The sequence below is a fragment of the Gossypium arboreum genome, chromosome 8 (genome assembly GCF_025698485.1).
Source record: "Gossypium arboreum isolate Shixiya-1 chromosome 8, ASM2569848v2, whole genome shotgun sequence".
NCBI lineage: Eukaryota > Viridiplantae > Streptophyta > Magnoliopsida > Malvales > Malvaceae > Gossypium > Gossypium arboreum.
The window spans coordinates 137,005,854-137,066,801 of record NC_069077.1 but is presented as its reverse complement, the minus strand read 5'-3'; the positions used below and the strand labels follow the sequence as shown (position 1 = coordinate 137,066,801).

Sequence of the window (60,948 nt, the reverse complement as noted above, 5' to 3'; positions counted from 1 at the left end):
CCTGCAATGCAACATGTGGCCAGCAACTTTGCAAACAGACCAGCATTGGAGCAGAACCAAGTATAGCAGCAAGTTTTGCAGCAAGATCTGTTCATTTTGATTATTTTGTTTCAATGTAACTTAGTTTAGTTACTTTGTAACTTGTTATCAAAGTTAGTAGGATTTGTTTTTGATTTGAAGTTGATGTAGTAGCTGATATGTCAGCTTACTTATTTTGTAATTCAAATTTGTATTAGTAAATTAGTGGGAGTAGTTAAATCATTAGGTAATAGTCATTTGACTTGAAAACTATGTATTTAGTCTTCATTATCAATGAATGAAGTGTGCTGCTGATTATTCATCCAAGTTTTTTGCTCAAGTTCATTTTCACTTTTGCTCTCGGTTTCATTTTTGTTCTTAAGCAAATTTATAGCTGTTTGTGTGTTGTTGCTAACTTTGTTCCAACAGCAGAAACCAAATTTTTTATTGGACTGAATCAAGAAAAGTTAAAGGAAGACATGAAGGAATTAACTCTTATAGAAACCACGGATTCAAAGATAGACTACAAGGATAAAGAAAAGTTGGAGGAAAACATAAAGGAACCAGCTCTTGCAGCAACAATGGAGTCAAAGATAGCCTACAAGGAGGATTGGATCATCGATGTTAAGTGCTCCAATCATATTACCAGTGACGAGAAGAAGTTGCAAGACATGGTTGAGTACAAAGGAATGAGAGTGGTGCTGACAGCCAACAATCCAAAGTTTTCTATTTCTCATATTGGAAAGACAACACTTCCAAGGTATGGCTCTCAGTAACTCCAACTTGAGAAGGTCTATCTTGTCCTTAGCTTGAAGAAGAATTTTCTTTCAGTACCTCAACTGGCAGCAACAAGGAATTATGTACTCTTTGGGCCTAAAGATGTGACTATATTCTAGAAAGTGAATGTGATTGGCACTTTTATTATGAAAGGAAGAAGAACATAGTCAGTTTATGTGTTATCTGCAGAGTCGAAATTTGTGGACAAGACTAGGAAGAATGAGACGGCTGATCTTTGGCATGAGCGCCTTGGACATGTAAGCTACAACAAGCTGAAGGAAATGATGAAGAATGATATATTGAGAGGACTTTCTCAAGTAGACATCCGAACAAACATAGTCTCTGTTGAATGTCAATTTGCCAAGGCTCACCAATTGCCACTCAATGAGTCAAAGCATCAACTCAAGACACCACTGGAGCTTATACACTCAAATGTCTTTGGCCCAATGAAGCAATCATCACTTAGAGGTATGAAGTATATGGTGACATTTATCGACAACTTCTCAAGGTACGTATGGATTTACTTTATGAAGGAAAAGCTAGAGACTTTTATGAACATTAAGAAGTTTACGAAGAAGATAGAAAGTGAACTCAATGAGAAAATTAAGTGTCCATGTACCGATAATGGGAGAGAATATCTATCTACTGAGCTCACTGTCTATCTTGAGAAGCACAAGATCATATAACAATTAACTTACCCCAATATTCTATAACAAAATGGAGTGGCAAAATGCAAGAATCGTCACCTCGTTGAAACTTGTCGAAGCATGCTTCATGCTAAGAATGTACCAGAAAGATTTCGAGTCGAGTGTATGAGAATGATAACCTATATAATTAGTAGGCTACTATAAGCTAAGTTGGGATTCATCTCACTGTATGAGATATTATGGAAGATCAAGATAACTATCAGCCATCTCAAGGTATTTGGTTGTGTATGCTACGTTTTTGTGCCACATCACCTAAGGAGTAAATTTGACAATAAGGCAATTCAGTGCATTTTCGTCGGCTATGATGATGCACGGAAAGGTTGGAGATGTTGTGATCCAACCACTGGAAGATGCCACACTTCAAGAAATGTGATGTTTGATGAAGCTTCTTCATGGTGGTCACCTCAAAAGATCGAGCTTCCAAAATCTCATAGCTTAAAAGAGATTCCGAAAGAAAATAAAGAAGATAAAGAGTAAGTATTGTATCCAAGTGAAGAAAGAGAAAGCTCACCCTTCAAGGAAAAGAGTCCATGGAAGATAGGCATACATCAATCTACATTTGAGGAGCTTCGTCCAAGACAAATACAAGTTGAGGAGCCTGCATAAGAATTACGAAGATTAGTAAGGCCAAGGCAGCCTAACCCAAGGTATGCCAACATTGCCTTTGTAAATGAGTCTATACCTATTAAGCCATCTGCTTATGAAGAAGCAACACAAAGCCTTGAGTGACAAAAATCTATGGAAGAAGAGATTAAGACATTAAAGAAAATCAAACATGAGACTTAGTGCCAAAGCCAAAAGATGTGAAGCCAATATCCTGCAAATGGATCTACAAGGTGAAGACCCGACCATATGGCTCAAATGAAAGGTATAAAGCTTGACTTGTTGCTCAAGGTTTCTCTCAATAATATAGGCTAGATTATGAAGAAACATTTAGCCCTGTGGCAAAGATCACAACTGTTCGAGTCTTATTAGCATTAAGCACTAAAAAGCCTTGAAAGTTGTGACAGATGGATGTCAAGAATGCTTTCTTACATGGAGAACTTGATAAGGACATCTACATGGAGTAACCAAGAGGTTTCGAGAACAAGATCCATCCCGAGTATGTTTACAAACTGAATAAGGCGTTTTACGGCTTGAAGCAGGCTCTAAAAGCATGGAATGGAAAGATCAATGAGTTTTTAATATAAAGTGGTTTTACAGTTGCTCCTTCAAAATCTAGTTTATTTGTGAAAGCAAATCAAGGAAAACTAGCCATAGTTCTAGTATATGTGGATGACTTAATCATCACGGGAGATTATTACGAGAAAATGTAGCGAACAAAGGAAAATCTTTCTATCATTTTTCATATGAAGGAACTAGAAGAACTCAAACACTTTTTTGGACTTGAAGTAGATCGCATGGAGGAAGTATTATTTTTGGGACAATAAAAATATGCAAAGGATCTTCTATAGAGGTATGGGATGCTTGACTGTAAGCCTATCTCCACTCCCATGGATCCCAATATAAACTACAAGTAGATGAAGGAAAACTTTTAGAAGATGTAACCATGTATCGACAACTAATCGAAAGTATTATTTCACTCTAAGCTAATCAGGCATAATTTATGCAGTTGGAGTGGCTAGTCGATACATGAGCAATCCTAAGAAGCCTCATCTTGATGCAATACGTCGCATCCTAAGGTATGTTAAAGGCACCATTAAGTTTAGTATTTTATACAATAAAACAAAAGAATGTCTAGTGGCTAGATATTGTGACGCCGACTATCTTAGAGACTATGATATGCAACAATCGACAATTGGGTACATCTTCATCCTTGGATCAAGAGCAATATCATGGTGCAATAAGAGACAACCATCAGCCCTATTATCAAGCCTTACTGCATTACTTCTCTTAGACTTTAATTAGAATAAGGTTTTTAAACCTATAAATAGATGTAGTCGTCTCTCCTCTTATATCATTCAAATTCAATAGTTAGTGAATTTTTCTTCTCCTCTGGCCGTGGTTTTTCCCAAAAGGGTTTCTACGTAAAATCTGTGTGTTCTATTTTTCTCTCTTTCTTTGAGATTAATTGTCATTATCAACGTTCGATTTTCACATATTTTTCATGTACAGAAAAAAAACATATAGAAGTTCACTATCATTACATTCGCGAGAAGGTCGTTAAAGAGGAAGCCAAGATGATGCCAACAATGACAGATGAGTAAGTTGGAAACATATTCACGAAGAGTTTGAGTAGACTAAAGTTTGAGAAGTTCAGAGAAGCACTCGATATGATCTGCAAATCATCTGTGGAAAGAAGTTTGCATTGAAGGGGGATTGTTTAAAGCCAAGGCAACTTTGGGATAAAAACCAAACTTATCCTTTAAGAGATTTTTTGTTTGGAAAATTCTAGAATATAAAATAAAGAAATATGATATTGTCTAAAAGACTAGATATTCTAGATTAACATTCTAACTATTATATGTTTGTAAAATTAATGGCAAGGATGTTGACATGTATCAACAATCCAACGACCATTAAACTCTATAAATATGGGTAGGAGCTTTCATTCTTATAATGAAGTAAGAGAGAAGTGTGTGTCATATTATAGTTGTATTGTATATTAATAAAAGTGCTCTTTTCTCTTGTAATTGTAAGTCTCGGTTAAGCCTTAGGTTTTTAAGCACTTGGTGCACTTGGGTTAGCTGTTATATATGATCGACTCTGCCGCCTGAGTATTATAATGCACTAAGAAGTTAGAAAATATAAGGTTAACCGACTTCAAAGAGTTGGTGTAACATTAGTTGTAGGTCCTAGGTCCTCTATAGTGGATGTGTTGTGCTCGTCGAGTTCTCAAGAAACAATGATGACAACGAAACATCATCGGTTATAACAGATGAAAAATGTGAAAGACAAGTAAATTCTTGTTTTGTTCCACCTTTGTTTGATCCATCAACAGCTTTTTTTCTAAATATTGCTTATTTCATCGTCTTCAAGGTTGGAGGGGATGAATGAGTTTCGTAATTATTAAAATTTAATTATTTATTTCTATTAATTTTTTTAGGTAATTTTTTAATTTTTTAGTTTTATGATGCAAATAAGGTGTTGATTTGTTGAAGGAGTTATATTTTTGTTTTGTTTTTCGGCTTTTTTAAAGATGAATAAACTTTTTACATGAATGAGATTTAATGTTTATTTTAGTTGTATCAGTTTAATGATAAAATTTTCTTATGTTCTCACTGCTAATTAATATATAGTTTTTAGAAGCTTTGATTTTTGATATATGGATTTTTTTTCCTTTGTGATTGAATTGTTTATATAAGTAATAATATATATTATTTTGTTTCAAAACTTATAAAAAAATAAGTATTTATGTTTTTAAAAATTTATAATAATTATTAAAATTAAATAACTAAAACTACAACTTTAAAATAAAACTCAAAATAAATAAATATTTAAGTTGAAATATTTAAAAGATTAGTATTCTAAACATTGATTTTATGTAACTTACTTTCTTAACCCACATCGAGGAGACAGTATTTGCCTAGTTGCTTAGTTTGTAAGCTTTTAAATTCTCTTGAATCCAAGTATTTTACTGTTTGGTTTGTAAGCTTTTAAATTCTCTTGAATTTAAATATTTTACTTCAAACTGGGCCTATTGGGCCATGTGAGTAGCAATTAGTGTCATTAAGCGTCATGAACTTTATTTAAAGTTGTATCAATTTAATTTAATTAAATAAACTAACAAGAAGGGAGGACCCTCATAATCGTTTGAGAGATTAAGTGCAGGATTAAGCAGCAACAATACAGTTTGAGAGATTAAGTGCAAGATTAAGCAGCAACGACATCATTTGAGAGATTAAGTGCAGGATTACAGTAATGTTTTCTGTCAAAATACTTTCCCTGATGTTTTCTATCTCAAATGCTAAGTTGAATAAGAAGAAATCAAAAAAAAAAAAAATTAGTTTTCAGTAATGTGGTTCATTTACTGTTAAAAACAATGCCAAGCTTAAAATTGAATCCCCATTGATCAATTGTGGAAATAATTAAAGATTATTGATGTATTTTGCTGTTCATTAAGGAAAAAGAAAAAGGTTTATTTAGAATTTTTATTCATATATTTTGATGTTCCTTAAGCATAAAAAAAAGAGAAATAATCGATTCGATCGTCCATCAATGAGTGGTTAAAACTTCGAACTTCAAACCGAGTGAAAGAAAATTTCTACCAGAGCAACATAAAGCTTTAGCAATGGAGACAAGACTCTCTGCATCTCTGGGTCTCCCTTCTTCTGACTTAAATCATCCGCCAATCAACACCAACTTCGCCTCCCTTTTCACCCATTTCATCACTCTCACTTCATCTCCGGAAAACCCTCAAAAACCCCTCAAACCTCTCCTACATCACCTCTCGTTTGCTTCTGCCTCCATTTCTGCAGATCCTCAAACTGCAAAACCCACCAAGTTTCGTTTTCCGCTCCCTTTCGCCAATTTAATTGAATCCCAGCAACCCAAATCGCCTAAATTCCCCAAATGGCTAGAACCCAGATCAAGAAACAGCTCCAAAGCCCAAACCCTTATGAAAAACTTATCTGTCTTCGAAAGAGCTCTAATCGGTGCAGGTGGTGGTGGAATTGCCGGTGCATTTACTTACGTATGCCTTCTCCCACTCGATACCATCAAAACCAAAATGCAGACAAAGGGTGCTTCCGAGATTTATGCTAGCACCTTTGATGCAGTAGTCAAAACTTTCCAGACGAATGGTATTCTTGGATTTTACAGAGGAGTTTCAGCTGTTATTGTAGGTTCAACGGCTTCTTCAGCTGTTTATTTTGGGACATGTGAGTTTGGGAAGTCTTTTTTGTCCAAATTGGAGTGTCCAGCTTTGCTAATTCCTCCAACTGCTGGTGCTATGGGAAATATTGTTTCATCAGCTATAATGGTACCCAAAGAGTTGATTACTCAAAGAATGCAAGCTGGTGCTAAAGGAAGCTCATGGCAAGTCTTGTTAAGAATTTTAGAAAAAGATGGGATTTTGGGTCTTTATGCTGGTTACTCAGCTACATTGTTGAGGAATTTGCCTGCTGGGGTGTTAAGTTATTCCTCGTTTGAGTATTTAAAAGCTGCGGTTTTGAGAAAGACAAAACAGACTAATTTGGAGCCAATTCAGAGTGTTTGTTGCGGTGCTTTGGCTGGTGCAATTTCAGCTTCTTTGACTACTCCTCTCGATGTCGTGAAAACAAGGTTGATGACTCAGGTCCATGGGAATAAAGTTGCTGCTGCTATGTATAGTGGGGTTAATGCGACGGTGAAGCAGATTTTCAAGGAGGAAGGTTGGATTGGTTTGACTAGTGGACTGGGGCCTAGAGTTGTTCATAGTGCTTGTTTTTCAGCTTTGGGCTATTTTGCATTTGAGACTGCCAGGCTTGCAATTTTGCATCAGTATCTGGAGCACAAGGAGAAAGAGTTGTCCAAAATCAGTGTTGCACCGGCTTGAGTTACATTTAGTGGTGATAATGCTAATTTTTATCACTGTTTTGTTAAATTTGTTTTGTTGCCATGTTGTGTAGTGCAAAGAAACTGATTTTTGGCATTGCATTTCTTGGTTAGAGTTTCATTTTTTTTTCTACTGATATATATCAATTTAAAATAAGTTTGATTAATGCACCAATGTATGAAGAACCTTCTTATTCTATATTACCTCAGATTCAATATGCTGCTGAATTTTACATTTTCTGTTTGTAATATCCGATACCATGCTTGCTAGTCCATGAACATTTGTAGATTTCACATCAATAATAGGTTAAAGTTTCTATGACTTCCAAGTTGACTAGGTAGTAATGGTATTTTTGTGGTCATCTCTTGTTCTGGTCTTTTAGATAAATTTTTATGATTACTGGCTTGTTATTGGTTTGGTGAATGATTAATAAATGATTGATTGTGCTCCATCGAGGGTGCTGTAACTAATGCAGATTCCACCTCCATCACTGTAAAGTTTTCTGCTCCAACTTAGGTGGAGATAATGCATCATGTCGATTTAACTCACATTATTGGCAATGGTCTGTAATTCTCTCTGATGAAAATGCCTATATGAAATCTATCATAGTTTTTCCTCTACAAAATTCCCTGTTAAGTTTTGCATGGAGACTGCTATGAGAATCAAGCAACTATAACTTGCTCTTGTGATGTTTTTGGTGTGGAATATTAAATTATCTAGAATCAAGAAAGGTACTTTTTAATTTATAAAAATCAGAAACTTATATATCCGTGCTCTAAATACTAGTTAGTTTATAGTTATGTGAGGGAATGCATGAAAGAAATTTCCCCTGCTGCTGTTGGTGGATATTATACGTTCATCCCTTTAGAAACTCTATGGATTTAATTCTCCTCGCATATCTATGGAGAAATGGCTTCTTTAAATTTCTGTACGAGTTTACCTTCTTTAATTATTTCTCATGTGCATGATGGCTTTTTGCTGTCGATGTTTATTGGATAAAAGTAAGTAAAAAATGAAACCTTTTCTTTGGATGGATGGTGATCAAATACGGGAATTGGCATGAGCTGTACATATGCTTCCAAGATATGCTTGTTCTGTATATAAATAAAGCCTAGCGGCGGGAATAAGATAGTGTGCTGCTTCTAAAATATCATTTTGTAGGTTCCAGTTGTTCAGTGGCTTTCTGGAATGGATGAGTCTGTGCTGTGCTTTTAACGGAACTTTTTGGCTATTTCAGATATGGGTATATCAGTATGTATTCTACATGAATGTGTTAAATGTTTTCCGAGTTCTCTCTTGGAAGGTCTCATCGTTATATCTAGATGTGCGTGGAGCATGAGTGCTCGATACTGATGCTTGGAAGAAAAGACGAAGACTGGGAGCAACATCGGCTTGGGTAGGAAATTGCTGCCTTGGAACTGTAGATAGTTTGATATGGAAAAGCATTTGATGTATGCTGTAGGATTCAAATCAACAAGGAGATACTTTATGGCATGTATAGCTGGTCTGCTCTGCATCTGCACGATTATATGGAAAGTAGGGGTGTGAAAAAATTTTCTAATCCTAAAAAATCGAATAAAAAAAACCAAATTTTTCGGTTTAAACATTTTAATCCGAATAAATTGATTAAGGAATAACCTATAAGGTCATATCCTCGTAACTCATTTACATATCTAAATCAAAATTTAAACCTTAAACTTAAATATCCATTAAAACTTGTTATTCTTACAAACTCAAACCCATTAATAATTAAAACCTAAATTGGTAATTTATTTTTATGACATTTTAATTTTTCATCATTTAACATATAAAAACCCAAATTGATATGTACATGAATGGTAGAAGACAAGAAAATAGTATGTTGGATTGTTGGCCATATAAAAAAATAAATATTGTTTGAGTTCATTAAAATTGTTTAATTTAATTTTAATATTTTTATAATGAATTTAAAATAAAATTAAAGGAATACGATATATTAAATTGAAGAAAAAAGATAATTATTTAAAACAAGGAAATAAAATTGTAGGTACTTCAAATAAAATTCCTTTTCCAACTCAAAAGAAAATCTAAAAACCTTTCTCCCACGATCGGTTCGATTTATTTAGTTTACATGGGTAATTCAATTTATTTAGTTATTGGTATAAAAAATCAAAATGAACATCATAAAGCATATTTGCAAGACTTGTGCTGGTAAAATATGTAATGACCCTATATCTCTTCTGGAAAAATATGAAAATTTTAATCATTATGTGAAGATGGAGGTTGGGTAGAGGTGACAAACGACCGAATTTTCTTTGGATTCAGAATTTTTTGGGCTTAAGTTTTTTTCGGGATTAGATTTTTTTGGGCTCAATTTTTTTTGTGCTCGGGTTCTTTTAGACTCTAATTTTTTCAGATTTGAACTTAGAGTCGGGTAAATTTTGACGGATTCAAATAATTTGGATTTTCTAAATTATAACTATTTTAATTTTGAATTTAATAAAATGAATTATTTTTATACGATGGGAAACACAATTTAGATTTACCTTATAAAAACCATAATACATTTATTTAATAGAGTTTGTTTAGATAAAATAATTAAAGTGTTTATTGTATGTAAAATTCATTATATTTTATTATTATATTATTATATTATATTGTCAATTGAATAATTCTATCTTTCTTATATTCTAAAATATATATTTCAAAATTTAAATATATTATACTAAACTCAAACCGAATAATATTCTTATTGTTACCTAAACTCAAAATAAACTAATTATACCCAAATCTCAAGTCGAAATAAAAAGAATTTAAACCCAATACCCAAATACAATTTATAAAAGTCAAAACCTAATTCAAAATCTAATTTAATAAAAATGATATTTTATTAAGATATTGAGTTTTTAATAATATTTTATTTATTACATATAACTATTGGTATTTTATCTTTTATTATAATCTATAAGATAATAATAGTTATATCTATGTATTAATAGTTTGTCATAGTTATATATTATATTATTGTATTATATAATAGTATATCATCTATTAAAAGTTAGCTATTAAAACTGACTTAACCTACTAAATCGAGTCAATTTAAGTAAATTAGTTGGTAAATGCAGTTTTGATTTTGAACTAATTAGTAGTTATATATGTATTAATAGTTGTAAAATATATTAAAAATTAAAATTATTGTTTATTATAATGGTTAAAATAAGCTCTAAGTTTATATATTCTTCATACATTTGAAAGTTAGTCATCTTACTATATTCTATAATATTATCTCATGTCATATATAATAATTTATATATACGCATCAATGATTAAACATCATAATATTATGTAATACTATATCTTTTACTATAATATAGTAATAGTTATTTATATATATATATATGTATATATATATATATATACTAATAATTTTAGTTATAAGTATATATCATATTATGTTATTATGTAATAGCATATAATCTATTATGATTGGCGTTTAAAACAAATTTAACCAACTAACTGAATCAATTCAAGCGGTTTGGTAAATTAGATTTTGATTTTAAAATAATTAATAGTTTTAAAATATATTAATTATTATATCATCACTTGTTAGTTAATTCAAGTTTTAAAGAGTTTTGAAAACCATGGTTTGATTTGAAATCCAAGGAAATACAATTTGAAATAAAATAGTTTAAATATGATAAATCAATTCAAAAACGAAAAATAAACCCAAAACAATTAATAGCCTCCAAGAGTCCAAAACAATCCAATTAAAAATAAGACTTTATCATAACCAAATTTTAAAACAGACATTTAACCTAGTCTCCCGGTATGCCAACCTGTTCTAAATTTGCTAGTTACCTGAGAGGAAAACAAATAAAGAGTGAGATTACGAGCTCAGTGTGTAACTTAACTCAACGAGCATATCAAATACATATAAACTAACTGATACGAATGCAATTGCAGTTCAGATACAGAGTTAGATGCAAAATCACATACAGATTTAGATGCATATTCAGATACTACCATCATTCGCTACACATCATCTCTATCCATCCCTACACATTATCTCCGTCTATCTCTAAACACCAAATAGGGTATTAAATTCTCATCCAACCCCACACACCTATAAGTGAGCGTATGTCACTTTTTAGAATAGTGCGGTCAAGCTGCCAAATATAATACGTGAAAATTCGCTAGAACAGATAAATGTGGTTGAGCCACCAGAACAGATACAAGTGGTTTTTACCACCAGATAGGGCAGATTAGTAAACTGTCAACACTTTCTCCATCTCATCATTATCCCACCCCAATGCAAATGTACGCACTAACAGATATCAAATGCACATTTATCATACATGCTTACCACATCATAACATGCTTAATGGAATTACCAATTTACAAAATATATACATATTTCACATATACTATCCACATTATAAACAGTAGCATAACACCATATTTCATGTTTTTATGTCCTACATATACAGTACGGATCCTACCGAGTGACTAAATACGAATCACATATCAATACGATCCTGAGTACAATTTTCAAAAAATGGGCCCACACAATCATGTGGCCCACACGACCCAATTGGCCCAACCCGTGTGGTCCACACAACCCAATTGACTCAGATCGTGTGACTTGTACGGCTTGACATACGGCCGTGTGGCGTTGATAGCCCACTTTTCGACATTACGTCATTCGCTATTTTTCGAGTTTTTCGTTATACACCTGGTAAGTTTCCAATGTAAATCCAAAAGTGAGAATTCCAGTACCTAAATCGACATTTCAACCAGATTAGCCAACAAGAATTACCAATTTTTGAATCCCTAATTCGATTCCGAAGAACCACAATCAACCTTAATACCATAAAAATTCAGCCCCTAACATGGCGTAACGTCACTTACCCTCAAAGAAAAAGCAACCCAATGCACTTAATTTGCTGGAAGTACCAAACGCCTCACAATCCTCTCCTAAAAACACAACAAAACAATTAATTCTACAATCCATAGTTTAAACCGACAATCTTCCTTACTCTCCGCGAAATAAACATCAAAACAAAACTTAAAACGAAAATTGACTATACTTACCAGCAAAACAACGACAACAATAAGGAAACAATCAAGAAATCTCAACATAAAAGAGCAAGAAAGGAAAGAAGGTGAAAACCAAAAGAAGAGTTGATGAATGTGGAATTGGGGAAAAATTGGAAAGAGAAAAAAAAAAAAAAAAATTAGTTTAGGAACTTGAGAGGGAGTGGAAAAATTTTGGGGAAAAAATCTAATTAATTTTTTTTAAATATACCACTAACCAGATTTTCTGATAACTAATCAGATTATCCATAGTTTGAAATTGACCCAATCAGGTCCACTTAGGCAATATCACAAAGAATTAGCGAAAATATTCTCATTTGCACGCACAGAGATTTGAACACAGGATCAAAGGGTAAGTTGAAATCTTACTACTGAAGTAGCAGACTCAGTCTATAATTAATTAAGCGAAAGTAATATTTAAACCAGAAGTTCAAAGATAGGGGTTGAAACAAAAGTTAACAAAATTCAAGAGAAAAGATTTGAACTCAGAACCTTTCACACATTACTCACAACATTTAACTACTATACCAAATTAATCACTTTAATTAATTTTAATAATTCAAAAACTAAAATTTCGGGGCATTACAATCAATCTATCTCTATTTGACATGGTTTTTTCCTATACCTATGAATTCCATTGGACCCAAAAATGATACATTAGAAGAATCTTTGGGTCTTCCAATACCAATAGGTTGATTGTTTCGCTCTTGTATATTCTAAAAGGAAAAAAGATCTCTGAGAGATGTTTCCTGGATCTGAAAGAGAGTACTTGGGTTCTCCCAATAACTAAAAAGTGTATCATGCCTGAATCTAACCAGGGTTCGTGGTGGTGGAGGAACTAGATCGGAAAAAAGAGGGATTCTAGTTGTAAGATATCTAATGAAGCCGTTGATGGAATTGAGATCTCATTCAGAGAGGAAGATATCAAATATCTGGAGTTTCTTTTTTTATATTATATGGATGATTCAATCTGCAAGGACCATGATTGGAAATTGTTTGATTGTCTTTCTCCGAGTAAGAGGCGAAACATAATCAACTTGAACTTGGAATTCAAAATCTTAGTGAAAGACTGGATTTGTTATCTCATGTTTGCTTTTCATGAAAAAATGCCAATTGAATCGGGACCCTTGGCACAAATAAAAGCGTTACGAGTTCCATACAAATTCCCTTTCAATACAATTTCTTTCAAATTCATTAAAATTTCATTGACTGATTCTTGAATACTTACTATGGTAGAATATTCGTGGGGTATTTTCTCATATTTTGCACGTGTAATGCCTATTGTGTCGGTTTGGCCTTTCATAAGTGGAGACAGAATAAAGCGTCCATAATAAAGGCACTTACTATCTATTCTTGATTCAACACAATTCAACTGTCGTGTCCGAGTCGGAGTAGAGACTTTTCCTTTCTCTCGAACCATAGTAATATTAGAAAATTCAAAGTTTATTAGAATAACATATAAATAGTCTCTTTTTTTTTTGGTGAATTAAAATAATAGGGTAAAGCCCGAACAACAAATGCGACTAGAGCGACTCAAACTCAGGCCACACCTGGAGCAATGAACACACTTAACCATCAAGCCATCACATAGAGTTCCATATAAATAGTCTTTTTAAGTACTTCAAGCCATCAAAGTTTATCAAAATAACATAACATATAAATTGTTCAGGTCTTTGCTTGAGCAATTCAATTGGGAAATTGATTGAGTTTGTAAGTAAACCCAACACAAACTAATTGAGAAAAAAAAATCTAAAAAGCAAAATTTATTAAAAAAAACAATTTCAACAATTCTATAATAATTATTAAAATTAAATAACTAAAACTATAACTTCAAAATAAATCTCAAAATAGATAAATATTTTTAAAGGATAGTATTCTAAAAATCTATTTTATATAACTTTCTTTCTTAGCTCACAACATTAAAATAATTTGGTCAAAGACAATATTTGCTTGGTTTGCAAGTTTTTAAACTCTCTTGAATCTAAGCATTCTACTCCAAACTTGGACCAATTTAATTCAATTAAACAAAGAAACAAGAAGGTCGAATATGGAGACCTGACCCCAGTCAGCTCAAGTAGTAGGCAAAGATCAAGTGCAGGATACTAGATTGAGTGAAAGAAAATGTTATCTGCCTATAAGCAATGCACACAAGGATTCCAAAAAGGCTTGGAGGTCACCAAGCGCCAAGAGAGCCACTCAAGCCTGAAACATGGTGCTTTTGAGAACCAAAAGTCCGGAGGTTTGTTTTAGAACGTGGATGGATCACCAAAAATCCGGAGAAAAGTTTTAGAATATTTTGAGATTGCATAAAGTTGTATAAAAATGTTCTAGAGAATATGATCTGATTGTACATTTGTATTATTTGTAACCCTTAAATTATAAGGGTTTGGATCGTACGCTTGTATTATTTATAGCCCTTAAATCGTAGGGGCTTGGACTATATTTTTAACATGCAGCTAAAGAAGATTTCTTTAGACTAAAACTCATGTCTCTGGTATTTGATGAATCGGGATCAAGATAAAAGGCGAAGAAAGACTAAAAACGGTATAAAGTTAAAAACAATACCCTCAAATCTCAGTTTATAACTCAACTCTATATTTGTTTACACCAAAACAAATTTTGTGATTTAATTCATGTGAAATCCCACCTCTCTTATTTATATATATGACTTATTATTTTATATAAAGTTTAATATGTCAACAACTTTTATTATTTAAAATTTAAAATTTTAATTTTATACAATTTTGATTATATTATAATAAGTAAAAGTTATTTTATATAAATTCTAAATATTTAATTTTTATTATATTTATATAACTTTTAAATTTTAATTAAAGATATTATAGTTTTTAAATTTTATTTTGGTGAATATTTTCAAATTCTTAATTTTTCTATCAACCAAAACCTTCTTTATTTTTTATAAAAATATTTTTATGAGTATTTTTAATTTAATATTAATTAATTTTAACATAATTAAATTTTTGTTATAACTTACTATTATATCAATAAAATATAATGAGGATTTATGAATGAAATACGTATTTACGCTAACATCCAAAAGTGTGTTTAATTTTAATTATTTTATACCGTATTTTCTTTAATTTTATTGTTTGATATTAGATAGTAATTTCCATTATGAAAGGGTTGGTAATTTGTGTTAGATCCATTAATTGCTTCAAAAGTGTTAATCAACTACTCACTCAAATTTTGATTTTTGTCAAATTTTGTTTCCTCTTTTAGTTCTTTGCTTTAAAAAAAAATAAATTTATCCTAATCATAAAAATATAGGAAAAGTACAATTTAAAAAAATAAGGAAGCACACGTCGACACCCAATTTCATCCAAATTTATTCGACACCTAATTTCATCCAAATTTATTTCTTCCTGAGTGCGTTTTGTTTCATTCAATTAAATTAAAATATTAATTTAATAAAATTATATTAAAAATTTTATATAGTTTTAAAGATTAATTCTATATTAGTTAAATTTTGAACATAATTTTTGGTTAAAGAATATTAATTTTTTATACAAATAATATAAAAATAACTATATCAAAAATGAATCGGAGAAATAATTATTTACGAAAATAAATTGTTTTGAACAGTGTCCGTTGGTGTTGCCAAACACACTAGGGGCATCATCCCACTTTCCCTCAATCATCATGCCATCACGAGCTTCTTAAAAAAAATTTGTTTGGTGTTGTCACCGTGTCAAAAGGTTCTAATATATATTTTTAAAAATACTTAAAAATACAAATATAATTGAGAACAAAGAAAATATTTTTAATCTCGTCAACTTGCATTTAAAAATATCTTATATATTAATTTACATATCTAACAAACACAATTATTTGTGAGTTAGGAAAGAAAAATTTTAAGTTATTTTTGCATAAATAGAAAGAAGTTAAAAAATTCTAGCAAGAGGATTTTAAAGTAATTAATCTAATGCCTAAGAGGATTTTAAAAATTTTGAATGAGAAAATAGAATTTAAAAAATGAGAAAATAGAATTTAAAATTATTGTATGATTAAAATCATTTTGAATAATAGATTTGTGTGATCTCAAATTTAAATATTCAGAAATTCAAATATTTAAAATTTAACTTTTGAAAAATTAAATTCAAATTATGAAGTTTAAATTTAAAAGAATTATTTATTAATCTTTTGAGTAGTTCCAATTTAAATTATTTTAATAGTTTTTATTCTCCAATTTTGAGATGTAGATGTGGATACATGTAAATCATTATATTTACATAGTAAAACAGTTATTATCTACAGTAAAAACTATTCACTTTCTCTTCTTATCACCCTTTTCGCTCTGTCTGAGTTTCAAGTACCACAGGAGCTGCTGGGAAGTTGAACCACCATTCTCTAAGTCTCCTCATCCATCTTTCCATGCTCGCCTTCCTCGGAGGCGAATACCTCGTAAATGTCTCCAAAAACACCACCAGAAGCATATATTTACTAGGCACCAACGTTAGAACCAATGCTGTGAATACCAACAGAGTTGCAAATCTATCGCTTGCCTAGTTAAGTTTAACACCATGACCACAAAATCAGCTTAAAGACAACGAACTGACAGATCGGACAATAATGAAAAACTCAAGAGTAGCACCTGTGGGAAAATGGAGAGCAGCAAGACACGAAACTTGAGAAGAACAATGTTTCCATCCTAGACAAGCTGTTCAGCTTGAGATATTGCGTACTGAACAGCCAAAAGATGTTCTATTGTGTTCATAGGTGCCATTACCTTGAGTTCAACCAAAGGCCTGCCTTGGTTTCAAAATCTCGTAACAACCATAAAGATCACACAATAATGGGTAGCGTCAATGGCAAGGTATAACCAGTCCATCCCCTGAAATGGACAAAGAATTCCTATGTGCTTGATTTTCGATCAACCATGCCTCCTTTATACAACACTAGAACTATTTTCTTCGGCTGAGTTGAGTACCTAAGCTGACAATAAGGGAATGAAACATTTACAAAACTTCACTTCCAGGTATCAGTGGAACTCCTCCCGATGATTATCACAAGTGCAGATGGATAAGACCATACATTGATGATTTTCAAACTTCAGCATATTGGTCGAGTATGCCACAAATCGAGAGCGACATTGTAACACCCCTCACCCGTATCCAACTCTGGGACAGGGTTCGAGGCGTTACCGGACTTAAACATTCACAAACATACAAAACTGGGTTACCAAATTTCGCCCAAAATTAAAACTTTTCAAACACATGCATATTGTCCCTTATACAGGCCTTCGAAGCCTATAACATACATCGGGGTGGTTCGGGACTAAACTGAGAACTTTTGAAAGTCTTTAGGCAACTTAACAATTTTCTAGCTTTGGAGAGTCACACGCCCGTGTGGGTTGGGTCGTGTGGTCGCACACGTTGGTGTGGCTTGGGACACGCCCGTGTCCTCAGCCCGTGTAACTCTCTGTTTATGACGTCAGCAACCGTTTAAGGGCACACGGCCAAGGCACACATCCGTGGCCAGAGGCCGTGTCCTCCACACGGCTAAGACATACGGCCATGTCTCTACCCGTGTGGTCAAGGCTTAGGCTAATTTCCAAGCCTTTTTGTCATCTTTACATACACACACATGCACGATTTCAATGACATTCATCATGTACATATGCCATATACTTTTCATACATAGTGCACAAGCACAATTACATAACCACATCACAAGACATTAACACATATCATGGATAAATGGGCTTACAAGCCAAAATCATTATAAGCCATATCTCATGGCTATAAACAACAAATCAATATAAATCAATACCTTTGGCTAATCACAACAATAGTCATCATAGAAAAACTAAGTCCCTATACATGCCTCTCATTTGAAAGCATTTAACATACACATATCAATACTCCACGGATAATGGCTCGATAGTGTGATGCTACCTCAAACGATCTACAACCCCGAGCTGACTTGGAAAAACTAAAAGAAATGGAAAGGAGGGAGTAAGCTTTACGTTTAGTAAGCTCGCATGAAAATAATAAGCAACGCGATAATATGTTATTTTCATTTTTTTTCTATTTATTCAAATTCCAGCTAAGCTATTTTCCCGAGTCACATTCATTAAATTATTTATATCTGGAGCTAAGAAACTCCAAATTAAGATCCGTTAATTTTTACAAACACTAGACTCATATCTCTTCTTATCATAAAATTTTCAAAATTTTTAGTCTAGCCAATATGTACAGTTTATTATTCAAAGTCTCCTCTGTTTTGTTGTTTGATAGCTTCGACCTTTCTTCACTAAAATTTATTTATCTCATAGTACGAGACTCGGATAACGTTCTCACTCTTTATCCTGAAATTAGACTCATTTAGGATTTCATTCATATGATCTAACTCATAATTATTTTTGTACAATTTCTAGTGATTTTCCAAATTCAAAACTGGGGATTCCGAACTCATTCTAACTCTGTCTCACGAGAATTTGAATATCTCATAATATTAAATTCTTTTGCTTGTAATGTTTCTTCTATGTGAAACTAGACTCAATAATATTTCATTTCATATTTAATTCAGTCTCTAACTCAATTTCCACTATTTTTGGTGGATTTTTAAAATAGGACTAATGCTATTGTCCTATTCTGTTTTGGCACAACATAATGTTCACTATCATAAGATCATTTCCAACTAATCATGAACTTACCATTTCATGGATCCCTTACTCATTTTTCACAATAGAGTTCAATATAAAAGTCATTATTTCTCATGGGCATACTTAGTCATACATCCCAAATATAGGATAATTCCCTATCACATGCACTCAACCATCAAATTAGTGTCATGACAAAACATCATAGTATTAATCTTAGTTGAGCTCAATAATTCAAGAATTTCCATTCTCATTTCTCGTTTTGATCCCGTTGAATTTCTTGAGAATCTCGATGGATAGCCATTTACCGTCAAATCATACAAGTGATCATTTTCAAGCACGCAGTCCCGCGAACATCACATCTTACAGCGAGATTACCAGTCCAGGCTAAATCCCCCGAAATATAAACTCATAGAGTGATGTCGGGATTACCAGTCCAGGCTAAATCCCTTGTGACAACAAACACCCTCAATGAGCTCGGATCTGAATTACCAGTCCAGGCTAAATTCAGACCCTAATTCGGATTACCCGTCCGGGCTAAATCCAATGCACATATATTCTTCGGGAGGCTCAATCATCCAAAGGAACATCCGTCCGGGCTTGATCCTTTTTATAATTGATATCAGCGGATTACCCGTCCGGGCTAAATCCCTTTCTGCAACACATGCAAGATCTCATTACACATGTAACACATGGTTTATCCATCGAATTCCCTTTTTAACCTCAACCGAGACATTTTTCAACAAATCATTTTCAAATATGCATTTCATGTAATTTCATGCCATCAATAAATGCACTTATCATGCACTCATAAACCATACAATTAGGCATGTTAGGAGTTTATTTTAAGTTATCTGAACTTACTTGTCGAAATCTCATCAAGTAAAACCGTGTAGCAATTCATACAATCCAGGCAATAGTAATTTAACACTCAATTCATGTAACAATAATTTGCCATTCAATTTCACATTACATTTTTCCATATCATACACACCATCCATCAACTTCTCTTAAACATATTAGATCATACAATTTATGCCATACCAATAGAGAATTACAATTCATGCATGGTATTGCATTATTATTAACACACGAACTTACCTCGATTTAGAAACGGCAATTTACCTTTTTAGTCCATAACCTTGTATTTTCCCGATTTAAGCCCGAATCTTGATTTCCTTGATCTATAATATCATATTTAGTCTAATAATTAGTCACATTATTCATACGGGTCCAAAAATCATATTTTTACAAATTTACATTTTGACCCATAAACTTTTACATATTTGCACTTTTTTCCCAAGGCTCGGAAATTAAACTTCATCCTATTTTCTTATGTTTTATGACATGCTGATCATTTTTTCCTTCTATGGAAACCTCAAATTCTCACTCTAACATGTACTTATGAACATTAGGTATTTTTACTGATTCTGTCATTTTACTCGTTTTCACGTAAAATTGCCTAGCAAAAGTTGTTTAACACAATTTCAAGCTTCATATTCTACCATTAAACATCAAAATACATGCATATCATTCATGGGTAAATTTTTAAACACAAACCCTAGCTCAAATAAATGGTAGAAATAGCTAGAACATGTTATCGAGACTTCAAAAATGTAAAGAACATTAAAAACGAGGCTCGGGATCACTTACAAATGAGCTTGGAAAGCTTGAAAACCCTATCCATGGTGTTTTTCACGAGACATTCGGCCATGAGGAAGAAGATGAGCAAATTTGGCTTATTTTGGCATTTTCAATTCATTTAATTACCAATTTACTAAAATGCCCTTAATGAAAAACTTTTAAAAACCTATCATACCATGTCCATTTTTGTCCAAAAACTTCAAAATGGTCTAATTACCATTTAAGGACCTTTAATTTAAAAAATCATAATAATTAGACACTTCTAATATGTAGAACTCAACTTTTGTACTTTTTACAATTTAGTCCTTTTGACCAAATTGAGTGCCCAAACGTCGAAATTTTCGAACAAAATTTTCACGAAATCATTCCGTGAAACCGTAGACCATAAAAATATAATAAAAATAAAATTTTCCTCATCGAATTTGTGGTCCCAAAACCACTGTTCCAACTAGGCCCAAAATCAGGATGTTACAGACGTCGCGACGACGAAACGGGGAGAAGTAGAAACGATGTCACGATGACACGACTGGAGACGTAGCAGCATGGGAATGTGTTTCCCAAATTTTTTGTTTTTTTCTCTTGGTTAAACTCTTTTCTAATTACTCATAATTTTTTTATCCTCTGTGGAGAGATTTTATCACGTTAAATAATATTTATATTCGATCTTTTCAATTCTTTCATTATTTTACAAAAAAAACTTCATGGTCTACACTTTCCAAGATGATATCATTTTCAATTGTAATAACTTGGTTTAGTTGCTAACATTATACAACCAAACAGTATTTCATGCGTTATATCACGCTTACAAAAAATTTAGGGTACGTTTGGTTGGCTGTAATGGAATAAGGCTATAATTGAATAGAGTTGTAATGGAATAGAGCTGTAATCAGTAATTCAACTGTTTGGTTGAATGGAATGGAATAGAACTGTAATAGTATTCTTGTGTTTGGTTGAATGGAATGATCTTGTAATAACATAAGGAAAAAAACTAAAATGACCAGAATACCCTTAGCAGAATTTTTTTTAGGTAGATGATTATTGTTATTCTTATTAAATTTTAATAAGATTATTATTAAAAATAATTTCATAAATATAATAAATAATTTAACCATATTTTAACATAATTATTATTAATTATAATTTAATAATATGATATATAATTTAATAAAATTCTTAATGTAATTATTATATGAATTAAAAACCATAATATATAATACTATAAAAATAATATGCAATCTACTTTATTATATTTAAACTGCAATACATATTTAATGTGCTAAAATATCATTAGTGAAACAAATAATTTAAATATTCTACAATAAAAACAAAATATTAAAAGTAATAAATAACTTGAGAATTATATTTCACATCCAAACATAATATTCATATATTAACAAAAAGTTACATGATTTCATTAGTTTATATGTCATAATCCATATGTTATAAAATTTTACAACCTCAAAAAGTTACAACATTTTAATGGCATTCTATCATGTCATTATACCATCCAAATATTACAAACACAAAATGTTACCAAAATATCATCAACACAACCATAATTTTTAATGGTCAGCACGAAATCTTTTGACTTATTCCAAACGCATAGTAGAAATCAAACTAAAGAAAATGAGCATTTGCGATGGATGATCTGAAATTTTGCTCAACGCACAATAGCGCTCATCCTCAGTTATTGTACAAAACCTCTCTTGCCCAGCAATATTTGCAACTTGATCCTTTTTCTATCAAGCTCTATGGTCCTTATCTTGAAATCAATTCTGCCAAAGAAAACACAACCTTATTAAACCACATGCCCCTTGTTGAAATAATAATATACCACTACACATTTAACACATAATGGTTCCAACTAAAAATGATAAGTTATCAACTACTACATTCAATACAATGTTATGACCATAAATAGAATATTAACTAAGTTTAAAGAATTTCTTAAGGGGACTCATTAGCAAACCAGTCTTTAATATCTAATTCACTCTAATCTAACAAAAAATCAGCGGTAATAGAGTTTAGATTGTCCCTTTGTACAATTATTAGGTCCATCCTTCATACATACACATACACGCACACCAAAAGAAAAAGAAAAACTGTTTGACATGGCAAATCCAGCAAAACTAGAAACACAGACATATAAAGAAAAACAAATGAAGTTTTATTGACATTAAAAGAGATGGAGCAGGTATTATATGCTAATTATTATTCCAAGATCAAGGAACTCAAAGCCCTTGCCTAAAAAATAAGTTAAGTAATCATCCATTTCTCAGATATAAGTTATTTAGCTAAATGCCTAAAACAAAAATAAAACTATGAAAAGATTAAAAAATATTATTTTATTATTAAAATGGTGTGAGTATATGAAATTATGTACCAAATCCAAACTCAAATGTTATATATTCTTTGAAGAAACATCTATTATTAATCAATACATAAGATCTATTGAGCTATCACTTTAGAATAAGAACCTCATTCATTTCATACTAAATTTATTCTTAGTTATTGCCTTCATATAAATGATAAAAACAAAATAAAATTTCAGAAATTTTTTATCAGCATTCACAACAATGACAAGTTCCAAGAGATTTAGGTCTTGAAAATTACACTTAAATAATCCTTAAGACTGTGGACATCGATAATCAAGACTGAAGGTCTAGGAACAACAGCTGATAAAGTATCATCAGTACCACAATTTCCACATAAACTTGCATTTGCATTATTAAAAATCTTGCTTCTAAGGTTACATACATAATATACATAATCCAATATTAAAGAAAATCAATAAAAAGAAACCTTAATGGATGGATGTCTAAAAGTGAATCACATTAAACAGAGCGCAGATGTCAACAATAAACAAGAACAGCAAGATTTATGAGAAACTAAACTTCTAGAAATTGGTAAGCAAGACATTCTAAAGCCTACCATCAGTTGATGTTATAGCTCATAGTATGGTCATCTGAGAATATTACTGTAATACTTGATGAAAAACTATAATTCTAAAGATTTTATAAGCAACAGCTCCAAGTGACTACTTCAAAAAGAAGGTAATGTCCAAAAGATGCATTAGAGAAACTTTTTATGGATAATGATCCCTTCTTAAAGCAAAAGTTATGTCTGCAAACTCATTGCTTAGTTCTATCATCCTCTTAAAAATACATTTTATTTCAATATTTTCAAAAAGATAGTGAAGGCTTTAACATGATCCTTCACCTTCCTGTAGAAGGCAATAGAGGTGATCGGTGAAACTGTCCAGAAATGTGCCCTATCAGTACTACTGAATTCCAAACTCCAACTAGTGATTGCAAACAAAGGTTACGTTTCAGACTAAGAAAAGAATTGTTAACACAAGAACAGAAAGAGATAAAGGCACATCCAGAGAGGATTAGCAATCATATAGACCACGCACTATACCGTACTGCTCATTCTTAATATGTCAGAATTTATACAAATGATTACTTAAGGATTCAAAAAAGGCTTTTGAACGGATGATATCTTAAAATACTAGATTAAAAAAGAAATCGATCCCAAGTTCCAACTACTGTAGTGTTGGTAAATTGCAGAAAATCAATCAAACAACTATTGGTTCTTGCTTCCAAGAAAAGTAGAAAATCAATAACAAATCATTGACTTTCAGCATGTTACCTTAGACAGTAAATCAAAACTGAACCATGCTCAAAACCACAAATGTTCTGCACAACCTTCGAAGAATTATACCTTTTTTAAGAAGCTAAAATATTCTGACCATGAAGAAAATTGCAAACTCCATTTTTTGATATCCAAAAACTCCATTTTTTAAAAGTAAAGTTTCGGTTTTTAGATTGAAGTGAAAATAGAAAATAAGAAAAATGTAAACCATAAGCTTAAGTTCCCAAATTTCTTCAATCAAAAAGGAGGAGGAAAAAAAACTGAAATACTATTAACTATTACCGGATCTTGATCCACCGACCATTAAAGTTCCTAAATTTCTTCAAGCTTAAGCTTTTTTTCTGGGTTTGGGGGCTTTGTATTTTTGGGGTTTATGAGTTTTCTTTGTAGAGAAATGGAGGTAGACCTTCCTTGTCATCCAAATACACACATTCCTTAAAGTCAATTGATGAAAAAAATAAACACAGACAAAAGAGAAGAAAAGGAACAAGAACTCAAACAGATCACCAACTATAAACTGTTATTAGATAGAATCCTAATTGAAAAATCCTTCATTGGAACTTGGGAAGAGGTTGAAAGGAATGAGAAGAAGAATGAAGGAAAGAAGAAAGCTCCAGACGTGAGAAAGAAATGGATGAAGAAAGGTCCAGACGTGAGAAAGAAATGGAAGGGTAAAGTTGAACTCTAACCTAAATTTTTCACGCTGAATTGGTATTCCGTGGGGGACAGTGCTGAATTGTAAACGACAGTTTTGCCCAGAATAACGCTCTATGGAATAGGGCTGTAATAGCCCATTACAGCCAACCAAACAATGGAATAGGGATGGGCCCACAGAATTGAACTGTAATGGCTTAGCATTACAACCAACCAAAGATGTTGTTAATAACGAAGAAGAATTCAATTATATCTTACCTGAAAATAATAAATGTGGAAATCAAAGAGAATAGTGGAGACTTTAGAGGATCATCCTAATATACCAGCGATAGAAGCCACTTCCCAACTTCCATCACCGGAAGAAGCAACTCCTGTAAGTTGAAAAATACCAATATATATATAATGAGATGATAGTACAACTCCTGCAAGTTAAGACAACAACCAAGAGAAAGAACAGAAAATCAGAGCCAGAAGTATGCCTCATAGTAGTGACACTATAAAAAACACGATTCAAATTAATCACTCCGTTAACAAATACTGCATGATATATTTTCATGGAATCACTATAGAAACAAATGCTCGCATTCATTATTTAGCCATTTACTTTGTCTGCCAACCACATTTAATTTGATAACCAAGACTTAACATTCAACCTCACTATTTAAACAAAATTATTTTCAATTGAACGATGATATGGATTGAAAATTTTGAAACTCTATAGCGATTAGTTGGATCTTCTTCAATACCTTCATAATAACTGAATTGGTGTCAATACTGATGGGTGTCGAGTTCCAAGGTCCCAAGGTCCTGCTATAAACTACTTACTTCTTTAAATAGACTATCAATTCAAGGCTTTTTGGTCTTCCTTCTAATGATTGATCGTATTTTACAGGCCATTTAATCTTGTTTTGAGAATTTATCTTAGGATCCCTCTAGTTTGGCTATATAGCCTATTCGGTCATTAGTTGCTATCTAAACCTTCAAGGGTAACAGCAAAGCAAAGCACAGTTTTTCTTTTTTTTTTTTTTTTTTTGTCTTTGACCAGTAAAGTTTGCATCAAAAACATGCACGTGGATCAAAAATAAAATAAAAGAGGCATGATAGTGTATAGGAAATTGACATGGCAATGGCTTATACCTCTCCAGTCCATTTAGGTACTTGTCATAGACAGAGAAATGAAGCCGACCACCTGTTGAGATGGTAAGAACCTCAAAAAGATTTTCACTAATAATCATATTGGCAATGATTGGAACTGCAGGAGCTATTCGAGAGAAAGCCTCTATCCCGATTCACAGATCATTATCTAACTGCATATAAGACAAGATGATGGCATTAACAGCACGTTTGGCTGGATGAAATCGCTATTCCATTCTTGCCCAATTCTGTGCGTTACAGTAATTTTTTACTATTACACCGTTTTTTTCATTCCACCGATTTGCTATTACACTCATATTCTCTTAGATGCTGCAATAGGTATTTCGGGGTGGGGGCGCTGAATCGCTATTCAACACCAAAGGTAAAAAAAATTTCCCCAAAATAACCTGCTTTCTTCTCCCTTGCTCCAGATTTCTTCCAACGTTTTTCCCCAAATCAACAGCACGTTTGCCCTTCATTTTCATCTCCGGTACGTTTTTTTTTTTTTAATGATAAGCTCTTGTTTTCTATTTCTCCTTCCTCATAACTTCATAACTCTTCTTGTATAAAACTTCATAACTCTTCTCATGGTCATCTTTGATTATCAAAATTTGTTATGGGTCTCTGATATATTTTCAACTTCTTATCTCCCATTCAAGGTTGGGTATTTTTCCCCCTATAAACCCTTTTCTTAATGAATATTTTTCATTTGATCTCTGCAAATGTTAGTTCATTTGGTGCTACAGTTCTTTATTTATCCTCAATTTTGTATTTGTTCGTCTGGGTATTAAGTAAGTTATGTTAATTTCACTCAGTAATTGGTTTTGGTTTCATAGGAAGTTGGCTTACGGTCAATTGTATTTTTTTTAGGTAACGATGGAATTGGATTTTTTGTAGGCATTTTATATTGGTGTTTAGAAATTTATGTTATTTTTAGATTTATAGGAAGTGAAGTAATGGTTAATTCAAGTTATTTTAGGTTAATTATATTTGTTGGGAATTTCTCTTCAAGTTCTTATGATGGAGTGAGAAAGTATATGTAAGGTGGAATTTCTCTTCAAGTCCTGGTAACCATCTTCTATGATCTCAATAGACATATTTGTTAACTTATCATCAAAAGGGGATAAAAAAGGGCATACTTTTCCTTTCCAAGAGAAAGATACCCCATAGAATTCTGCTTTTGGCCTAAGTTTCTTTTATTTTTATGGGTTCTTTTGTTTGTTGCTTTCTCATGTGCGTTCTCTTGCACTGGTTGAAAACAGGTACTCTTTCATGTTGTTCCATCCTTAGTGAAGTTGAGGAAGGAGGGGTTGAATGGTCACGAGAAAATTAAGAGTTATATGTGTATCTAGTTTTTCATCTCAAGCAGTGAGAAGAGCCCTTGCTACATGTATAGTTCTTGATAATAATAATTGGACGCTTACAAAGCATGTTATTTTTTCTTTCTATTGCAGATGGTGGATTTCACTTGGCTTTGCAATAGTAGAAGCTGTTATAGTTGCTTGTTATTCTCTTCAATATTCAATTTATGCAGCCAGTTACAGGTATTTTGGTAATGTAAACATGAAAGCAACAATTTCTGATGCTAAGAAATTGGTATGAAATGAAACATATTCAGCCTTTTCCTGGAATGAAATTACAAATCATTTTTTCTCCAGTGTCCATCCATTTCCTCCTTCTATATGCTATATTTGAGCTTTTATCTGTAAATTAAAGTCTATGGTTTTTGTAGGGCCAAGCATGTGATGGTGACTTCTTTTCTTTTAGTTTGTGGTGCAATGACTATGAAATGGATCTGTGATACAATATCAGAATCTGGATTTTGTATCTTTCTTATCACATTTACTCCTTATTTGTTATTCATTCCAATTGTTACAGACAAGTTTTTTTAATTTTGTGATAATAAGAACTGACCAAATAAATATACTGCTAGTATTTTTTTCTATAGAATTTATAGTAACTCTGGAAATAGAGACCTGGGATTGGAGGAATTGATGGGAAATAGTGATAATCTTCTCATGTATTCACCTTGAGATAAGGAAATATGCTGCTATCCAAGATTATAGACGCTTTTAGAAAAATGAGTGTTAGGAGTTGTAGAATACAAGAAATTCATTAGAAGTTTTAGCTTCTTATGGTCTTGAATTCAGCCTTTTGGCTTGTCCAAAGTTGAGGAAAATTATAGAAAATTGGCGTACCTATATATACCCTGTTTTCTTACATTTTGAAAGTGATGAAATTGCATAATTTCTTTGGCGTGCAAGTGTTGGTAGCCTTCTTAATCCATTGTCGTGTGTTTCAAGTCAAGGTTCGTCTCTAATTATATGTGTTGGAATATTAACCGGATACACGGATACACTATACAAGATGCATGTATGTATAGTTTGGTAAGACTTGGGAAGGCCTAGATGTGCTGGAAAAACTGTACAGAAAAAGTAGCTAGAATATTTGGAGTCCTAAGAATTTAGATATGAAGAAAGCTTGTTCCATTCAATAGATTTCCATTCAACAGTGGATCACAAGCATCTAATGCTCCACAATTGGGTCAACCAAACACAATAATGCTATTACAGCTCTATTCCATTACAGTTTTATTCCATTACAGTTATATTTTATTATAATCCTATTCTATTCCAGTAAACCAAGCGTGCTCTAAGTTATTTACTTTTATTGGACAATTAATGGCCCAAAAAATAGCCCATATTCCATGTATATAGGAATAGTTTGACTGTGCAAAATACAAGAAAAGATGTTTTAATTACAGAAGACCATTTGGAATTCTCACACAATATATGTAGCATGCATTCACAGAGAAGCCAGCAAGCATGCATCTGATTCTTTTTGCAAGATGATTGAACAGCACCCCCCTTCTTTTCTCTTCCCCGGAGGCGCACACGCATAACCACAAACACACCCTAAAAAAGAAATACATAAAAAATGAAACTTACATTAATTAGAGATTGGCAGCTGCTGGGCCTTCCCAGGCCATCATCATGTCAAATATAAGGCGTCGAGACTTTTTATCAGCCAGATGACCCATTACTTGAGTAGACAGAGCAAGAGCCCTGAAACAGCAGTAATACGAGAAGTTCCTCGCATACCGTGACTTATGCTTTATAGAATCACATTAATGTCAACAAACTAAGAAATATTATTTATTTTGAAGTGATTTTTTTTATTATAAAGTTGGAGTGCAAAGCCAAACTTAGGTAGCTGACGACTGTAGCCTTCCCTTCCATACCATTATTTGGGTGTTACGATTTTGCTTGAAATCAATCAACGATGCAGTCACAGACACTTAAAAGGTCCATATCTCGCTCTCCCTCTGCCTGGTACTCTCCGCCATTTCCTCACCACCATAACCCCATTCTCACTACCCTCTCTCACGCAATTGGCAACTCCCCGACAAAGCCTCTTCACGTTTCTCTCAGTAAACTCCTTCCTTCCCTTACTCCCTCTCATGTCGTCGACCTCATCGTCCTCAATCCTTACTCATTATCACCGCACTCCCTCTTCTCCTTTTTCAAGTTCCTTTCTTCCCACCCCACTTTTCGCCACACGCTTCATTCTTATTCCGCCATGTCCCATTTCCTTGTTGCCCACAATATGCTCCCTCAAGCACGATTTCTTCTCAACTTTTTAGTCTCTCGCAAAGGGAAAGACTCGGCTTCTTCGATTTTTGCTTCGGTTCTCGAAACTAAAGGTACCTATCAGTGTGATTTTGTTTTTGATTCCTTAATGATTGCGTATACGGATTTGGGTTTTGTTTCTGATGCTATTCAGTGCTTTAGATTGGTAAGGAAGCATAAACTTAGAGTACCATTTCGGGGTTGTAAATATTTGTTTGATAGAATGATGAAGATAAGTTCTCCGATTGTCAGTTTGGGATTTTATATGGAGATTTTGGATTATGGATTCCCACCCAATGTGTATAGTTTTAATATTTTGATGAATAAATTGTGTCGAGAAGGTCTAATTAAAGATGCCCAAATGGTGTTTGATGAAATTGCAAGGAGAGGTTTGCATGCTTCAGTTGTCAGTTTCAATACTTTGATCAACGGATATTGTAAATCAGGGAATTTAGACGAAGGGTTTAGGTTGAGAAGTGCTATGGAGGAAGCTGGGATCCGTCCTGATGTTTTTACTTACAGTGTTTTGATCAATGGATTGTGTAAAGAGAGTAGGTTGGACAAAGCAAATGAACTGTTTGAAGAAATGTGTAACAGAGGGTTGATCCCAAATGATGTTATTTTCACTAGCTTAATTGATGGAATGTGCAAAAATGGAAGAACTGATTTAGCCATGGGAACATATCAGCAGTTTTTGACAAAAGCATTCAAGCCAGATTTGATTATGTACAATTCACTTATAAATGGTCTATGCAAGGCTGGGGATCTAAAAGGGGCAAAGAAGCTTATTGCTGAGATGAGCTTGAGAGGTTTAAAACCTGACAAGTTCACGTACACAATACTATTAGATGGATTTTGTAAAGAGGGAGATATGGAGTCAGCATTGGGGATTAGAGTGGAAATGATTAAACAAGGGATTAAGCTTGATGATGTGGCTTTCACAGCCCTTATTTCAGGGTTATGTAAAGAGGAAAGACACCTTGATGCTGAAAGAGCATTGAGGGAGATGTTAGACGCTGGTATGAAACCAGATGCTGCTGCCTATACTATGGTCATGGATGGATTTTGTAAGAAGGGTGATGTAAGGATGGGTTTTAAGCTGCTTAAGCTGATGCAGAGTGATGGCCATGTGCCTGGTGTTGTAACCTACAATGTGCTTATGAATGGACTTTGCAAACAGGGGCAACTAAGAAATGCTAATAAGCTGTTAGATAATATGCTTAATCTAGGGGTGGTTCCAGACACTATTACATACAACATTCTATTAGATGGTCATTGCAAGAAGGCAAATCCAAAAGATTTCGGCAAGTTAAAAAGTGAGATGGGGCTTGTAGCAGATTATGCCTCGTATAGTTCACTAATTAGCAAGATCAGTGGAACATCAAAACATCATTCAAGGAGATAACACTTTTTTGAGCAGGTTAGCTCGGTGTATAGTTATAAGATGAATGGACAAACATGAATTCTGTTTTTCTTTTGTAGCAAGCTGTGGACTTCGATGCAGTTGGATTACCTTTGATCTACTAGATGGCTTGGTTATTGAGATTCTTGACAGTGAACCTTATCTAACATCTGGTGTGTTTCTTTTTAACTTTTGCATTGACAGTTCTTGTGCATTAAATTTTATTGTAGTGCCAGGGATCGCCCAGGACAAGGTAATAGTTGCAATAATCGTTCAGGTTCAAAAGGTTGGAGTTCACAAGGCAACATGACAGATTTAGACATTGAGCATCAGATGAAGCCATTCCAATACAATTTGTTGGACATCTTTTCTCAAAATGCATAAGATATTTAGAAGCCTATACAGCTACTGTCCAGGAACCCCAACATGGTTTAGCCCCCAAGCTAGTAACAGAGCCATGCCTGAGCCAAGACCCAAGATTTAAATCGGGTTTGGATAAAATGTGAGGCATCTGATTGAGTCAGTTCGGCATGAAGATAGCTAAGGGTCTCATGGATTTTCCACAAGCATTGTTTTCATGTTACAGAAAAGGTTGCAGAGACCTATGGCGACTGAAGATAAACTTGGTCTTTAGCTCTAATTTAAATATTGGCATGCTGTTGTTATTGAACGGGATTTTCATGAGTCGACTCAGAACTTTCTTCCCTCCAGAAGACAGCATCAAATCTGCTCTTTCATTTTATGATACTCTAAAGTCTACATACTTTCTTAACAAATTTTGGTTTCGGGGGTTTGCGGCTATTGCTTACTCATGTTTTGTTGTGCTTGTTGAAACGGTACAATTGTAAAGGTGGATTTGGGTTTTGTCTTCGGGTAAAAATATTAGCTTTAAAAATTAGACTTGGCTAAAAAAAACTTAAACTTGTTTAAAATATAGGTTGAGTTCGGGTTTAAGTATTTAAAGCTCAAGTACAACCTAGCTCAATTTTTAGGTTTTAATATATTATATTATGTAATTTATAATATATAAAAACAAATTTATGATAATATATAATATTATTATGTAAACATATTTAAAATGTTAAATGTCTATAAATGAAATTTTTAAATTATTAAATTAGAAATAACATAAATATTTTTTTAAAAATTAAAAAAAATAATATGGGCGATTAGAATGGGATTGGGTTAATCATTTATAAATATTAGTGGGTTTGGACAAAATTCTAAATTTATATTTTGAATCAAGCTGGTCTAGGGCAAGCATAAGTAATCATGCTTAAATTTGGTTCAAATTTGATCTGTACTAACCTACAAACAATTCTAAGAGGATGAGTTATTTTTATTTTATCAAATTTGGATCAATCAAGTTGGATTATTTGTCCTGAAATAAGTAGGGCCAATTAATGGGGTCACAAGAATTGTCTTGAACGCTTGTTATGCCATAAGGAAATGGAAAAACAATACATCATATCTTCATAACTTGTGTCTATTTTCTCAAAACAAATATGGAGAAAATGTTGATTAGTTTGGTAATCCAGAAGAGAAGCTAACATTAGCAAAATGGCAATGATCTTTGTTAATTTAAGTACTAACCTAAAATGCTTTACATTTAATACTATTTCCACTCGTCTTTTACTCATTTCATTCTTTATTACTATTCCCCTTTCTTCCATAAACCATTATCAATGGTACTAAGTTATTCCATAGACAAATCATGGGTACTTTTTATATAATATAGAAACCCTAAACATTCAAAGGCACTTATTAGCTCATGAGTGACCAAAGGGATAGGCATATAGCAAAAGGGATTGAGTGCAGCAAAGAAAAAAAAATTTACATAGGGGTCAGCAATTATTGGGTCTTAGCTAGCTTCTTTAATTTCCCATTATGGTGTTAGATGAACACAAAGCTTCTCTGGGTTTCTTCTACCTTTTGCAATCATATATTCCTTCCATTTTAATGGCTGCTTTTTCTTTTTTTTTTTTCTATTGATTACAATTAAATGTAATGACTTCTTTTGAAAAAGAATCAATATTTAATTAATCAAGCTTATAATTGCAATCAACCACTACTACAGCTTTAATTCATTGCCTAAAACAAGTGCTTGTGCTTTTTTCCTTTTAAAATGTTCCAACAACGGCTTAAACCTCACATTTCCCTCTCATTAAAACTAGAATGAAAAGAAGAAGAAGAAAAAAACGTATATAAAAATAATTAAATAAAAGGAAGTTTTTCTACTTATGATTAAATGTTGAGATTTGTTATAATTTTTTTTAAAAATTTATCTTTATTAATTTAAAGAGTTTGATTAATTCAGTGTCACGAATCAATTAGACATTATTTTGATTGGAAAATGTTAAAAAATATCCTTTCATTTTTTTTAGGTTAATTTTTAAGAATATGCTGAAAAGAAAAACTTATTTGAGAAAGTAGGCTATTTTTTTTTAAATTTACCGATCTATATTATTTCTGAAGAATACAATGTGCGCTTTCAGCCACATCAACTGAAAATGCTTTCTACGAGACCCGTTTTCACTGAAAATTGACTATTCAAATTTTTTGGTAAGATGGTTAAATGTTAGTGCTTTTGTCCTTGAGTCTTGGGTTGATTCCTCTTCTACTCATATTTGTATTTTTTTATTTCACTCATAAGAGTCTGATTAATTTGGTGTCACAAATTAATTAAACATTAATTTGATTGGAAAATGTTAAAAAATTTATCTTTTTTTATATATTTTTATATAAAATCTATGAAAAATTTTAAACCTATATAATTCTAAAATGACAATATCCCAAAATTACATTTCTCTTTTAATATCCCAAAATTACATTTCTCTTTTACATATATTTTTTTTAAAAAGCCACCCATATTATTGTGTACAATAATCTAATTTATTATAATATTTTTAATCATACAAATATATTGTGTTAGTAAATTTAAAATTAATTTTCGTTAAAAATGCAAATATTCAACCTTTAAAATATATTTTTAAATGTTAAATATTTATACTAGATTTGCACCTACGCCAATTGTTGATTAGTACTTTTTAATTTATCACTCAACCAAAATTTTATTTCAATATTTTTTATACATTTTTAATATGTCCACCAGTTGTGTATTTATGTTATTAATAAAATATTTGATTGAGTTAGTTTCACAAGTTAAAATAAAATTTTAATTGAATAATAAATTTAAATTTTTATTAACCAAATTGACATAAATTTAAATACATTAATTTTATTGGTTTTCATAATAAAAAATTAAATTATCTTCAAATAATATATATACCAAAAATTAATAGCATAGATAAATCATAAAATTGAATAGGAATAGGATAACAAATATTGTAACGCAGTGAGAAGGGGAATGGCAGAGCTACGCGTGTGCCCCTTTAATTTTCCCTATCAACTTTTATATAGGTTAAATAATATTAGGTATGGTAAAATTTGATTAGATTTAAAAAAATAAAAAAAATTTAAATTTAGAGTAAATTGAATTGAGTTATTCGAATCAATTTGAATGAGTAATTTGAGTTTTGAGTTTGAGTCGAGTTAAATTTTACATTTCGAATAACTCGAATAATAGATTAGTGTAAATACCTTTTACTTCTTGTCAATTTCGAAAATGAATAAATTAGTTTTTCCTCAACAAAAATATTTAAAATATTTATAAAATATATAAAGAATGTTAAAATTTTTAAAATTTCTAAAATAATAATTTTGGGACCTAAATAAGTTAATTAATGATTCAAGTTTATCGTACTAAACGATATTATCTTTTTATTATTTTGCTTTGAAAGAAATTTAAATATATATGGTTTCATAGTTATGCGCTCTAACATAGAATTAGTTATACTGTAATAAGTTTTTAATTTGACAATGTTTAATTTTTAAATTTAACTCAATTTTTACTTCACTCAACCGATTCAAAATGTTTTAGATCAAATTAAAATAATAAAATAAAATTTATCAATTCGATTTTTTTTACTCGATTCGATGATACTTAAAACAATACAAAATAAATATAAATATACAAAGATGTTAAATTATTAATATAATTGAAATTACTAAGAAAGTAATGATTAGAGCATAGAGAAAAGAGGGCAAAATAGAATGCAATGAAACTGCATTTTGTTTTGATATTCAACAAAGACGGTGAGTGTGGGGTTTCCATTTTTAACCTAATCGTATCGACCTTGTTTTTAATTTCTTTTAATAAAGGCAGAAATAGGGTTGCCTTTGACTTGATTTCCAAGGGCGTGCGTGTTTGTTTCTCGAGAAAGTTAGCTGAAAGTGATCCACTCCATTTTCCTTTTTCACTTTGACAGCTGTTGCCTTCTTAATTCCTTCTTTCTTAGCTTCTACACTCAATTATGCTTCGCTGTCTTACGGACCCCCACTTTTTTTTTCAATCCCGTTTGATTTTGACACGTGTTTTCAGGTTTCTTCTTCTTTTTCCTTTTATGTATTATCTCATGATCCCATTACTGTTTCTTAATAATAAATATTATTATCAATGCAAAAATAATAGTTCGAGTTTGAATATAATAAAAATATTATTCTTTTATTTTATGAATTAAAGAGTTATTATGAATAGTTATAGACATTATATTAAAAAAAGATCAAAACTTATAATAAAATTATTTTTCAAAATATGTTAAGAGTAAAAGTTTCTTACGAATCATTAAGTAATATAATATTTATTGTAGAAAAATAATTTAATTATTTTATAAGAATTGAATTATTTTTAATTATTAAACTTAAAAATTATTAAAATATTATAATAATTTAAAACATAAAAATTATTAATATATTATGAAAATATGAAAACATTATAATTTTTAGAAATTATAGAAATATTTATTTATCTTTGATACAATAAATTGTAGATATATTTGTTAAATTTATTTAAATCCTCTAAAATTTTATTAATATGTTATGAAAATATGAAAGAATTATATGTGGTAACTGGCAAAACAAAAGAAATTTTTTTGTTATTTTTAAAAATATTAGAAATTATTAAAAATTATAAAAATAGAAAATTATGAAAATGACTATTTAAATTATTAAAATATTAAAATATTATCAATTTACAGGAAAACAAAATAAAAATACTATTGTGTTTATGTTTTATCATTTTAATAATTTTTTGATGAAAATTTTAATAAATTCTTAGTAAGTTTTTTTTAATTTTTACTATTTTAATATTTTTATATAACTTTTATAACTTTAATAATTTTTAATAATAAATTTATTTTAAAAATCAATTAAGCCCTCGTAAAATAATTTAAAAATAAATTTAAGTTAAACTCTCCATATCAATATTTTTATATGAAATGCTACGCCACTATAACATCATCGTTCTTTTACATTAATTGTCATGTCATCACTTAACACTCATCATGAACTTTAACGAGAAACTATATTTTAAAAATTCAATTGATTGTTAACTTTTTTTATTAGGGTTTAATTGATTTTTTATTATTTTATGAGGGTTTTTAGCATTTAAGTTTCAATTTTTTTGCTAAAATTTTTGTTATACTACAATCATATTATATTTCGATAAATTTAAAGTTAAGTTGAGTCGACTCTTAAACGAAAGGTAATGTTTTTTAATATTATTTCTTCATGTATAATACTCGAACACAATTCTTTATATAAAACACATCAAATTTCTTATTACTCTATCAAATATTTTTAAAAGATACAACTTATTTAATAAAAATGTTCAACTATTTTTAAAAGATAAATTAATTACCAACTTAAAAAAGAAAAAAGACTACCCGTGTAATGACCGAATTTTACGGTTATCAGAAAAATGTATTTTCGGGTCTCCGTTCCTAAAAAATGCATTTGAAAATATTTATTAGAAATATTTATGAAGTTAATTGTGAGGTTAATTAGATTGTGGATAGGTGAATGAAGGGTAATTGAGAAAAAGAACTAAATTAAATAAGGCGTAAAAATTGAATTACATATTAATAGAAAGTAAAAAGGACCAAAATGGAATTATGCCATTTATCCTAATTGAGGGACAAATGAATTGAAAAATCTTAAGATTTTTCTTAGATTTCATACATTTATTATTATTATTTAATTGATATTATATTATTATATTATGAAGTAAATTAAAATAAAGATAAATGTATGGTAATAAAAATATGCATGTGTAATAATTATATTTGTACAATTGTAATATATTTAAGTAAATAGATTTTTATATTAAAATATTAAATTATATAAAATAAATAAAATAAGCACAATGTGATGGTGATAGAGGTGATCATGGGCGGGCCGGGCCGGTCCAAGTAAAATTTTAGGCCCGTCTACTAGGCCGGGCCCGCCCGCCCAAATATGGGCCTAAAATTTTACCCAAGCCCGCCCGAAATAAAATTACTAAGCCCGAGCCGGCCCGGCCCGACCCATATTAATTTTTTTTTCTTATTTTATTAAATAAAAAATTTAAAAATATAATAAATCAAATATATTTAAAAACATAAAAATAAATATTAAAACAAATAAAAATAATACTAAAACAATTCTTAAAACAATACACAAATTAACAATATAATAAAAAATAGTTATATTAAAATTTAGAATAATTAAAATAAAAACAAAAATATATTAATATATAATTGGGCCGGGCAGGCCGGGCCGGCCAAAAACTCTTACCGAGGCCCGGCCCGTTTTTAAACGGGCCTCGTTTTTTCCCAAGCCCATTTTTCGGCCTATATTTTACCCAAACCCTCCCATTTTTAGGCGGGCCTTGGGCCGGGCAGACAGGCCCAAACCATGATCACTCTAGATGGTGATGATAATAGACAAGTGTAAAATATATGTGTGTACACATGTAATATAAATATTTATTATTAAATAGATATTTATTATAAAAATTATTGTTATTAAATTAATAAAGTAAATAAACATAAAAGAACAAAAGAAAGAAATGAAGGAGAAAAGAAACAGAGAAGCATTCGAATAGGGAGAAGAAAAAGGGAAAGAAAAAAAAAAAGGGGGGAAAATTGAGGTTTTAAAGTTTGGAGTTTAAATTGATAAGTCAATTAAGTTATTTTTACTTAATTTTGATGTTTTAGAAGTTTTAGAACAAGGTTTTGATGAAATTAAGTTGATACTTTGAAAGTTCATAGGTTTATAAGTATAGTTCATGTTGAACAAAAAGATGAATTAAGGATTTAAATTGATAGAATTTCAAGTTAGAATTAAGAAAAGGATTGAATTGTGAAATAAATTAAGAGTTTTGAATAGTAAGGACTAAATTGAGACAATTTCAAAATTAGGGGTTTATAGTGAAATTAGAGAGTTGAAATTAGACTAAAGTGAAAATTGAATGAAAATATTACGCTAAATGTAAAGAATAAAAGTTAGTTTCGATTTAGGGACTAAATTGGAATTTAGGTAAAAGATGAATAAAAATTGAAATATTTAATGTGAAATTGAATGGTAGTGTATTGATAATTTTTAATTGTTTTAATTTTCATAGTTAATGTTGTGCTGGAAAACCTCGACTAAGAAAGGAAAAGACAAAGTCAACGAGGGTTAGCTCGGAAATTACGGTTTGTATTTTTATAATCCGAACTTAATATTTAATCGTTGAAATTATTATTTAATATGTATGGTAAGTGCATTCAGACGATTATTGATTATTTGGAATTGGAGTGAACTTTGGTTGAAATTCAAAAGTGAATTTAATTATTAATTGTTGTATTTTGATTAAATGTTATGATAAGTAATTAAGGTGAGAATTATTGAATGTATGTTATATTGAAAATTAAATTGATTGGGAATGTGATAAAATAAATATGAATATGTGATTAATGTGAAATTTGAATATTTGTTATTGAAAAGTGAATTGAAGTATAAATTTATGTGATCAATTAAAATGTGTACTGATTGAAAAAAAAATTGAAAGTGAATTGAATACCCTATTAGCTGTATTGGGCTAAGCCGGACATAGTTGGCATGCCATAGGATTGGAAGTGTTCAGGGATACTTCGATCTTGAGTCGATGAGGCACTATAAATGCCGTACTGTTACTTCGACTTCGAGTCGATGAAGCACCATGTGTGTCGTACTACTATTGTTACTTCGGTTTAATATGATGAGGTACTGAGTACCGTACTGTTACTGTTTACTTCGGCAAAGCCGATGAGGCACTGAGTGCCGTACTGGTGTGTTGGTTGGATCCGTGTATCCATCAATGCCCGAGTCATGTTAATAGGGGTGAATAAAGGTACTGAATGACTGACTGTTATTGAATAATTGATTGTTACTGAATAACTGATTGCTACTGAAAATTTGATTGCTACTGGATGATAATTTAGCTTAGAATAAAACGGATTATTGATTGAAATTTGAATTGTTGAATATTATTTATTGATATTGAACAATGAACTAAAACATGATTGAAACACATGAATTTTGTAACTCTAAATGGGATATAAATGAATAATATTATTGTTCAAGTGATTTGTGAACATATTGTGGATAATTATACGAGTTAGTAGATGAAAGAATTGATTGAGTTATAAAGGATTTACCTATGAATTGAACAATTTTATAATTGTAATTGTTATACGATTTTTTTAGTGAATGTTATATTTTCATATTATTAAGTGTTCAGATTATAGGAATACCACTGAGTTCATACTCAGCGTACAGTTTGTTTCCGTGCGCAAGTTAAGTATGAAAGTGATTAACAACTCAGCATCCAAGCTGATCCCGAACTCAAAGTGATAAAGTACTCTTCTTTTTGGTAAATGGCATGTACATTGGATGTTAAAAGTGGTCATTTTGAAATGTTATTGTAAATATTGTTATAAATAATATTGGTTGATTATATAACATGTTAAGAGTTTAGAAATTGAATTGATTGTGGATTAAGATTTGCAGGGTTGGTAAACTTAAATTGTAATACTCATTTTGAGTCCACACGGCCTAGCAAACGGGCATGTGGACTGGCTGTATTGAAACTGCACCTTAATACTTTTAAGTCAGAGAGTTACACGGGCTCTCAACACGGCCATGTGACCTAGCGACATTGCCGTGTGATCTAGTGACACGGCCGTGTGAGTCACACAAGTAATCCACACGGGTGTGTGGGTACTGTTTATAAGGAAAATTTTGAAATTTTGAGAAAAATTCGTAGTGATTTTAAATTAGTCCCGAATCGATTTTACTATTCATATTGGGCTTCGAGGGCCCATTAAAGGGACGATACGTTAAATTTATGATAAGTGTAAACAATTATTTTAATTAATGACCATAATTAAACTGTATTAACTGATAATATCCCGTAATCCTGTTCCGGGGACAGATAAGGGTTAGGGAGTGTTACAATTCATATTTAGAAGATAAATTAGAAATAAAAAAAACATATAATATTTTATAATTATTCGTATTTAATTTCGTTAAATTTATCCTAGTAAAACTAAGATGTTTTCTAAAACAATAACCCTACAAATGCATTTAAATTACTCATTAATATTATTAAAAATACTCAATAATAAAAATGAAACATTATCTTTGTTTCTTGTAAGATATTTTTGGGGGCCAGTATCATGCTTCGTATGATTCGATGTATGGTGCTTGTTTTCTATGGCTGGATTCCATATCAAAAGCTTGATATTTGACCAGTAAATATATATCATTATTTTCTTTGTCCTACTTAAATTGTCATGATTGATTTTGCAATAAATTTTTATGACTAATTTTCTTTCTTTTTTTTTTAATTTTGATTTTATCATTTTCTTTAACGTTCAATTTTTTTTTAATTTATGTCATGATTGAGTTTAAACTCGATTGATATTGGCATTGTTGCTAATACAAGAGGACGAAGGTTTAAGTGTATTAAAATGCATTATCTTCTTATTTCTGAGTTGGAAAGAGACTATGAGTAATTCTAAATATTGTGTAAAAAAGAACAATATAAAAAATATTATATTTCTTTAATTTTTTGTTATACTCTTCTTGAATGACTTTTATATATGGAGAAGTATAATCTCGTGACCTGATTATTAAAAAGGCAATACTTTTCCCATAAACATCTTGCCACATTAAGTGGGTTCATACAATCTTTAAAAAGTATACGAAATAAAATTTTTGATAATAACTATTAATTCATCACATCTTAATCTAGTGACTGCTTTATCCAACCCTAAACAAATCGATTCTAACAATACCCTAAACAAATCTTACTATGACACCCATGGAGTAAGATATTTTAGGTAATATAAATCTAAAAATGGTTAATTTGAGTTTCAATCAAACATGAAAAGGTTAATTAATTATGGAGATTTAAGTGTAATTTTATTAATATCTTAGCAGAAAGTATCCTAATTTTACTATAAAAAATGTTAAAAATGGATATTTGAAAAAGAAAAACAGTATATTAGAATATGTTTAAGCATTAATTAATCATGTGAATGTCGGGAATAAGAGAGTAAAAACGCGGGAGTTGGCGAAAGAGTTGAAACAAGCTGTCGTCTACGTGGCATGCATCCAACTAAAACTGGGCCCCTTATTTTCCTCGTAAAATCTTAGGGTTGTTGGCTTGTATTTATTACCTTTTCCAACTTTTTATCTTCTTTCCTTTTTCTTTCTTTTATTATTAAATGCTCTCAATTTTTTTAAATTATTTTAAAAATATACTATTGATTATGCCATGTAAGATAAAAATTATATTATCCATAATTCTTATTTAATAATTTCTTTACGTTATTGATACATAATTATAATAATTTTTATCTAAAATTTTGAACTTAAATTCAAACTTGAACCCTAAACTTTGAGTTCAAGATTTAAAGTTTAGGGTTTGAGTTTGATATTTATGATTTGGGTGTAGTGTTTTAGTATTTAAGGTTTAAGATTTGAGATCAGTTTCAAGTTTAAAATTAATGATCTAAGATTTGAGATTTAAAATTTATGATAAAAATTTATTAAAATTATTTGTTAATAACATGAAATATTATTGAAATGTAATTAAATAATTAGAAATTAAGAAGATAAAAAGAAGAGAGTGGAAAGTGATGGGAGTGAGAAAGAGCAAATTTAATGATAGAATAGGTGGCTAGCTAGGTCATGCAATAGTATATATATATATATGGGTCTTGGTTGGAGAGGTGTCTATTTCCAGCGATTCACGAAACGAAAATGAAAGTAGTTGAATTTCGTGATGACCATAATCAAATCCACAAACTAAAACACCCTCTGTTTTGTTATGATTCATCTACCCTAATTTAAATTAACCTTTTTATGTCCCTTTCCATTACACGTCTCATTGGTTCCCCTTCAATCATTTTCACTTTTAGTAATAGTAAAGCTTTAAAAAATATATATAAATAAACAGTGAGTGATTTATTATTATGATTATGATTATTGATAATATTATATATATAATTTTACAACCTCATATATACAAATCTTAGTCTAAGCTTAAGTCTCACTGACTTTGTCTTCACTCATGGTCCCCAATCCAACTTCCACTATCAGTATCAGACAACACTGCAACTGCAACTAGAAGGGAAGTACATGCATGCTCAAAAGCTATAAAAAGTTTGAAACAGCTGTTGTGATAATATGCTTAAAAACAAAACCCATGTTCTTCACATGACACCTTCCATTTCATTGTAGACCGTCGGATAAAGATATTTCTTTCACGATCATCTCATGTATATCGGGATCCATCACCGCAAAACGTAATGGCCTCTTTATACTGCTGCTCTGCTACAATCGGCTTTACCGAATCCCACTCTCCTATTGGCCAGATCAAATTCCACCCATAGATTTTGTTGATGGAAGTTGCCGATTATATTGCTTGCGATTCCAAGCATGTTTGAGCGTCCGATCCCTAAGCAGTGGACCCCACCTCCGACGTCGGCTAACATTCTGTCCTTGGGGACTGTGATTTCCACCCCTTTTTCGAACTCTAATACCATATCGCCGACCAACCGTCCGAACTGGACTGGGTTGCCATCGATACACATGTCGGCTACTCCACCATACACGTAACCTGTTTTAAGCCTTGGACCTACCAGTCGTACCACTTCTTCCCTCACCTTGTTATAGGCCTCATCCACCAAGTAAGTGAACTCGGAACCCGAATCAATCATGGTTTGACCCGATCCGCCTGCGTCGGGTCGGAAAACGTGCATGGGGATTGCCAGTTTTTTGGCTCCTATCCTTATCCCTAGCATGGGGAGAGTATAAGCCAAAGGATCCATATTAGGCATGGTCCGGCTTTGAGGGAAAGCCAAAAGGTTAATATACTGAAACCCGTGGGAATTCGGGTTTTGACCCAGATAAAACGACCCGGTCGGCGAAACCCCAGGTTTCGTCCGGCGAGTGGGCACGCAGTAGGAAAACTTGGAGATTTTTGACTGGTAAGCGAAAGAGAACCGCCCAAGGTTCATCCCCAAAATACCCTTGTCTTCACTGGAATCCGTGGCGCAACCAAGGATCAAAGGAGGGGTACTTTGGGAACGCGAAAAAGTGATCTTTTCTCTCACCAAGTTACCCTCGGCAAGTGTTCCGTCGGCGTAAAAGTACGAATAGTGACACAAACGGTTCTGGTCGCAGGAAGTAGGGAGGGTAAAATCGGGAATCCGTGGCTTGCAAAGAGGATGGTTACATGGCAAAACACTGAAAGAAGAAGAAAGAGAAGGATCAAACGACGCCGTAGGAGGCGGCTTTTTAGCAAGCTTCTTATGACACTGAATCCACGACAGTTGACTCCCAGTGTCCAACACCATCTGCTGAGTCTGCGGCGGAGTACCAATCGGCAAAGCCACGATCAACGCCATTGAATACTTGAACGTGGTTTTATAATTATAAGAACCCGAGTTTGGCCTTGCCAAACGCCTTGTACCATGCTTGTTGGCCCCTGCAACTAAAGAAGAAGACAGGGTCTGAACTTTAACATCAGGAGAGATACGGAGAGAAGTAAGAGGAAAAGAGAAGGAAAGGGTGTCGTTCAGGTTTTGTGTTGGAGAGGAAAGGGAAGCGATGAAGTGAAGGAAGAGGAAGAGAAAGGGAAGGAAAGGGAGATGATAGAAAAGAAGAGCCATTGGATTGTTGTTAGTAGCAGAAAGAGAGGGGGTGGTGGGTGGTGGGTAAAATGCAGGAGAGAGTGGGGTTGTATTTATATATGGGAAAGAAGGGGACAGTAATGGCTACAGGCTATGCCCTACAGAGGAGGAAAGAGACAATTCAAAAACAATGAAAAATATAAGCTACAGTAAAGCGTACGCGTTTTCTTAATTTAGCGGTTAGATCTTCTTATGGTTCAAAATTAAAATGGTGGCCACCAATTTTTATGATAATCAATAATAGGCACACACCCATCCTTTGTGTCATCTCTGCAAGTGAAAATTTTATCATCTCATCCATTCTGGTATAATCGTATTTTCACTTTTAAGGTGCAGTAATTTTTACGCCTTAAATTATTATCTTCTTAAAATTATCTATTTTTATTATTAAAATTAATCTCTATATGTCAACATTAGGTATCACGTGTAACTGTTTTATTATTTTATTAATTATACTAATTTTTAATAGTATAAATAAATAAAATTTTAATCGAAATGACTAATTTACTCTATAATCTAACATATATAAATTAATTTACACATTTTTAGTAATGAAGATAAAATACAATCTTTTAACTCCTATAGGCAGATTTTTACCATCAAATTTTATGGTTATTATTCATACTTCATGTTTGACATGTCTTAAATAAGTTTTTGGGTAAACTACATTATTAGGTATAATTTTATTTTGATCACTTAACTAAAAATAATTACAATTTAATTATCGAATTATTCAAAAGTTTTTATTTAAGTCATTGAGATGCTAAATTAATGATATATGGCTTTTTCTGTTCGCATTGCTTGTTCCAATCGAAAACTCTCTTCCCCCTTTTTCTACAATTTTTTTCCATGAAATAGCTTTGAACGTCTACGAACCAAAATTCAAACAATTTTTTCTTTGATCTTCAACACTAACCATTAGATCGATTTAGATCTAAGGTATATTCTCCTACTTGTCTGTAGCTACTAATCCATCATATTAACAGTAAAATCATCGCTTAGAGTTCATTGGCAGAACCTTTTTTAAAAGAAAAAATTTAACAACTCAGTGATTTAAATAAAAACTTTTGAATAATTTAACGACTTAAATGTAATCTTTAAAATAGTTCAGTCACTAAATTATTATTTTTAATTAAATGACTAAAACAAAAATTATTAATAATTTAATGACTTAATGAAATAATGTCTCGTTTTTTATTTTGGAAACCATGAATGAAATAAATATATTGTGTAGTTTTTCTAACTAAATGTAAGTAACAACATTAAATTTCAACTGAAAACTTTGATGACACTAGAAATATGTGCAGATGAATTTATGCAATATCGTACCTTTGCAAGAAAAATATCTTAGGAGCCTGGAGCTAAATTATTAAAATTTCTGCTTCAGACATATGTGGGGTTATTCCATTAGTTGCAATGCTCATTCATCTGTCCCTTCTATTATATTTTTTTTGTCTTTATTATATTTTATATTTCAATTTTAATTCTATAAAGTTATATTAAGCTTGGAATTCTACATAGTTTTATATTTTTATGTGAAATTGATGTTTAAACTCCCTTATCAATTTCATATAATTAAAGGGTTTGCTATAGTTTGGTCCATTTATGTGACTTGCTATAAGCAAAAAGCTTAAAACTCTATTATATCATTTATTTATTTTAATTAAAACTTTATTCTGTATTATTATTAAAAGTAGGGGTAAACGTTTGATCGAATCAAATGAAAAAATTTTGAGTCAATCGAGTCGTCGAGTCTTATCTTATCATTCTAATTCGATTTAAAAATTTTTCGAATCGAGTCGAGTAGAATCGAATCAAATAAAATTGTTCGAGTTAAATTAAAATATTAGTACAATATAATTAATTCTATGTTAGAGTATATAAATTTGAAACCATATATATTTGAAAACTTTTTCTTTCAAATCAAAATAAGAACAAAAAATTAAGAACTTTAGTATGATAAACTTGATTTGTTAATTAACTTATTTAGGTCCCAAAATTATTATTTTAGAAAAAAATTAAAATTTTATCTTTCTTTACATATTCTTTAGAATTTTTAATATTTTTATAAATATTTGAATTTTTTTTGTAATTTTGTTTAGAGAAACGAATTTGTTCATTTTCAAAGTTGCTAGGAACCAAAGGGATATTTACACCAATTTATTATGCAAATTATTTGAATTGTAAAATTCAACTGAACTTGAACGCAAAACTCGAATTACTTATTCGAGTTGACTTGAAAAATCGAATAACTCATTTCGATTAACTCAAAATTCTCAAAACTTTAAGAATTTGAACTTTGGTATGTATTCTCAAAACTTTGGCATAAAAAAAGTAAATATTAAGTTATAGTATTAAAATGTTATAATGATATTCAATTATTGCTTTTAAATATGAACATGGTTGGTTGTTAGAAATGCAAAATATGTTTTTGTTTATGTATGGATAATATTATTTCTTGAAAATAAAATAGATTGTACTTGCAACTGTGACAAACATAATTACAGAAATTACCAATCAAGCTTTATGAAAATTATGATTATTTAAAATGTTTAGTACAAAATCTCATAAATTACTTGCTTTTAACATTCATTTTACATACTAATTCTGCACAATTATTTGTAATAATTTTCCTTTGTTTTTTTCTTGTTTTATGTATGTTTAAGAAAATCTTGAATTTCAATTATGTTTTTCTTTGTTTAGGCATTAATATTACAGCAGTAAGATCATTTGTAGCAATTATTAAGTAAATTCAGGGGTTAGATCTTCTTATGATTCTTAATTAAAACGGTGGCCACCAAGAATTTCATTCATGGATGAAATCAGTACAAAATAAGGTTGTGGAGTTCCCTGTGGAGAATAAGAACAAAGCATAAAAACAAGAAAAAGAAAGAGAAGAACCAAAAAATAAAAGAACATATTATCTCAAGACCTTGTAGGTTGCGTTCAGTCAGTACCTAGCGTAACCTATCATCGAGAAAATGACATCCATGGCTGATACTAAACCTTATGACAATCATCAGCCACCAATAACAATCCTCTAGTGCAGTATCGGTCCAATTTTAGTGAAATCAGAACATTAGTTTCGTGACTACAAATTTGAGCTATAAAGAAAATTTTATTTTAATATTATGGCATGGTCTATATTATGATAGAAAGGTGGCATGAAAATTTTGATAAAAAATTTTATTGATTTTGTAGTTAATTGATTAAAAAGGACCAAATAATAATAAAAGGTACATTTTCGGGACTCTGTTCCGGTAAATCGGATTTATAAATATTTTTAATAAATATTTACGAAACTAGTTGTGCAGTTAATTAGGTTTTAATTAAGTGAACTTGACTTAATTAGGAGTAATTATGAAAAAGAGCTAAATTGCATAAAGGGTAAAAGTTTAATTATAAATCTAAAAATTAAAAGGACCAAATAGGAATTATGCCATTTTAAATGTTGAAGAGGTTTACAATAAAAAATATCAAAGATATTTTAATTAAAAAATAAATATTATATATTATATTAACTTAACAAATAAGTAATATATTAATTTATATTATTATATTATTATATTATTACATTATATATATTATATTATTATATATATATGTAAAACAAATGAAAAAGAAACAAAGAAACAGAATAGGTTGAAACAAACACGGGAGAAAGAAAGAAAGAAAAAGGAGAAATTAGGGTTTAAGAGTTTAAATTTAATTTGGTAAGTCAATTTAATTTATTTTTTGTAATTTTGAGTTTTTATAATCCTAGAACAAAATACTACTTAGTATATGTTGAAATTTTGAAAGTTAGTAGATTTTTGGACATGGTTTATGTTGAATTAATTGATGAATTAGGGGTTGAATTGATAGAATTTCAAGTTAGAATTGGGTAAAGGATTAAATTGAAGAATAAGTTAAAAGTTTTGTGTAATAGGGACTAAATTGTAAACTAGTGAAATTCAAAGAAAAATTCTGAATTTTGTGAAACATAAGTGTTGTAAATGATATATGAAAATTTCAGCTAGGCTTGAAACAATGATTAGATTGCATGAATTTATTTTTCGAGCCTAGGGACGAAATTAGAATTAATGAAAAATTTAGGGGCAAAATAGTAATTTTACCTAGAGTGTAAATTGAGTCCAAATGAATATGAAATGTATTAAATTAATGATTAAACTTATTTATTTAGATCCAAAAAACTCAAATACGAAGCTAGATCGAGGAAAGGAAAAAGTCTCGGATTGTATACAAACAAGTATCGAGGTAAGTTCATGTAACTTAGTATTGATTCTTGAAATGTTGGATTGTATGATTATGTGATATGAGTGTTAATTGAATATTTAAAATATATAAAATGTGATTGTATGTTTGGCATGACTTGAGAAAAGAAATAAGTTCCGGTTGAATAAAGGAAATTCGATGGATTATTGTAATGGTGATTCTACATATGTTGCAGACATGATTTAGGTTGGACGAGTAATCATAATAAGTCTCTCGAGCATTATGAGGTGCAAGCATAGTAATTGGTAGTTGCATATGTTGTGAACTACCGTAGCTCTTTGTAAGCATCGAGGTATAAATATAGTGATTGGTAGCAATTCCGCATAAGTTGTGAGCTACCGTAGCTCTATGTGAGTATCGATGTATTGGTAGTAACTCCGCATAAGTTTTGGACTACCGTAGCTCTGTGTGAGCATCAAAGTATATGATTTACCCAAATGACTTGAAAAGGTGGCTCAAGAGCTTCATACACTTTAAGTGTACTATACGAGAGTATCAATCGATATTCTGATAATTTCATCGGGAAAAACTTAGAAAATGGTTAATGGGTTTGAATAAATTTCCCTTGAAAATGTACATGTGGTATGGAATTTTAAGCAAGTATAAATTATAATATGATGAGCTCATATATGTGACGATATTATGTGTAATTGGTTGAGTAACTTTGATGATGAAGTTGTATGTGATAGGATAATGATTTATTTGCTTGAATGCGTGCATGTTTGATTAAATTTAATGGAAACACTTGGTAAGTTGGTTTCTGGTTACATGAACTTACTAAACATTAAATGCTTACTAGGTTTTATTTTCTATGTTTTATAGTGCTCGGAAGCTCGGAAAGGTTGGAGATAAGTCGGAGCATTATCACACTATCAGCCTACTCATTTTGGTATACAAAAATGTTTTTATTTTGGTATAATGGCATGTATAGGCTACTAGTACCAATGTTAATGATGAAGTGGATGAATGTAATCTAGCCATTGGAATGGCTAGTAATGACTTGATTTTGGTATGTTTATAAAGTAAATTATGGTTATACATGTATGCTTGGTACATTTTGGGGTAATTAGATTTAAACATGTATGTTATGGAAATGTAATATATGACTTAAAATTTAAAGCATACATATCATGTTAAATGTTTGAAATTGGCTTGTAAATAATGCTTGAATTGGTTGGTTGGTATTGGAGGTTTTGGATGAAATGGGTGAGAAATAGGGCTTGGAAAATAGCCTTATTTTGTCCACAGGGGTGTGTGACTCCTATAAGTAAGAAATTTTTTTTGGAAGTTTGCAAAAAAATTCCTCGAGATACTGATTAGTCTCGAATCGATTCTAATGCATGTTTTAGGCCTCGAGGGTCCATTTAAGGGACGTTATGACTAATCTCGAGAAATGAATAGTGTTTGACTCGTTTTATCCAAAAATGTTCTGTAAACTTTAGTAATGCCTTGTGATCCTGTTCTGGCGACAGAAACGGGTTAGGGGTGTTACAAGTGCATTGACATGGGAATTGGTTTCTTTACAATGAGGGTTTTTTTTTTGAGAGAAAAGACATTGCAATTAAGGGAACGAGATGTATCAGAAAAAGATGGCGAGGAAGATTAAAGCAAATCTGGTAACACTGAGCACAATGACAGATGATGGTTGCTTAGATGGAGAAAGGGAAATGTGACTAACTATAAGACTAAACAAAGAAAACAAGTTGAGAGATAGAATGTCAAAAATGTCAAATGTCCCTTCACTCAGTTGCGAAAAAGCTTTATTTATAGTGTTTTGAAAATTGGAATTACAAATAATTAATGAGAATAATGATAGATATTTTTTAATTACAAAGGCATTAATGGTTCTTTCTATTATAAAAGGATTTTGTAGATGATAGTAAATAGTGAATAAGAATTTATCATGTTTTTTAAATAAGGTAGAAGCAATTAATATTACCGGAAAAGGTTAAGAGGAAAATCTTTTAACTACCTTTATATCTGATCCACCATATCTAGCTCTTCGAAACAACCCAAAGTGAAGATAAGTCCCAAGAATCCTACCATATTTCAGGGTTACTTTCACTTCTACTTTGATGAAGTGGAAACATGTGAAACATCTTTCAAAAAGCATCTCTTGAAACACAATATGATGGTTATTCTTGGATGAGAGCTGTTCCTGAATAATGGCTTTCAAACATGAGTTGCTCTCAATATAGTTGTTCTCAATGTAGATGTTGTTCAGAACAAGAGATATCATATGGTGATGCTTTTCTTAGTAGAGCTTGTTCTGAATAATGACTCTTTTGGAAAAACACAATTGTTCTAAATACAAGCTATTCTAAACAATAGTTGTTTAAAACATAATTATTCTTGAAACATCTTTATTCTAAGCAAGAGATGCTCCAAACTTTAGTTGTTCTCAACATGAGTTGTTTTGAAATAACAACTACAACGGATGATAGTTGTTCTAAATAAAGTTCTGTTATAAATATAGTTATTCTTGAACAACAACTATTCTAAAAAAGAGTTGTTTCTCTGGAAAAAAATATTAAGTGAAATGACAATGCTAGTTGTGTAACACCCCCTACCCGTATCCATTGCCGGAATAGGTACGAGGCATTACCGGAGTTTACTGAACATTTTTAGATAATTCTGAGTCATTTATTACTCATATTTTGTAAATAATCATAACGTCTCTTTATTGGGCCCTCGAAGCCTCAAACATACATTAAAAACCAACCAAAATTAAATTGGGATCATAAAAAAAATTTCGCAAAATCTTAAATTTTATTTTCATCTAAGTACTTACTATTTCAATGCTTCTTATAATTAAACATGTTACCATTCAATCAATAGCTTGACACTTGTCTAAGCGTCAAATAACATCATTGTTAGTATACTTGCACATATTTCATCTAAATTCAACATTGATATACTTATTTTCTCGACATATCGCACTTGAGTTTAATAATCGTCTCAACTTTCATAATTTCCTTGTATCAACATATCAAAGATAATCATATATGTACATGTCATGAAACATATCATCCTCTTACCGTTTCTTCATAAGCATATATCATTCATTTCATTATATCAATATTTCATGCTCCATCATTTCCATATATTTTATGTATATTTATTCGGTGATAGTTTATATCAAACTTAACATAAATTATATTCCATGTACTTATAGTTATTTCGTTTATTTATCTTCATAATTATTTCATACAACTATTTTGTACATATATTTCCATATGACCAGTTCTTGTAAACATTTTACACAACCATTTCATATAACCATTCGTCATCTGATACATATTACCTAAATATCAATTGTTCAACAGATGTCATAGCGTCTCCCATCCACGGTCTTATTTATCCTTGACATGATGCCATAGTGTCTTTCAACTATGGTCTTACTCATTTTCTGTTATGTTGCCATGGTATCTTTCAGCCATGGTCTTATTCATTTCATATCACGTTGCCATGGTATCTTTCAACCATGGTCTTACACATTTCATATCAAATTGCCATGGTATCTTTCAACCATAGTCTTACACATTTCATATCAGGTTGCCATGGTATCTTTCAACCATGGTCTTACACATTTCATATCAGGTTGCCATGGTATCTTTCAACCATGGTCTTACACATTTCATATCAGAGTGCCATGGTATCTTTCAACCATGGTCTTACACATTTCATATCAAGTTGCCATTGTATCTTTCAACCATGGTCTTACACATTTCATATCAAGTTGCCATGGTATCTTTCAACCATGGTCTTACACATTTCATATCAGAGAGCACACTCCCGTGAACCTCATCCTTACAGTGGGATTACCAGTCCAGGCTAAATCCCCTGTAATATAAATTCATAGAGTATTGTCGGGATTACGGTCAAAGCTAAATCCTCGCAACGACAATTACTCTAATGAGCTTGGTCTGAATTACCAGTCCAGGCTAAATTCAGACCTTAATTCGGATTACCCGTCCGGGCTAAATCCATTTTCCACATATTCATATCAGGATAGGATCACCAGTCCAGGCTAGATCCTTTTTACCGTCAATTCCTTTTCAGAGATCCATCGAAATTTCCTTTCATTCAATTGGGATTTCTTCCCCTTTTTATCAAATATATCAATGTTTCATAAATTTTCATACAATGAACTTTCAAATCATATTCACATCAATAACATACATTTCAAGCATTTAAGAATATAATTCAAGTTACATGAACTTACCTCATTACTTGTTTGTGTTTATAATTTCATTAATCCGATATCTTTTCTTTTCCACATCAAGTCTCATATTTGAGTCGTCCGGATCTTTATAAATAAATTTGATCATCATTTTCATTCATTTCATATTCTAATGCATTTAATTAATACTCTAGGAAAAATTACCATTTTGCCCCTAAACTTTTAATTAATGATGATTTCATCCTTAGGGTCATGAAAATAAAATTCTTGCAATTTAATCCTTATTTCCAGCTATTATTCTCATACATATTGATAACAATCCATGAATTCTATAAAATATCAAAATTTTCAATAATTTCAAAACTTTTCAATTTAATCCTTAAAACATGTTTTCCCCCTATCTTGAACTAAATTAATAATTTCATTCAATTTTGTAATTTAAATAATAAAATTAATCCATTTCACGCAATTTGGTCATTTCTGACATTTTTACAAAATTTCCCATAAAGTTTTACTTTTATTCAATTTAGTCCCTAAGCCTAAAATGTGCAAATTAGCCATGCTAAATGAATATTCATATATGTTTTCCTCCTCCTCCACTCCATTCCACATCCTTAATGTATATAACACACTTGTAAGTAACATTATCTATATTTTTTATTATTATTTACTTTTATGAATATTCAAGTTGTCCATCTGTGTCATAGTCACTAAATTATTCATATCTGGAGATATAGAACTCCAAATTAAGATTTGATAATTTTATCTAAAACTAGACTCATATATATTATTACCATAAAATTTTCAGAATTTTTAGTTTAGCCAATAAGTACAGTTTATTCTTTAAAGTTACCCCTATTCTGTTGTCTGATAATTCTGGCCCGTCTTCTCTAAAAATTAATTATCTCCTTGTACAGAATTCAAATTATATTCCTGTTTATTTATATTGAATATAGACTCATTCAAGATTCTAAAAATATAAATTTAAGCCCCTAATTATTTCTATCCAATTTTTTATGATTTTTCAAAGTCAGAACAGGGGAACCCGAATTCATTCTGACCTTGTATCACAAAATTCATTATATCTCATGATTTACAAATCCATTACTTACACCGTTTCTTCTATAAGAAACTAAACTCAATAAGATTTAATCTAATATTTTATTCATCCTATAATTCGATTTCTACAATTTTTGGTGATTTTTCAAAGTTAGACTACTGCTGTTGTCCAGAACTGTTTTAGTGCAAGATATTAATTACCATGTTGTAACACCCTTGTTTTCTTTTTCTACACCATTTCTCATCACTTTCTCTTATTTTCTCTTCACTAACATATCAAGAACACAGGACCTTATGTAAGAAAACTCTACTATAACATTATTTCCATGCTTTGTCAATAATAACAAACTTAAAAACATATTGAAATCTTGATATACTTACCTTGTTCTATTGATACTAATCTTTAACTTGATTTTCTCTTTCCTCCAGCTTCTATTTCTTGAATCCAACTTGATATTCTTGCTCCCCATCATCTCCTTGCTATCTTTGTCTCTTGATGGCTATGGAAATTCTTTCAATTTTTAGGTGAAAATAATGAATTTTTGGATGAAGGACTAAATTGTAAGAAAAGGAAAACTTTCTTTCTTCTTCTTCTTCTCACGTTAGTTACATGAGAAAGGTGGTCATATCATCCTCCCCTTTCTTTCCTTACATATATATATTAAATAAAATAATAATAAAATAATAACATATTATTTAAAAATTAATTTAAAGTATTAATAAACTAATATTTATTTATTTAATTTATCTAAAATATCTCCAACATCATCATTGTCTCTAGATTTCTCTCTCTTCCAATTGACCATTTTGCCCTTTGTGATCTTTTAAAATTCAATTATTGAGTCATCACTTAATTTGGTAAAATTACAATTTAGTCCCTCATAATTCTTCACCTATTCAATTTGGTCCTAATTCATCAATTTTCATTGGTTTCTAGATCATTCCACCCTTAAAATATTTGCACTATTAGTCCTTCAACTTTTCATATTTACACTTTAATTCTTCAAATTTTGAGTATTTACTCTTGGGCCACAAAACTTTTCTCACTTTTACAATTTAATCCTTTCTTGAATCAATATGTCATAATATACTTCCCAATATTGACATAACTCAAAATTTCCCTTTTTTTCACTTTATTTCTTTATTTTACTATATCACGGATAATATTTTACGATAAAAAATTTCGGGGTATTACAAGTTGTTTCACGATTGGTTGCACACTTTTCTGAAATATAATATTATTTATCTTAATGAAGAGATAAAATGTTATTACCCAAATTTAAGTATCTACAAGTATCGATTAAGTGCATCAAAAGCTCAAACAAGCTAAGATAAAAAAGAAAAAGCCCAAACAGAATGAAAAGGACAACATCAAACATCTTTCGAGGCAAATACCCTTCTTGAATATCATCAAAGACGGCTTGAGTCCAAACCCCATGCCATTCAAGCTCAAAAATAGCATAGAGGTCTTAAACCACAAAGCAGTCCCTACTCCTATGAATGGCCACTAGGAAACTAATGATGAAACTCAAAATAAAAAAAAAATTATAAAAATGGATTGAAGAAAAGCAAAACTTGGCAAACCTTAGAATCAATGGATGCCAAATCTCTAAGAAAATAATGAAATTGAAGGTCGCAAGTCGAAGGAGAAAGCCTTCTTAATCAAATTATTGGGAAATGTGTTCATATTGTAGTAAACATCTAATTGTTTTCTATATATGTATATTTGAATGGTGAATAAATTAAGTTAATTTTACATTTCACTATTATATGTTTTGTGCTTTTGTCTTTCATGTTTTACATACATAGCGAAATTGTGACAAGCAAATATTAGCTCATTGATTTTCTAAGTTCAAACTGATGATAAGTGACACTGTAAGAACATTTACATTTCAAGAAAGACAACTTACTTCAATAGATAATCTAAACGAGTCCGTAATCCCTTAAAATAATCAAAGTAAGCATTTGATTCAAATACTTAAATGGATTATTATGTCGCCTACAATTCCAATTAGGGAAATGACTAGTCTTGGCTATCGAAGCAGTTGACTGCAGAGGTATAGACATAGATGTACTCATTGGAAGAATGATACATTGGACTGGGCTCAAGTTGAATTAATTTTGAATTCATTTGTGAATAAATTCACTTGTGACGTTCATAGTGTGACTTATCTAAATCTTGAGTTAGTCACTAACCATGCATATGTAACTCATATGCTTTGATATAAGTAAAGGCTTATGCTCTAAAGATGATTGAGCTAATAGCCGGTATGTTGGGTGCATGACTTGTATATGTCATGGCTTTTACTAGTAACAATGGAATTCATAGCTCAAGTAAAGAGTTAACAATATCCTCTCATTGGCATTGTGTGGATTGATAAATATGGAATGTGGCCACGAGTTGCTTGTTCTTAAACGAGCAATTTATTACAGTCATTAATTGACAATAGTCATATTAATCATTAAGAAAATACAATGGTGACAACAAGATAAAATAGGATTGTATTGAGTGAACTAATTTAACTTAAAGGAATCAAGGATATCATATGAGGGCAGCACACACATGGCAAGGTCATTAGACAAAATAATTGGATAAATTGCTTTAATAAAAAGTATACAATAAGGAGATTTCAATCATGGTACTTCTTGTGGACTGACTCTATGATTAAGTAAATTGCGAATTATTGGAACAATGCTTCTTGAAATAATTGCAATTAACTCGAGCCTAATTGTATATGTTTGATTGGTTTGTTCTCCAACGAAACAAAAGCTCGATTCGACTGCATTTGAATCAATAGGAAATTTTACGAATTTATAAATAATTTAATTGACTTAATTTATTAGATTTGAAATTAAATTAGGTGGGTGTGAGAATTGTTCAACTAGAGAATTTGATTAAAGAATTTTCTTAAAAAAATAATTTGGAAAATCTTATTGATTTTGGGAAAATTAATTTTGATCAAATAAAGTGAAACTAATTAAATTGATTAAAATAAATGTAATATCTTTGGAAATCAATTTTCAAGTAAGGTAATTAGCTTAATGATAATTGAACTTGAAAATTGGAACTAAGAACAAAAAATCAAGACCGAAACTCAAAACTAGTTGAATTGGGCCCGATATGTGAAATAGGGCCAATAGTCCAATCGGTGGTTGGATAGGATAGGTTGGGCGGTCATTAGCCCAGACCAAACCGGTAGCCGCAACAACCATGCACGCTAATGTCTGATTGATGGTGCCTTAGCCATGGCAACAAGCTGTTCGAACATCTTGTTGGGGGTTTCAACTAACCTCATTGGTAGCACCGGGTCAGGCGTGCGAACGCCTAGCCAATGAATGTTGTGTTGGATCTGGTGCCTTGAGTGTAATATATTCTTTTGTAAACTTGTAATTTTTTTCAACCTGATTGGTTAATAAAACAAATTCATTGATATACTTTTTATAATTGTCTTTACATGGTTTTTGCACATAAAGCAAAATGGAAGCAAATGTTGCTTATTGATTGTCTAAATGTTTAAGCGATATTACATAGTCAGATCGTAGTACAAAAAGACAACTTGTATTAGTAGACGAACCTAAATATGTCTTTAGTCTAATAAAAAATAAGCAAACCAATTAAAAAACTAATATGTCATCTATCAAGTCCAATTGAGGAGATGCATTGTCTTGGGCATCGGAGTGGATGACTCCTAGAAGATAGAGACATAGATGTGACTGACTGGACTGGCAATACATTGGATAGGACCCAAGCAAAATATATCCTAAATCTTTTTATAGATTTATTCACTTGTGACGTTCATAGTGTGACATACCTTAATCCTGAGTGGATGATAAACTATGTTTGTGTGGCTCGTACACTTTGATGTAAGTAAAAGCCCGAGTTCAAATAGATAAATGAATCGAAAGCTAGTGCGTTAGGTGTACGACTTCTATAGTATGTAGCGTCATTCACAACAGTGGAATTCATAGACCAGATATGAGTAAATGATATCCTCTCATTGGCATTATATGGTTGATGAAAATTAAACGTGGTCATGGGTTGTTTGTCTTTGTGATGGATGACTTGATCACTATTTGATAGTGATTAACTTTTCATGAAAGAAAATGTAATGGTTACCATGAGATAAAATATGATCATATTGGGAGAACAGATATTATCCCAAAGAGATTAAGGATATCCTATGAAGGTAACACACTTATAACAAGGTCGTTGGACAAACATTGAGTAGTTGCTTTTGTAATGGTATGTTGTTGAGGAGAGCTTAGTCACAATACTATAGTGGAATGACTTCATGACTAAATGAGTTTATAATTAATTGAAGAAAAATTGAAACTTAGTTATAAATAATTTGAGCCTCAATTACATATGTCCTACTGATCCCTCTGCTAAGTGATTGAAACCAGAAATGAATTGTGTGTTTGAATAGAAACGAATTGAATGAATAGGAAAAGAGAAATGGGAAACATTCAGGAATGATTATGGTTTTCTCCAAAATGGAGAAATGTAATCATTTGAAAATGAATATAGGTTTTCAAAAATGGAAATGGAAACGATTCATTTGCAATCCTATATGGATTGCTAAAAAAATGATCGGAGGAATGATTTTATGTTTTTGGACTGTTTTGAAACCCAAAAATGAAAATAAGCCATTCAGTCATATTGAACATGTTGAGTTGTGAAATATTGAACATATTTTTCTCTAAATTTTATTAGGGTCAAAATCATTAAAATTTTACCAAGAGTAAATTAGTCAAAATTTTGTTGGAGGTAAAATAGGATGAGAAGTTTTTTTTATACATAAATAATAAAGTTAATTTTGAAAAATAGAAAAACTGAATCAGGTTGAATTACATTATAGAGAATTGGGTCAAAAAGGTCTAAAAAGTACTCGTAATTGGACCCAATGTGAGAAAGGCCTAAAAAACCCCTCATGGACATAAAGGGGGCGACAACCCTAATAGGAATATTAGGGTGTACTGTCCATCCTAGTCTTATTCTAAGTAGGATGTTATTTTTCTATTTGAAATAAATCACTACAAATCAACAAGGGTTCTACCTTCTCTTCCTATAAATAGATGACACCGGTAGAGCTATTAATACAATTTTAAAAGATTGTTATTCTGCCAAAAAATAGAGAGAATTTATTCTCAACTATTACATATATTTTTTCGGAATAATAATTCTACCAGTTTCTATTAAAAAGAGAGAATTTTCATTTTCACCTTAAAAAGAGAGAATTTTCATTTTCACCCTAAAAAAAGAGAAAATTTTTTCTAGTTCTGTGTATCGATTCAATTGATTCAAACCCACACTTGGAGTAGTTCGTGGAACGAGAATAATATAGAAGAACGTTTGGTTGAAATCTGGGAACAAAAAAATCCGCTAAGCTGAAACCATAGGTACGAATTCGGTTAAGGTTTATTGCTAAATATCACAAATTGGGTCAGTTTTCAAAATTTTAATTTTTCGCTATGCAAAAAAAACTATTTTCAAATCGGGATTTTTCCAACATTTTGCTTTTAGCCCTGTTGCACCACGATTTTCCAACACAAATCCCTCTCAAAGTCTAAGAGAATTGGAAATGAGCCAACGAAAATGGTAGTAATAAGAGACAAAGTGAATTAAGGGGTTTTACTTTTCGCTGGAGAGAGAGAATAAGGTATGCAATGGTCACTATTTTTTTATCAATAAGAAGTCATTCTATTGATATGAAAAGCACAATAAGAAGTCAAACAACCCTTATTGTATAAGAACAATAAGCCTTAAGTTAAACATATCAAGAAAATGATATGTGCGTCTAACCTAAGCTCATGCCATACCAAACAAATATGGCTAAAAGCAAAATGAAGCAAAGCCTTGAGGAGTCAAAGCCTAGGACCTCCTAATCATCAAACGGTGTCAACCTCCAGATTGTTCCCAAAATGGAGCATTGAAAACCTAATAAACCAAGCCTAATTTGTTGAGCTTTCACATCCTAAGAAAATATAGACAACAAAGATGACAAAAAAAATGCCATGAGAAACAAAGTAAAATGCCTTAACAAAAAAACCCTCTTAATCAGGAAGTGATAGCTAAATGAAGGCCACGTTAAAACTATTTTTTGAAAAAAGGTCGAATCTAGAAAAATAAGGAAAAAAAAATAAGATAGGGAAATGGGAGATGGGGGAAGAGGAAGAGTTGGGAAAAAGAAGGTGTAAGGGATGAAATGGCTAGTTAGCTAGCTACAAAGTTGCCATTAGCTATTGATTGATTAAGTAACCCTTAGTGACAAGAAAGGGAGGGAAGGGGAGGAAATTTTGTGAGGGATGGAATGCAAGAAAATATATGGAAAGAAAGGGGAAAAGGTAAGGAGGAAATCATTGACAAAAGAAGGGTGGCTATCGATCATCGATTGACTAGAAACTTAGATTCAACTATACAGTAGTGTCACGGGGCTAAACCTTTCATCTCGCAATCCGTGCGGCCTTAGGCAATTTGCTCGTCCAAACTCGCCCAAGTCAGCCTTTGCACCCAAAAATGAAGATTCCTTAAGAACTCCTCCAAGGCACCAATTTGTATAGCAGAAGCGATTGTGCCAAAAGAAGCTACAAATAAGCAAAAGAAAGCCAAAGAAAGAATGCATACAAGGTGTTTGAGTAAATGCCCAAGAATTTTATTACTCCTAAGAATTTAACATGCAATGGATGGTTTACAAATGAGGGGGAGGCTCTCTATTTATAGTTGAGCTCCCCCAGAACTGACAGTCAAGATACGTTTACATCGACGGACGAGATTAACGATATCCCATGATTTAAGGGATTTACAATATATGACTTATCAAATCTAATCTAATCTTTACAAGATATGACTCTCTCTATCGTTTAAGATTAGTTGCCCAAAATAGCCTAAGTTGCCATATCTTCGCTATTGGGCCACCCAGGTTTCAATCTGACAGGCTTCTCCAACAATTCTTTAAATCGGGCCAGTTCTTGTGGGCTGAATGATCCCCATCTAATCGATCGACCTTTATAGGGCGCATCTTGTGCCATGGTCACGGGCTTGGAACTTTGGCCCGTGACATTCTTCCCCACCCATTCTCACAACGCCCTCGTTGCGACTTCCGAATGGCACTAACTTGATTCTTCTCTAAACTCTCTCGTTGCCTTGGCTTTTTCCCGGCTTGCCATGTAATCGATTTGTCCCTTTCTTCAGAACCTTTACCTCGGTTTTCGTCGCCTCTTAACTTAAACTGTTGCACTCGTTTGTACATCTCGTTGGCAAAAAGTCTCCACTTTAACTTGCCCCAATTCTGACTTGGTCCTATTGGAATCACCTCGATTCACACATATTGGCTTCATTTCGCCCACAGTCCATCGGCCTTATTGCTTATGAACTTTGAAAAGGCCCCTACGATCTTGCCAAAGCAACAAGTCAGAAATCAAAACACTATCAGTATGTTTGCAATGTACCTTACTCGTGGCATTCACTCGTCTCGACTGCTTTCACATTACTTCTTTCTCCTTGAAGTCTAATGCACAATCCACCTTCCCCAAAAGTG

General features: G+C 31.4%; 3 protein-coding genes and 1 long non-coding RNA gene across 5 annotated transcripts; 2 read left to right on the top strand and 2 right to left on the bottom strand.

Moving 5' to 3' along the window:
* Positions 1-5,251: 5,251 nt before the first annotated feature.
* LOC108467637 (protein MITOFERRINLIKE 1, chloroplastic-like) lies at positions 5,252-7,205 on the top strand. Its single transcript, XM_017768346.2, has one exon. It carries the CDS (start codon positions 5,734-5,736, stop codon positions 6,976-6,978), a length of 1,245 nt encoding a protein of 414 aa, XP_017623835.1. The 5' UTR covers positions 5,252-5,733; the 3' UTR covers positions 6,979-7,205.
* Positions 7,206-21,674: 14,469 nt separating this feature from the next.
* Positions 21,675-24,840, bottom strand: LOC108467992 (uncharacterized). The gene is made up of 2 exons (XR_001868947.2): positions 24,254-24,840; positions 21,675-22,092 (listed from the first exon to the last, which is right to left on the bottom strand). It is a non-coding gene; the product is annotated as an uncharacterized LOC108467992 (long non-coding RNA).
* Positions 24,841-28,647: 3,807 nt separating this feature from the next.
* On the top strand, positions 28,648-31,566 carry LOC108467625 (putative pentatricopeptide repeat-containing protein At1g09680). 2 transcript variants are annotated; one of them, XM_017768336.2, is made up of 2 exons: positions 28,648-30,808; positions 31,021-31,566. In XM_017768336.2, the coding sequence occupies exon 1, from the start codon at positions 29,042-29,044 to the stop codon at positions 30,791-30,793; it is 1,752 nt and encodes a 583-aa protein (XP_017623825.1). In that variant the 5' UTR covers positions 28,648-29,041; the 3' UTR covers positions 30,794-30,808; positions 31,021-31,566. The 2 variants fall into 2 exon arrangements, 1 of the variants encoding a protein (XP_017623825.1); XR_001868854.2 differs by having other exon boundaries at positions 28,649-30,963; positions 31,068-31,566.
* Positions 31,567-42,162: 10,596 nt separating this feature from the next.
* Positions 42,163-43,967, bottom strand: LOC108469913 (aspartic proteinase PCS1). Its single transcript, XM_017771024.2, has one exon. The coding sequence runs from the start codon at positions 43,870-43,872 to the stop codon at positions 42,517-42,519; it is 1,356 nt and encodes a 451-aa protein (XP_017626513.1). The 5' UTR covers positions 43,873-43,967; the 3' UTR covers positions 42,163-42,516.
* Positions 43,968-60,948: the final 16,981 nt, after the last annotated feature.

What these genes read in the sequence shown, in the direction of transcription:
- LOC108467637 (XM_017768346.2), top strand. Translation starts at nt 5,734, where the DNA reads ATGGAGACAAGACTCTCTGCATCTCTGGGTCTCCCTTCTTCTGACTTA.
- LOC108467625 (XM_017768336.2), top strand. Translation starts at nt 29,042, where the DNA reads ATGCAGTCACAGACACTTAAAAGGTCCATATCTCGCTCTCCCTCTGCC.
- LOC108469913 (XM_017771024.2), bottom strand. Translation starts at nt 43,872, where the DNA reads ATGGCTCTTCTTTTCTATCATCTCCCTTTCCTTCCCTTTCTCTTCCTC.